At 34.5% G+C, this 72,089-nt stretch overlaps 4 protein-coding genes across 4 annotated transcripts; all 4 read right to left on the bottom strand.

Moving 5' to 3' along the window:
• Nucleotides 1-37,612: 37,612 nt before the first annotated feature.
• LOC133335793 (probable cytochrome P450 4d14) lies at nucleotides 37,613-42,945 on the bottom strand. The gene is made up of 4 exons (XM_061544094.1): nucleotides 42,783-42,945; nucleotides 42,263-42,719; nucleotides 38,013-38,578; nucleotides 37,613-37,950 (listed from the first exon to the last, which is right to left on the bottom strand). The coding sequence occupies exons 1-4, from the start codon at nucleotides 42,943-42,945 to the stop codon at nucleotides 37,613-37,615; spliced, it is 1,524 nt and encodes a 507-aa protein (XP_061400078.1).
• A 3,345-nt stretch (nucleotides 42,946-46,290) lies between these two features.
• LOC133335797 (probable cytochrome P450 4d14) lies at nucleotides 46,291-51,150 on the bottom strand. The gene is made up of 3 exons (XM_061544096.1): nucleotides 50,792-51,150; nucleotides 46,695-47,260; nucleotides 46,291-46,628 (listed from the first exon to the last, which is right to left on the bottom strand). Exons 1-3 carry the CDS (start codon nucleotides 50,950-50,952, stop codon nucleotides 46,291-46,293), a joined length of 1,065 nt encoding a protein of 354 aa, XP_061400080.1. The 5' UTR covers nucleotides 50,953-51,150.
• Nucleotides 51,151-51,310: 160 nt separating this feature from the next.
• On the bottom strand, nucleotides 51,311-59,232 carry LOC133335798 (cytochrome P450 3A21-like). Its single transcript, XM_061544097.1, has 6 exons — nucleotides 59,070-59,232; nucleotides 58,537-58,993; nucleotides 58,467-58,488; nucleotides 55,937-56,033; nucleotides 55,402-55,858; nucleotides 51,311-51,419 (listed from the first exon to the last, which is right to left on the bottom strand). Exons 1-6 carry the CDS (start codon nucleotides 59,230-59,232, stop codon nucleotides 51,311-51,313), a joined length of 1,305 nt encoding a protein of 434 aa, XP_061400081.1.
• Nucleotides 59,233-64,702: 5,470 nt separating this feature from the next.
• LOC133335796 (probable cytochrome P450 4d14) lies at nucleotides 64,703-66,755 on the bottom strand. Its single transcript, XM_061544095.1, has 4 exons — nucleotides 66,656-66,755; nucleotides 66,132-66,588; nucleotides 65,108-65,673; nucleotides 64,703-65,040 (listed from the first exon to the last, which is right to left on the bottom strand). The coding sequence occupies exons 1-4, from the start codon at nucleotides 66,738-66,740 to the stop codon at nucleotides 64,703-64,705; spliced, it is 1,446 nt and encodes a 481-aa protein (XP_061400079.1). The 5' UTR covers nucleotides 66,741-66,755.
• Between the last annotated feature and the right edge of the window lie 5,334 nt (nucleotides 66,756-72,089).

Genomic DNA, 72,089 nt, shown 5'->3' with positions numbered 1-72,089 from the left:
TATTTTGAAAACCTTCAGGAGGCGTGGATTTTTTAAAGAATATTTTGAAAACCTTCAGGAGGCGTGGATTTTTTAAAGAATATTTTGAATGGCTATAACTAGGCGTGGATTTTTAAAGAATATTTTGAAGGGGCTATCAAGGCCTTGGGTAAGGATTTTTTAAAGAATATTTTGAAGGACCATAACAAGGCGTGGATTTTTTAAAGAATATTTTGAAGGACCTTCCACAGGCGTGGATTTTTTAAAGAATATTTTGAAAACCTTCAGAAGGCGTGGATTTTTTAAAGAATATTTTGAAGGACCTTCCACAGGCGTGGATTTTTTAAAGAATATTTTGCAAAGGACCCAAACAGGCGTGGATTTTTTAAAGAATATTTTTTTAACGGACCTGAAACAGGCGTGGATTTTTTAAAGAATATTTTGAAAACCTTCAGAAGGCGTGGATTTTTTAAAGAATATTTTGAAGGACCTTCCACAGGCGTGGATTTTTTAAAGAATATTTTGAAGGACCTTCCACAGGCGTGGATTTCTTAAAGAATATTTTGAATATTTTGAAGAGGCGTGGATTTTTTAAAGAATATTTTGAAGGACCTAGATTTTTTACAGGCGTAGATTTTTTAAAGAATATTTTGAAGAGGCGTAGATTTTTTAAAGAATATTTTGAAGAGGCGTAGATTTTTTAAAGAATATTTTGAAGAGGCGTAGATTTTTTAAAGAATATTTTGAAGACGCGTAGATTTTTTAAAGAATATTTTGAAGAGGCGTAGATTTTTTAAAGAATATTTTGAAGAGGCGTAGATTTTTTAAAGAATATTTTGAAGAGGCGTAGATTTTTTAAAGAATATTTTGAAGAGGCGTAGATTTTTTAAAGAATATTTTGAAGAGGCGTAGATTTTTTAAAGAATATTTTGAAGAGGCGTAGATTTTTTAAAGAATATTTTGAAGAGGCGTAGATTTTTTAAAGAATATTTTGAAGAGGCGTAGATTTTTTAAAGAATATTTTGAAGAGGCGTAGATTTTTTAAAGAATATTTTGAAGAGGCGTAGATTTTTTAAAGAATATTTTTTCAAGGCCCAACACGAGGCGTAGATTTTTTAAAGAATATTTTGAAGAGGCGTAGATTTTTTAAAGAATATTTTGAAGAGGCGTAGATTTTTTAAAGAATATTTTGAAGAGGCGTAGATTTTTTAAAGAATATTTTTAAGAGGCGTAGATTTTTTAAAGAATATTTTGAAGAGGCGTAGATTTTTTAAAGAATATTTTGAAGAGGCGGCGGCGTAGATTTTTTAAAGAATATTTTGAAGAGGCGTAGATTTTTTAAAGAATATTTTGAAGAGGCGTAGATTTTTTAAAGAATATTTTGAAGAGGCGTAGATTTTTTAAAGAATATTTTTTAGAGGCGTAGATTTTTTAAAGAATATTTTGAAGAGGCGTAGATTTTTTAAAGAATATTTTGAAGAGGCGTAGATTTTTTAAAGAATATTTTGAAGAGGCGTAGATTTTTTAAAGAATATTTTGAAGAGGCGTAACACTCTTAATTGACCGGTCAACCTAGTTTTCTTCGGCAATAATCATCTATCAATTAATCACCGACCTCTGTGTCAGCAGAGTGTGTGTATATGCCAGTGTTCGTGCGTGGGAAAATTAAAAATGACTTAATTTTCAAATTGAATTCGTTTTTCCATTTTAAAATTTATTTCATTTATGTGGCATAATTTCCAATTAAATTGTATGCCTAGATTTTCATTCGATCGCTTGGGGTGCCCGCCGATGCCAATAAAGAAGTAGACGCTAAGCCAAAGGCAGGCAGACAGGCAAATATCATGCTGTTCGCAATCAGTGATGGCGTTTGAGGCTGGCAAGTGACTACTTGGTTGGTGTTGCTGTGTGTGTGTGTCTTAATTTTACAAATGGAATCATTTGAGACTTAACACCGCAGTAGTAAGCACCCCTATTAAGTGGAAAATATTCTGCAAGCATCGACCAGCCTCCCTGCCTACTGAAGCGCCTATGTAAGACCATCCTCCACCACCCTCCTCTTTTTCTACTAAGAACATTTCTAATATCGAGCTAGCGGGCGGACGAGCAAACGATTGTGCCTTTAGATGAGCTCCGAACATTAATACACGTAGTGACACCACACTCACTAACTCACTGACTGCCTGTCTGTCTGTCTGTTTGACTCACTGACATATTTATGAGCTCAAGTGTTATTAGGATTTATTTCTGTGTTGATTAAATTTTATGACTATTTGAGTGGATGGGCCCAATGTGGATGATGAGGTTCGTATGAGGCTATGGAGTTTAATTTAGTCCCCATCCATTTCGTTGATTTCCAAAATGTTTCTGTTCTATTCATTTAATAATGGCACACATCCGTTTATACTTAGATTTAACTTGACTATTTTCATTTTCATTTCGACTGTTTCAATTTCATTTCGAAATTGGGGTTTTTCTTTGATTTGAGCAATTTTGGTCGATTGGTCGGTCAACTTTTAATAACAACTTTAAGTGTTGAAGTGTGAAGTTGTTAAAAAGTTTTCTCCAATGAGGGTTTTCTTTAGTAATTGAAAGTAAAAGTTATTATACCAGCACAAAATGCATTTATACATACACACATACATACATTATTGAATCAAGTATAAAATTGTACAAAGTTCTCCAACAATTAATGAGAATGTTCAAATGTGTGTAAGCCGTTACAGAAGTTATCCTACAAAGGGCAGAGTTGGGGTTCTTATTGAAATTGAATAGAAGCTCTTCTCTACGTAAAAGAGTTGAAAGTCCTTAAAAACAGAAGGTCTTTGTGATTCTTTAAAAAATCCACGCCTATTGAAGGTCCTTGAAAAAATATTCTTTAAAAAATCCACGCCTATTGAAGGTCCTTGAAAAAATATTCTTTAAAAAATCCACGCATATTGAAGGTCCTTGAAAAAATATTCTTTTAAAAAATCAACGCCTACTGAAGGTCCTTGAAAAAATATTTTTAAAAAATCCACGCCTATTGAAGGTCCTTGAAAAAATATTCTATAAAAAATCCACGCCTATTGAAGGTCCCTGAAAAAATATTCTTTAAAAAATCCCCGCCTATTGAAGGTCCTTGAAAAAATATTCTTTAAAAAATCCACGCCTATTGAAGGTCCTTGAAAAAATATTCTTTTAAAAATCCACGCCTATTGAAGGTCCTTGAAAAAATATTCTTTAAAAAATCCACGCCTATTGAAGGTCCTTGAAAAAATATTCTTTAAAAAATCCACGCCTATTGAAGGTCCTTGAAAAAATATTCTTTAAAAAATCCACACCTATTAAAGGTCCTTGAAAAAATATTCTTTAAAAAATCCACGCCTATTGAAGGTCCTTGAAAAATAATCTTAAAAAAATCCACGCCTATTGAAGGTCCTTGAAAAAATATTCTTTAAAATACCCACGCCTCTGAAGGTCCTTGAAAAAATATTCTTTAAAAATACAAACCTCCTACGGTCCTTCAAAATATTCTTTAAAAAATCCACGCCTACTGAAGGTCCTTAAAAATATTCTTTAAAAAATCCATGCCTTGTAAAGGTCCTTCAAAATATTCTTTAAAAAATCCATGCCTTGTAAAGGTCCTTAAAAATATTCTTTAAAAACTCCACGCATATTGAAGGTCTTTGAAAAAATATTCTTTAAAAAATCCACGCCTATTGAAGGTCCTTGAAAAAATATTCTTTAAAATATCCACGCCTATTGAAGGTCCTTGAAAAAATATTCCTTAAAAAATCCATGCCTTGTATTGGACTTTGAAAAACTCTACGCTTTGGAAGGTCCTTGAAAAAATATTCTTTAACAAATCTACGCTTTGGAAGGTCCTTGAAAAAATATTCTTTAAAAAATCTACGCTTTGGAAGGTCCTTGAAAAAATATTCTTTAAAAAATCCACGCCTTGTATTGGTCCTTAAAAAATATTCTTTAAAAAATCAACGCCTTGTATTGGTCCTTGAAAAAATATTCTTTAAAAAACCTGCGCCTTGTATTGGTCCTTGAAAAAGTATTCTTTAAAAAATCCACGCCTATTGAAGGTTCTTGAAAAAATATTCTTTTAAAAAAATCCACGCCTATTGAAGGTCCTTGAAAAAATATTCTTTAAAAAATCCACGCCTATTGAAGGTCCTTGAAAATATTCTTTAAAAAATCCACGCCTTTTGAAGGTCCTTGAAAAAATGTCTTTAAAAAATCCACGCCTATTGAAGGTCCTTGAAAAAATATTCTTTAAAAAATCCACGCCTATTGAAGGTCCTTGAAAAAATATTCTTTAAAAAATCCACGCCTATTGAAGGTCCTTGAAAAAATATTCTTTAAAAAATCCACGCCTATTGAAGGTCCTTGAAAAAATATTCTTTAAAAAATCCACGCCTATTGAAGGTCCTTGAAAAAATATTCTTTAAAAAATCCACGCCTATTGAAGGTCCTTGAAAAAATATTCTTTAAAAAATCCACGCCTATTGAAGGTCCTTGAAAAAATATTCTTTAAAAAATCCACGCCTATTGAAGGTCCTTGAAAAAATATTCTTTAAAAAATCCACGCCTATTGAAGGTCCTTGAAAAAATATTCTTTAAAAAATCCACGCCTATTGAAGGTCCTTGAAAAAATATTCTTTAAAAAATCCACGCCTATTGAAGGTCCTTGAAAAAATATTCTTTAAAAAATCCACGCCTATTGAAGGTCCTTGAAAAAATATTCTTTTCAAAAATCCACGCCTACTGAAGGTCCTTGAAAAAATATTCTTTTCAAAAATCCACGCCTACTGAAGGTCCTTGAAAAAATATTCTTTTAAAAAATCCACGCCTTGTAAAGGTCCTTCAAAATATTCTTTAAAAAATCCACGCCTATTGAAGGTCCTTGAAAAAATATTCTTTAAAAAATCCACGCCTATTGAAGGTCTTTGAAAAAATATTCTTTAAAAAATCCACGCCTATTGAGGGTCCTTGAAAATATTTCTTTAAAAAATCCACGCCCATTGAAGGTCCTTAAAAATATACTTTTAAAAAATCCACGCCTGTTGAAGGTCCTTATTCTTTTAAAAATAACGTGTTTTTGGTCCTGGAATTTTGTGCCAAATCCATCCCCAATATTCTTTAAAAAATCCAACCATCAAAATTGTTCTCCTTTCGTTTGTCTCCCCCAAACTAAGTCCCCATCACAGTAATTTTGGCATCTGTGTTCAATTCAAGTTAATTGCCTTAAACATTCACGTGTGCTAAATTAGCCACTGTCGGATGAGAGGACAGTTTAGAGCAACGACTTCAAGAATTTGTCAAGACAAAACTCAACACCCACACACAAGTGTCTTAATTACCAAACATGGAATGTCAGCACCCTCAAATCCAAAAAAATCTTCAAAAGAAAATGACTTGGCAAAGAAGGAAGACCATCATTCCAGAACTTCTTGTTTCTTTTGCGAACTTTCCTCGCTAAACTAAAATCCAAAAAGTAATCGATATTATTCCGCAGCAGTGACAATGTTTGATCCTCATAAATCCTACTTTTGTTCAGGGTATTAAATTTAATGATTTTAGTTCAATTGTCTTGAGTGGTTGTTGGCAGGCATTCGACGGAATTGGGTGTTGGGGTAGTGGTGGGGGTTGGCATTGGTATTAGTTCTGCTTACACTGAAAATAAGACGAAGTCAATGTAAAAGTATCCCCAACATGGACGGCACATTGCCTCACAAATCTTTTGCCAAGTCATGAATTGAAATTCCACCCTCATCGTGGAGTTGGCAATAGTGAGGGGGATGGGGTTTCCGATTTCCGCTCCAAGAGTCCATGGTGAAATAATAACAATAAGTTTTCACACTGATTTTGTTTTGTTTTAGTTGTTCGACTTTTTTTGTGTCGTTGATGTTGTTGTTGTTTTAGTTTCAACTTTCGTATAAATATTTCTAGAAATCCAGGACACAGGAGGTGTACACAACGGGCGTAACTCTACACATGACCGAAAGGACGAAGAAAGTATGTCAGGAGTTAAATTTCATTCTTGGCGGCTGGACGGATTTTTTTGTTTTCATTTCGATTTTTTGTTAGTATTCATGACATTGACTGTGGTATTTCCCTGCCCGCATAGCTCCCTCCTCCTCCCCCACCCATCAACACCCTGTGACTCTCCACGTTTTATTTTCTTATGTGTGTTTTTTTTTTCAGGCCAAAAAACCCCCGAAAACCATGCCGAAAATAAATTGTCCATGGTAATCCTGTTGAGTGTTTATTGTGAAATGAAATAACATTTTGTGTATCCGAGTATGTATGTTTTTATTGCTGTTATTTGGTATGGAAAAAAAATCAAATTCACTTTTGAAAATTTACCATGCATGACCCACTCACACAGGACGAGATATGAACCCAACTAAAGTGGATTGACATGGACCCACATCCAAATGGTTGACATTTTTTAGTGGATTAAATAAGACGAGACAATGGAACAAAATTTAATAAATTATTCTAAAGAGTTGTTGCAAAATGAAACAAAGGATAAAGGACATTTTGATTGATATTTTATTTGATTTAAGGATATTAAAAAATTGGGACATGATTTCATTTATTTTTTCAAGAGCCAAAACAATTTTCTTTTTAAAGAATATTTTTTCCAGGACCTTCAACAGGCGTGGATTTTTTCAAGAAAATTTTTTCCAGGACCTTCAACAGGCGTGGATTTTTTAAAGAAATTTTTTTCCAAGATCTTCAACAGGTGTGGATTTTGTAAAGAACATTTTTTCCAGGACCTTCAACAGGCGTGGATTTTTTAAAGAAAATTTGGACATGATTTCATTTATTTTTTCAAGAGCCAAAACAATTTTCTTTTTAAAGAATATTTTTTCCAGGACCTTCAACAGGCGTGGATTTTTTCAAGAAAATTTTTTCCAGGACCTTCAACAGGCGTGGATTTTTTAAAGAAATTTTTTTCCAAGATCTTCAACAGGTGTGGATTTTGTAAAGAACATTTTTTCCAGGACCTTCAGCAGGCGTGGTTATTTTAAAGAAAATTTTTTCCAGGACCTTCAACAGGAGTGGATTTTTAAAGATTATTTTTTCCAGGACACTCAAGACCAGGCCTGGATTTTTAAAGATTATTTTTTCCAGGACACTCAAGACCAGGCCTGGATTATTGAAAGAGGATTTTTCAAGGACCAGAACAGTCGAGGATTTTTTAAAGAGGATTTTTCAAGGACCAAAACAGGCGTGGATTTTTGAAAGAGGATTTTTTAAAGACCAAAACAGGCGTGGATTCTTGAAAAAGGATTTTTAAGGACCAAAACAGCCGTGGATTTTTGAAAGAGGATTTTTTAAGGATCAAAACAGCCGTGGATTTTTGAAAGAGGATTTTTCAAGGACCAAAACTGGCGTGGATTTTTGAAAGAGGATTTTTCAAGGACCCAAACAGGCCTGGATTTTTGAAAGAGGATTTTGCAAGGACCAAAACAGGCGTGGATTTTGTAGAGGATATTTTTTTTTTCAAGACCCAATAAGGCATGGATATTTTTTTCAAGGCCCTATAAGGCGTGGATTTTTTAAGGACATTTTTGTCAAGCCCCAATAAGGCATGGAAATTTTTTTCAAGGCCCAATAAGGCGTGGATTTTTAGAAGATATCTTTTTTCAAGGCCCAATAAGCGTGGATTTTTAGAAGATATTTTTTCAAGGCCCAATAAGGCGTGGATTTTTTTAAGATATGTTTTTCAATGCCCTATAAGTCGTGGACTGTTTTAAGATTATTTTTTCTAGGCCCAATAAGACGTGGATTTTGAAAGGATTTTTTTTCGAGGCCCAATAAGACGTGGATTTTGTAAAGGATATTTTGTTCAAGACTCAATAAGGCGTGGATTTTTAAAGGATATTTTGTTCAAGACTCAATAAGGCGTGGATTTTTAAAGGATATTTTTTTTCAAGGCCCAATAAGGCGTGGATTTTTAAGGATATATTTTCAAGGCCCAATAAGGCGTGGATTTTTAAAGGATATTTTTTTCAAGGCCCAATAAGGCGTGGGTTTTTAAGGGATATTTTTCAACACACAATAAGGCGTGGATTTTTAAAGGATATTTTTTTTCGAGGCCCAATAAGGCTTGGATTTTTAAAGGATATTTTTTCCGAGGCCCACTAAGGCGTGGATTTTTAGAAGATATTTTTTCAAGGCCCAATAGGAATGGATTTTTGAAGGATATTTTTTTTCAAGTCCCAATAAGGCGAGGATTTTTAGAAGATATTTTTTCGAGGCTCAATAAGGCGTGGATTTTTAGAAGATATTTTATTCAAGGCCCAATAAGGCGTGGATTTTTAAATGAATTTTTTTTAGATCTTTACACAAGGCGTGGATTTTATTTTTATCAATAAAACATCTCCCTTCTTTTAACTATGGAAAGCTTCCTTCTCTGTCATCTTTGGAAGAAATTGTCATGTTTAGGACATTTATTACATAATAAAGCGTTCGTATTCCAAAAAAATATTGATGTTTATTTTAATTGAAACACAATCCAGAGCAATTAAAAATTTCTCCTACAACACCAACACACCACACCCACCCCTTGTGTGCGTGTGCAGTACCTTTTCCATGTTTTCCCCCTAATTCGAATTCGATAAACATTTACATTTATCCATAAATATTGACATTTGGATCTGCATATTATTGCAGTTGTTATTGTTGTTGTTATTTGTGGAAGACTATATTTTTAATCCCCAAAACGTTGCCACCCAACTTCATTAGGTGGACTACTACTGTCAGCAGGAGATTCAGCCGATGGGAGAGAGTGCGGTGTGGACCATTGTGAAGTTGCTGCCATAATCGCTTTAAAATACCTTTAAAATATTACCTCCTTTACCAGTCAATAATCTTCCAAAATTGAATTTTGTCACGTTTCGTCAATTGCGGAGGGAAGACGATGAGTCTGTGTGCCTGCCAGGCCAAATCGTAATTGTAATATGATCATGCATCTCTAATCTATTGGAATTTCGGTTTTCCAATTTATTGTTCTCAAGGCTAGATACACGTGAGGGAGCCAGTGACTGGGTATCTTCGAAATGGCGCCGTTTGTAATAAAACACCTTTCATTCGATAATTATGTCGTATTTTTTGTTGGGAGGGGGTTTCAATGGAGGATGAAATTATGTGGTGTGCTGTGTGTTTCTACATTAATGATGACACTTTCACTGAATTTTCCATGGAAATATTTTATTTTGAGGGGGGATAATAAAACGCTAAGACAAACCTGTCGGGCGATTGGGCAATAAATCAGAGGATATACATATATGAAACTTGCTGATGCATGCGGTAGAACATCGACTTTTGGTTGTGATGGGTTTCACGGATGATTGTGTGCAGGAATTTTTGACAATTAAAATTTCGAAATTTAAGAGATGTTGGAATGAGGAATACATCCACTTCGATTGTTTGGTCCTTGGAAATATTTCATTTAAAAATCTCCTTTAAAAATCCTCGCCTGTTTTTGGTCCTTGAAAATATCTCCTTTAAAAATCCTCGCCTGTTTTTGGTCCTTGAAAATATCTCCTTTAAAAATCCACGCCTATTTTTGGTGGTTGAAAAAATCTGTTTTTGGTCCTTGAAAAAATCTCCTTCAAAAATCCAAGCCTGTTTTTGGTCCTTGAAAATATCTCCTTTAAAAATCCACGCCTATTTTTGGTCGTTGAAAAAATCTGTTTTTGGTCCTTGAAAAAATCTCCTTCAAAAATCCAAGCCTGTTTTTGGTCCTTGAAAAAATCTCCTTCAAAAATCCAAGCCTGTTTTTGGTCCTTGAAAAAATCTCCTTTAAAAATCCAAGCCTGTTGTGGTCCTTTAAAAATCCACGCCTGTTTTGGTCCCTGAAAAATCTTCCTTTAAAAATCCACGCCTGTTTTGGTCCCTGAAAAATCTTCCTTTAAAAATCCACGCCTGTTTTGGTCCCTGAAAAATCTTCCTTTAAAAATCCACGTCTGTTTTGGTCCCTGAAAAATCTTCCTTTAAAAATTCATGCCTGTTTTGTTCCTTGAAAAAATCTCTTTTAAACATCCACGTCTCTTTTGGTCCTTGAAAAAATGTCCTTTAAAAATTCATGCCTGTTTTGGTCCTTGAAAAAATCTCCTGCAGAAATCCACGCCTTAGGCAGGACCTGATAAACTATTCTTTAAAAAATCCACGCCTTAGGCAGGACCTGATAAACTATTCTTTAAAAAATCCACGCCTTAGGCAGGACCTGATAAACTATTCTTTAAAATATCCACGCCTTAGGCAGGTCTTGAAAACTATTCTTTAAAAACTCCATGCCTTAGGCAGGTCCATAAAAACTATTCTTTAAAAAATCCAAGCCCTAGGCAGGTCCTGAAAAACTATTCTTTAAAAAATCCAAGCCCTAGGCAGGTCCTGAAAAACTATTCTTTAAAAAATCCACACCTTAGGGAGGTCCTGAAAAGCTATTCTTTAAAAAATTCACGCCTTTGGGAGGTCCTGAAAAACTATTCTTTAAAAAATCCACGCCTCAGGCAGATTCTGAAAAAGTATTTATTAAAAAATTCACGCCATGTTTGGGTCCCTTAAAAATATTCTTTAAAAAATCCACGCCTTGTATAGGTCCCTAAAAAATATTCTTTAAAAAATCTACGCCTTGTGTGGGTCCTGTTGAGAGTCCGCGAAAAATGTTCTTTAAAAAATCCTCGCCTTTTTTGTCAGTAGATTTTTTTTAATGTACGCCTTATAGTTCGGATAGTCTTCGATGAATTTCTAATTTCTTTATTCCCCTTGGGAAATTCTGTCCCCCTCCATGACCATTAATTAAAATTTATTTTTTAAATCGATAACTCATTAAATTCAAGTGTTCCTCATCCATTCCATTAATGTCCATCTAAATTGATATCTAAATCCACCATATATCCCCCATATTGCAGGGTGGGTGCGGAATATTTATTACCACCACTTTACATGGTAATATTCTACTCCAGTAGAATCAAATGAAATTGAAAATTACTATGACATTATTTTTATTTGTTCAAAATGGTTTTATGGAAATTTCATTTCTTCTGATATCCCGGCAATTATTTCAATACCACGAACAGCAACAACAACAACAACAAAAACTACAATCCCATCAACAATAAGTAATGAAAACCAAAATCGAAGCCCGAAAAATACCAACAAAAAGAAACCATTAAAATGCCAAGTACTTCGATTGAGTGACTGACTCGAATCCGTGAGTATCCAGCCAAAACAAAAGCCATAAAACACTTAAAAATTGTTTTCAGTTCGGAATCAAACAAATGAAGAGCCACTTCATGTTCATGCATTTATTCCGCCGTTCGTCCATTCAGACATCCGTTCATCCATCCAACCAAGTATTTTTTTTTTATTGTGGCTGTAGTTCAAATATCCCGCCAAAAGCAGGAAAAACTCCATGCATTGAAGAGCCAAAGGACAGAAAAAGAAATTACAACAGCAACAACAACGACAACGACAACAAAAAGAAGAACCCAAAGCAATTCAGGAAGCGAACCAAAAGAACTGAACTGAAATTAAATTAAAATTATTTTAATTGTTTTTCAGTGCACTTGAGTAGTTGACTGTGGAGTAGTGTGCCGCCCGACTGGCAGCCCCGCCAGCCAGCACTTGTCTGGTATGTCGTCTGACAGATTGCCACCCTTATGGACTGGCTGGCTGACTAACGGAGTGATTTGCTGAAGTCTCTAACTGCCAATGTAACTTCGACGTGCCAGTTGTTGCATTACATTAAGTCGGGGATAAGTGCACGCTCGAAGGATATGCAGGGTAGGTTTGGGTGTTTTTATGGATTCCAGGATACATGTCCTTCACCACAAGCCGACAGTGCATTAATGCTCGGGACTCAACCAAGAAATAAAATTCAATACATAGGAAATAACTTAATATTGGAAGGAGCTCAGTGACTTTACAAGCCACAGGCTACCTCCCTTTCTCCTTCCTCGCACACCCTCATTTCTTACTTCTACATGTAGTCTGTGACACAATTTGTAAGTAGCCATTTTTTTTGGGCATTTCAAAATCAAGGATCACCTCCTGCAGTTTCAAATTTCCGACAAAAATCTTGGTTCCATTTAAAATGTAATTCATGTCCACCCACCCACCCCCACACACATCAATTATGTACGAGTACAGCAATCAATACCCAATTCGTGATTGATCAATTGCATGGTAAATTTAATGTAATTCGTAATGGATTCGAATGAAAACTATGGTGGTATTTTAAATTCATGCCCACGTTTTAAATTCTCCCACAATAAGAATTTATTATTTTACTTGATGTGATTTTCAAATGGTTTAGGGCCAAAGGGGGAAGGGTGAATGGAGCAAACAAGTGTGTTAATTGAAATTGAATTAAGTTATCACTTAATTTAATTAGGCAATTTTAATTGTGGGATTTTTTCTTCTACTTGCCATAAAACGTGCAGTGGGTGATAGACGACCTGCTCTCTAAGGGTATTAGACTGCCACACACAAACACCCTGAAAAATAACTGAACTAACTGGTGGTCTTATTTTAATTGAATACTCATTTTATTCAAATATTTAGAACATGTTTGTATAGAGAAATTCGAAATAGAGAGTCCCTCAAAACTAGTCTTTTAAAAATCCACCTCTGTTTTGGATACTGAAAAAATATTCTTTTAATAATCCACGCCTTGTGAGGGTCCCTCAAAAAATATTCTTTTAATAATCCACACCTTGTGAGTTTGAGTTTTTTGCTCAGACCATAGTAGCATCGGTTGGCCATCACTATCCTTCTCCGAATTTCAAAACTGATGTCATTCGTTTTGTTTATGGCGGTACCAAGGTATATACAATCATTGACTACCTCGAAGCTGTAATTCTCAAGTTCCACAGTTGGTCCGAGTCTACTGGACGTCTTGCGCGTTGATACCATTAGCTTGTTCTTCTCGCCGTTTACTGCCAGACCCACTTTAGCAGACTCCTTCTCAATTTGTTCAAAGGTGGCTGTTACCGCTCTCAATGTTCGATCCATTATGTCGATGTCATCGGCGTAGGCGAGTAACATGTGCTTTTTGGTGTACGGAGTGCCATTTCTGTTCACCTTTGCCTCTCGTATGACCTTTTCCAGCAGGATGTTAAAAAGGTCACATGACAAACTGTCACATTATCTGAATCCTCGTTTGGTATTAAAGGGCTTCGAGAGGTCCTTTCCGACTTTAACTGCTGATCGTGCTGATTGATTAAGAAATGCCAAACTCAGACATGGCTTTATACATCTCTGTACGGATAGGGCTGTCAAATGCGGCTTTATAGTCGACGAATAGATGGAATGTGTCGATTTGCAAGGTCTGAAGCCACATTGGTATGGTCCAATAATGTCATTGACCATTGGCTTCAGTCGTTCACACAGCACACTGGATAGCACTTTGTATGCGATGGGAAGGCGACTTATTCCTCTATAGTTGGCACATATCGTCTTGTCTCCTTTTTTGTGCACGGGACACAGGATGCTGAGGTTCCAATCATTGGGAATGTATTCTTCTAGCCAAATTGTACTAATCAGCTGGTACATGCTCCTTACCAGCATCTGACCACCAGTCTAGAATAGTTCGGCTTGTAACCCATCGGCATCTGCTGCTTTATTACTCTTCAGCCGATAGATGGCTATTCTGACTTCATCTTGGCTAGGTGGTATACACTCTATACAACCATCTCTTATTGGTTCTGGGGTATCTACCTCAACGCCACTATTTGATACCAGAAGTTTTTCAAAATGCTCCTTCCAGATCCTCAACACGCTGTTTGTATCTGCCACCAGGTTCATCTCTTCATCTCTACAGGAGGATGTGCCAACATTAAAGCCTTCGGTTTGGTGTTTTACCTGTTGGTAGAATTTTCGGACTTCATTCTGACTCCTGTACATCTCGACGTTTTTCTTGCTTTTTCTTCTTTTTCCTGAAAATACGTTTCTCCTCTGTCTCCTTTTCTCCCGTAGTTCTCCATCGCATTACGAGTTGCTACTGTCCGCAGGATTGCCCTATACGCTGCGTTTTTCATATCAGTAGCATTACGACACTCCTGATCGTACCATGGATTTCTTGATGGTGGTCTTTGGTACCCAAATGTCGCTTTTGCTGCAGTTTGTAGGGAGTGGGCAATTCTCTGCCATTGTGCTTCTATATTATTATCGGGACAGGGGATGATTTCGTCAAGAAGTTGGGTAAGTTGAGCGGAGTAGGTTTCTGTTATCTGTTGTGTTTGCAGCTTTTCGACGTCACCTTTGCTGCTACATTAACACGGGTGCCTACCTTGGCTGCCACAAGGTAATGGTCCGAATCGATATTCGCTCCCCGGATCGATCAGATGTCTAAAACACTGAATGAATGCCTTCCGTCTATCACAACATGATCGATTTGATTTCTCGTTGTTCGATCGGCAGAAATCCAAGTGGCCTTGTGTATATCGAGATGCTTGAATCTGGTGCTGCTAACTACCATGTTTTTTGCTGGCGCGAAGTCAATCAACCTCATGCCATTGTCTGATGTTTCTTCATAGAGGCTGAATTTTCAAAAGATATTTTCCCGTCCGATTTTTGCATTAAAATCTCCTAGCAGAATTTTAATGTCATGGCCAGGGCAACGATCATATGCTGTTTCTAGGCGCTCGTTCATCTTTATCTTTGCTCGGAGCATGGGCGCAAATGAGACTGATGTAGAAGAACTTTGCTTTTATACGGATTATAGCAATTCGCTCATCTACTGGAATCTGGAATCTGTAGACGATGTCTTTTATTATCATATTAACCACAAATCCGCAGCCAAATTCATGTCTCGTTTCATGGCAGCTATAATACTGGGCGTAATCATCTGATTTACTTACGCCAGTCCCTTTACACTGCATTTCCTGTAAGGCAAAATATTCTTTTAAAAATCCACGCCTGTTGAGAGTAATTTTCTTTGTCTATCCAATCCGTGGATTTTTAAAAACCAATTTTTTCATGTTCATACAAGTCCAGGATTTTTTTCAATATTTTTCAAGTTCATACAAGGTCTCACATTTTACTTCTTTATTAAAGGAACATCCATTATTTCCAAATTTATGATAAATCCTTTCCACATACTGATATCACGGAGGGATGCCATAAACTATTCAAATTTAATGCCACAATTTAGATATCATTCAACACAAACCATTTAAAATTTCCCCTTTGACATATGGCGCTGCCACTTATGTCTGATGGACGACTGCATATCTCAAAAAGCAGACGTGGGAATTTTTGAGAATTTCAAGAAGAGGGCGTCTAATATAAAATTTCAAATTTAAAAAGTATCCCAAAAAACGAAACACTTGAAACAATTCTTTATCGAACATGAATCATAACCACATGAATTTGTCCTTTTTTCGATTTATTTTTTAGTTCCTTCCTTCGATTTTTAAAAGAAAAACATATCTTTGCCTTTAACAAGTCATTTTTTATAATTTTTTGTTGTTGTTGCATTTCAAGTAGTTGCAACAAAGTAATGTTGAAGAAAAAAAATCATATCACAAGAAAAAATCCTCTTGAGACATACTTAAGTGTGTAGTAGTAGCTACCCACCAAACTACAAAAACACAAAAAACATACAAGACGACGAATTTCCTTTCAAAGACAGGTCCAGGACATTTTTCGATATTTTCAAACGAAAGAAGAACACAATGAATCGAACCGAAGGAACCACTTCAAAGGCCAGCCAATCACTTTTTTTTGCTTCAGTTTTTATTTTTTTTTTCAAAATTAATGACTTTATTTAAGAGTGAATGTTACTGTCGTAAAACGAATGTAGAGGCGAGCCCTGACAACCATTAAGGGTAGAACTGTATCGGGAAAAAAGTGCACTTTAATGTATCGCCAGAGACTATCCCATTTGCGGATTGTTAGAAAGTAATAAAAATGAAATCTGTTTCCCGGCCATTCGAAGAGAGTTTAATAAAAACGCAACTGTACGTGAGCGGTGGATATATGAAGCGGAGTAATGATGTGTGGGCTATTAGGGTGGAGTGTAAAGAAAATAATAAAATATTCAAAAATAAATAAATATTCAAAAATCCAATAAAAAAAAATCCACGCCTTATGTAGGTCCTTAAAAATAATCTTTAAAAAATCCACGCCTTATGTAGGTCCTTAAAAATAATCTTTAAAAAATCCACGCCTTATGTAGGTCCTTAAAAATAATCTTTAAAAAATCCACGCCTTATGTAGGTCCTTAAAAATAATCTTTAAAAAATCCACTGCCTTATGTAGGTCCTTAAAAATAATCTTTAAAAAATCCAGGCCTTATGTAGGTCCTTAAAAATAATCTTTAAAAAATCCACGCCTTATGTAGGTCCTTAAAAATAATCTTTAAAAAATCCACGCCTTATGTAGGTCCTTAAAAATAATCTTTAAAAAATCCACGCCTTATGTAGGTCCCTAAAAATAATCTCTAAAAAATCCACGCCTTATGTAGGTCCTTAAAAAATAATGTTTAAAAAATCCACGCCTTATGTAGGTCCTTTAAAAATATTGTTTAAAAAATCCACGCCTTATGTAGGTCCTTAAAAATATTGTTTAAAAAATCCACGCCTTATGTAGGTCCTTAAAAATAATCTTTAAAAAATCCACGCCTTATGTAGGTCCCTAAAAATAATCTCTAAAAAATCCACGCCTTATGTAGGTCCTTTAAAAATAATGTTTAAAAAATCCACGCCTTATGTAGGTCCTTTAAAAATATTGTTTAAAAAATCCACGCCTTATGTAGGTCCTTAAAAATATTGTTTAAAAAATCCACGCCTTATGTAGGTCCTTAAAAATATTGTTTAAAAAATCCACGCCTTATGTAGGTCCTTAAAAATATTGTTTAAAAAATCCACGCCTTATGTAGGTCCTTAAAAATATTGTTTAAAAAATCCACGCCTTATGTAGGTCCTTAAAAATATTGTTTAAAAAATCCACGCCTTATGTAGGTCCTTAAAAATATTGTTTAAAAAATCCACGCCTTATGTAGGTCCTTAAAAATATTGTTTAAAAAATCCACGCCTTATGTAGGTCCTTAAAAATATTGTTTAAAAAATCCACGCCTTATGTAGGTCCTTAAAAATATTGTTTAAAAAATCCACGCCTTATGTAGGTCCTTAAAAATATTGTTTAAAAAATCCACGCCTTATGTAGGTCCTTAAAAATATTGTTTAAAAAATCCACGCCTTATGTAGGTCCTTAAAAATATTGTTTAAAAAATCCACGCCTTATGTAGGTCCTTAAAAATATTGTTTAAAAAATCCACGCCTTATGTAGGTCCTTAAAAATATTGTTTAAAAAATCCACGCCTTATGTAGGTCCTTAAAAATATTGTTTAAAAAATCCACGCCTTATGTAGGTCCTTAAAAATATTGTTTAAAAAATCCACGCCTTATGTAGGTCCTTAAAAATATTGTTTAAAAAATCCACGCCTTATGTAGGTCCTTAAAAATATTGTTTAAAAAATCCACGCCTTATGTAGGTCCTTAAAAATATTGTTTAAAAAATCCACGCCTTATGTAGGTCCTTAAAAATATTGTTTAAAAAATCCACGCCTTATGTAGGTCCTTAAAAATATTGTTTAAAAAATCCACGCCTTATGTAGGTCCTTAAAAATATTGTTTAAAAAATCCACGCCTTATGTAGGTCCTTAAAAATATTCTTTAAAAAATCCACGCCTTGTGTAGGTCCTTAAAAATATTCTTTAAAAAATACACGTCTTGTGTAGGTCCTTAAAAATATTCTTTAAAAACCCCACACCTTATGTAGGTCCTTAAAAATAATCTTTAAAAAATCCACCCCTTATGTAGGTCCTTAAAAATAATCATTAAAAAATGCACGCCTTTGCTCTAATCACCCTAATATACACATTGTACAACTCCATTAAACACATGTGGTGTCCCACGACAATCCACACCAATGATGTTTGTTGTGTCCAATTTTTTATGTTTGTAAATGTGAAATAATCACCATATCCTTAACAAGCTAATCAATGTTTCCCCATTCCCTTTTTCATTTCGTAAAAATGAAGAAATCATATTCCATAAAAGATTCTCCGGGAATCCCCATAACAATTGTCCAAAAAGCAAAAAAGGGACACAAGAAACAATGTTAAAACTTGCGAATAAGGAAAACGGAATAAAGAAATCTAAAAATCACATAAAAAAGAAATCCTTACACTAAAACAAGTGCCTTGGGAATCATAAATTCAAAGGAAATGGCTTAGGGAAGCAAATGTCCAAACGAAAAATCTTATCACATTCGCACCATACCCTGCACAGAGGGAAAGAAATGACAACATCATTATTATTGCTAACTAAGTGCCAGCTAGCCAGCCAGCATCCCAATTTCCAGAGAGTGGCAGGGATGGATAGTAGATGGCTATTTGGCAAATCACACAAACACACAGATACACACAGATACACACATGCATATCCAAATTTGCCCTTACTTAGCCTGTCATAGGGCACATGTTTGATACCACTAACCAGGCGATGAGGACGACGACAACACCAATGTGGATGGTGTCAATATTTTTGTGGTCATTGTCTTGGGCCAGTGATAAAGAGACAACCAAGACACAAGTAATCGCATACATACACACATATGTACATATCTTTCAATTTTCTTGCAAACACAGCAGATTTCCACGTAATACTTATAAAACACTATGGCAGGGTTGCCATTTTGATATCAATAATTTAAATTATTCTTTAAAAAATCCACGCCTCTGAGAGACCCTAAAAAAATATTCTTTAAAAAATCCACGCCTCTGAGAGACCCTAAAAAAATATTCTTTAAAAAATCCACGCCTCTGAGAGACCCTAAAAAAATATTCTTTAAAAAATCCACGCCTCTGAGAGACCCTAAAAAAATATTCTTTAAAAAATCCACGCCTCTGAGAGACCCTGAAAAAATATACTTTAAAAAATCCACGCCTCTGAATACCCTGAAAAAATATTATTTTACAAATCCACGCCTCTGGAGACCCTGAAAAAATATTCTTTAAGAAATCCACGTCTCTGAGAGACCCTGAAAAAATATTCTTTAAGAAAACCACGTCTCTGAGAGACCCTGAAAAAATATTCTTTAAGAAATCCACGTCTCTGAGAGACCCTGAAAAAATATTCTTTAAGAAAACCACGTCTCTGAGAGACCCTAAAAAAATATTCTTTAAGAAAACCACGCCTCTGAGAGACCCTGAAAAAATATTCTTTAAAAAATCCACGCCTCTGAGAGAGCCTGAAAAAATATTCTTTAAGAAATCCACGTCTCTGAGAGACCCTGAAAAAATATTCTTTAAAAAATCCACGCCTCTGAGAGACCCTAAAAATATTCTTTAAAAAATCCACGCCTCTGAGAGACCCTAAAAAAATATTCTTTAAGAAAACCACGCCTCTGAGAGACCCTAAAAAAATATTCTTTAAAAAATCCACGCCTCTGAGAGACCCTAAAAAATATTCTTTAAAAAATCCACGCCTCTGAGAGACCCTAAAAAATAATAAATGCTCCTTCCAGATCCTCAGCACTCTGTCTGTATCTGTCACCAGGTTTCCTTCTATACCTCTACAGGAGGATGTGCCTGCACCAAAGCATTCGGTTTGGTGTTAGAATTTTCGGACTTCATTCTGACTCCTGTACATCTTGATTTGCTCACGCTCACGTTTTTCTTGTTCTTTCTTCTTTTTCTGAAAATACGTTTCTCCTCTCTCCTTTTCTCCCGATAGTTCTCCATCGCATTACGTGTTGTTATTGTCCGCAGGGTTGTCCTATTCGCTGCGTTTTTCATATCAGTAGCATTACGCACTCCTGATCGTACCACGGATTTCTTGATGGTGGTGTTTGGTACCCAAGTGTTACTTTTGTTGCAGTTTGTAGGGAGTGGGCAATTCTCTGCCATTGTGCTTCTATATTATTATCGGGACCAGGGTGCTTTCGTCAAGCAGTTGGGTAAGTTGAGCGGAGTAGGCTTTTGCTATCTGTTGTGTTTGCAGCATTTCGACGTCAAATTTCCGTGTTACATTAGATCGCACCTTTGCTGCTACATTAAGACGGGTGCGTACCTTGGCTGCCACAAGGTAATGGTCCGAACCGATATTCGCTCCCCGGTTCTATCGGACATCTAAAACACTGGATGAATGCCTTTCGTTTATCACAACAGGATCGATTTGATTTCTCTTTGTTCGATCGGGAGAAATCCTCGCCTCTCACAGACCCTTAAAGAAATGTTTTTAAAAACAACGACTGTCGTAGACCCTGAATAAATTATCTTTTAAAAATCCACACCTCTGAGAGACCTTGAAAAATATTCTTTAAAAAATTCACGCCTCTGAGAGACCCTGAAAAAAATATTCTTTAAAATATTCAGGCCCTCGTACATCGTAAGCAAATATTCTTCAAAAGATCCACGCCATTGTAAATTTTGTGTGGGTCCCAGAAATTATTTTATTCCAATTCCCTTTTTGGTCGATTTCGCCCAAAATTGGCATCATTTGCCCACCACATCTTCTTCAGTATTATCATTATCTTCCATTCCAATGGTGCGAATTGTAACACATGCCTTACAAATGCGGGTTAATGTGTTTTTGGGAAGGGAAGATTTCAATACCCCGTAGTGTGTTATATCGATTCACTCACACACACGCACACACAGGGCATAATGACAATTCATGTTAAATATATGTCACCCATATCGCCAGCACATACATGTGCTTCGCTAGGCATTATTCTGCTTGTTAATGTCCTTATTGTGTAATTGTGTGTCCTTTTTTATTTGGAATTGTCACACCTACTGTGTTCCGAGGATTTTTCTTCGTTTCTCCATCTACAATGGTTGTCATGTCACCCTCCCCCTGTGTGCGTGTCGAAATAATGCCTTTAATCCTTAAATAATCTATGAATGGTTTGGATGGCAACAATTTAAGGGTGTCCGACTTGAATTGTTCTGAATGCAGTTCGAAGTCTTCAAACGTCTTGCCATGTCATTTTCTGCAATAGTTTTTGCATTGTCATACACTTTCTTCTACCTGTCCTGCTAATCTTCTCATAAATTACCCATCCATTTGACACCTTGCAATTTTTTGGGTACAGTTCTGCTCAAAAACATTTTTTTCAAAATACAAAAATGATGCTGAAAAAACTCCTGTGGTGCGCCATTGTTTAACATTTTGAGGTTATTCCCACAAGGTGTCACCTGTCTAAAAATACCACCTAGAGAATTCAAAAGGATGTTTACCATAGCTAATCAATTTTTCCACAATTAAAAAATGGCTATTTTCCAAATCATTCCATTGCACTTGTAGACATCTGGCCGAATTAGATTGCAGCAGCTGAAATATGCGGGTAATACCCATAATTATTATCCTTACAAGGATTAAGGTAAATTCAAATTAAAAATTAAAGCAAGGACCCGCAGAACCATAAAAATATTTGTTCAGGGTCTCCCACAGGCGTGAATTTTTGAAAGAATCTTTTTTCAGGGATCTACCAAGGCAATGATTTTAAAAAGAATATTTTTCAGGGTTTCCCATAGTCGTCGATTTTGGAGCGTGAAGTTTTAAAAGAATATTTTCTCAGAGTCCTACCAAGGCGTAGATTTTTAAAAGAACATTTTTTCAGAGTCCTACCAAGGTGTAGATTTTTAAAAGAATATTTTTTCAGAGTCCTACCAAGGCGGAGATTTTTAAGAGAATATTTTTTCAGAGTCCTATCAAGGCGTAGGGATCTACCAAGGCAAGGATTTTTAAAAGAATATTTTTTCAGAGTCCTACCAAGGCGTAGATTTTTAAAAGAATATTTTTTCAGAGTCCTACCAAGGCGTAGATTTAAAAAAAAATATTTTTTCAGAGTCCTACCAAGGCGAAGATTTTTAAAAGAATATTTTTTTTGGGTCCTACCAAGGCGTAGATTTTTAAAAGAATATTTTTTCAGGGACCCTCTCAAGGCGTGGATTTTTAAAAGAATATTTTTTCAGGGACCCTCTCAAGGCGTGGATTTTTAAAAGAATATTTTTTCAGGGACCCTCACAAGGCGTGGATTTTTAAAAGAATATTTTTTCAGGGACCCTCACAAGGCGTAGATTTTTAAAAGAATATTTTTTCTTGGGCCCTCATAGGCGTGGATTTTTAAAATAATCTTTTTCAAGGTCTCCCGCAGGCGTGGATTTTTAAAAGAATATTTTTCAGGGTCTCCCGCAGGCGTGGATTTTTAAAAGAATATTTTTCAGGGTCTCCCGCAGGCGTGGATTTTTAAAAGAATATTTTTTCAGAGTCCTACCAAGGCGTAGACTTTTAAAAGAAAAATTTTGTAAGAGTCGTACCAAGGCGTAGATTTTTAAAAGAATATTTTTTCAGAGTCCTACCAAGGCGTAGATTTTTTAAAGAATATTTTTTCAGAGTCCTACCAAGGCGTGGATTTTTAAAAGAATATTTTTTCAGCGTCCTACAAAGGCGTGGATTTTTAAAGGAATATTTTTCAGGTTCTCCCACAGGCGTGGATTTTTAAAGGAATATTTTTCAGGTTCTCCCACAGGCGTGGATTTTTAAAGGAATATTTTTCAGGTTCTCCCACAGGCGTGGATTTTTAAAGGAATATTTTTCAGGTTCTCCCACAGGCGTGGATTTTTAAAGGAATATTTTTCAGGTTCTCCCACAGGCGTGGATTTTTAAAGGAATATTTTTCAGGTTCTCCCACAGGCGTGGATTTTTAAAGGAATATTTTTCAGGTTCTCCCACAGGCGTGGATTTTTAAAGGAATATTTTTCAGGTTCTCCCACAGGCGTGGATTTTTAAAGGAATATTTTTCAGGTTCTCCCACAGGCGTGGATTTTTAAAGGAATATTTTTCAGGTTCTCCCACAGGCGTGGATTTTTAAAGGAATATTTTTCAGGTTCTCCCACAGGCGTGGATTTTTAAAGGAATATTTTTCAGGTTCTCCCACAGGCGTGGATTTTTAAAGGAATATTTTTCAGGTTCTCCCACAGGCGTGGATTTTTAAAGGAATATTTTTCAGGTTCTCCCACAGGCGTGGATTTTTAAAGGAATATTTTTCAGGTTCTCCCACAGGCGTGGATTTTTAAAGGAATATTTTTCAGGTTCTCCCACAGGCGTGGATTTTTAAAGGAATATTTTTCAGGTTCTCCCACAGGCGTGGATTTTTAAAGGAATATTTTTCAGGTTCTCCCACAGGCGTGGATTTTTAAAGGAATATTTTTCAGGTTCTCCCACGGGCGTGGATTTTTAAAGGAATATTTTTCAGGTTCTCCCACAGGCGTGGATTTTTAAAGGAATATTTTTCAGGTTCTCCCACAGGCGTGGATTTTTAAAGGAATATTTTTCAGGTTCTCCCACAGGCGTGGATTTTTAAAGGAATATTTTTCAGGTTCTCCCACAGGCGTGGATTTTTAAAGGAATATTTTTCAGGTTCTCCCACAGGCGTGGATTTTTAAAGGAATATTTTTCAGGTTCTCCCACAGGCGTGGATTTTTAAAGGAATATTTTTCAGGTTCTCCCACAGGCGTGGATTTTTAAAGGAATATTTTTCAGGTTCTCCCACAGGCGTGGATTTTTAAAGGAATATTTTTCAGGTTCTCCCACAGGCGTGGATTTTTAAAGGAATATTTTTCAGGTTCTCCCACAGGCGTGGATTTTTAAAGGAATATTTTTCAGGTTCTCCCACAGGCGTGGATTTTTAAAGGAATATTTTTCAGGTTCTCCCACAGGCGTGGATTTTTAAAGGAATATTTTTCAGGTTCTCCCACAGGCGTGGATTTTTAAAGGAATATTTTTCAGGTTCTCCCACAGGCGTGGATTTTTAAAGGAATATTTTTCAGGTTCTCCCACAGGCGTGGATTTTTAAAGGAATATTTTTCAGGTTCTCCCACAGGCGTGGATTTTTAAAGGAATATTTTTCAGGTTCTCCCACAGGCGTGGATTTTTAAAGGAATATTTTTCAGGTTCTCCCACAGGCGTGGATTTTTAAAAGAATATTTTTCAGGTTCTCCCACAGGCGTGGATTTTTAAAAGAATATTTTTTCAGAGTCCTACCAAGGCGTGGATTTTTAAAAGAATATTTTTTCAGAGTCCTACCAAGGCGTGGATTTTTAAAAGAATATTTTTTCAGAGTCCTACCAAGGCGTGAATTTTTAATTGAATATTTTTCTAGGGATCCTCGCAAGGTGTGGATTTTTAATTGAATATTTTTTCAGAGTCCTACCAAGGCGTGGATTTTTAAAAGAATATTTTTTCAGAGTCCTACCAAGGCGTGGATTTTTAAAAGAATATTTTTTCAGAGTCCTACCAAGGCGTGAATTTTTAATTGAATATTTTTCTAGGGATCCTCGCAAGGTGTGGATTTTTAATTGAATATTTTTTCAGAGTCCTACCAAGGCGTGAATTTTTAATTGAATATTTTTCTAGGGATCCTCGCAAGGTGTGGATTTTTAATTGAATATTTTTTCAGAGTCCTACCAAGGCGTGGATTTTTAAAAGAATATTTTTTCAGAGTCCTACCAAGGCGTGAATTTTTAATTGAATATTTTTTCAGAGTCCTACCAAGGCGTGAATTTTTAATTGAATATTTTTTCAGGGATCCTCGCAAGGTGTGGATTTTTAATTGAATATTTTTTCAGTTACCCTCACAAGGCGTGGATTTTTAATTGAATATTTTTTCAGGGACCCTTACAAGGCCTGGATTTTTAATTGAATATTTTTTCAGGGACTCTCGGACATACCCATGGCCCTAGAATAAATTGGTATTGTTGTTGCCATCAATTTTATACAAACGCCCATCTTTACATTTTTAGCCCACCATTTGTCCAATGACCTCCGTAAAATCCCGTAATTAACGAAAGAGACTAAAAACCTATTACAAAACCCTCCTAAGTGGTATTTAACTGTCAAATTATCGTCCATAAAAACGGTCACTCCCAATTCGATAACAATTAAGTTGTTATCCTTACCTAGGATTTTTGTGTTCCCTATAAAAATGTGTGGTCGCCTATCACAAGAAGAAGAAACAGAAAAAACGACAAAAAATAAAACGAATTTTATGGCCATTTCCGTTGAAAAATGACAGTCATTGATGATAATCTGATGAACTAACCCGAACAAAATACACGTAATTTGCTCTTAGTTCAACCTTAGTCATTTGACAGACAGACACTGATGTCTGTCTATCTGCTTATCGATTGACTGACCTACCTACCTGCTAAACGGTCTTCCTATCTATCTACCTACCTTCGAAATCAATTTTCAATTGTCAATGGTCACATAAAAGTCAATATCAAATATGTTCGGTTATTTTGGTCATAAAAATGAAGTCAAGGTTGGCGTCATCCAACAATTTTTGTATTCCATTTCAGTTTTCGAAATATTTTCGTACGAAGAAAAGGGTTCAGAATGAAACACAAGTAGGAATCGTTAATTGGAGGGATTAAATGGAATCTGGTCATTCTGAACGTAAATTGGCCATCAATTTGAAATGGTAATGACCAAATGGAGGCAGTCACAAAATACAAAAAGAGGAATGAAACCGGACCACCAACGTTGACAATCTGTTGAATATTTTTTTAGAATACGTTTTCCGGGACCCTTACAAGAATATTTGTTTAATGTCCTACAAAGGCGTGGATTTTTTAAAGAATACTTTTTCAGGGTCCTAAATAAGGCGTGGATTTTTTAAAGAATATTTTTCAGGGTCCTAAATAAGGCGTGGATTTTTAAAGAATATTTTTTTCAGGGTCCTAAATAAGGCGTGAATTTTTTAAAGAATATTTCTTTAGGGTCCTAATATTTTTTCAGGGTCCTAATTTTTTAAAGAATATTTTTTTAGGGTCCTAATATTTTTACAGGGTCCTAATATTTTTACAGGGTCCTAAATAAGGCGTGGATTTTTTAAAGAATATTTTTTCAGGGTCCTACACAAGGCGTGGATTTTTTAAAGATTATTTTTTTAGGGTCCTAATATTTTTTTTAAGGCGTGGATTTTTTAAAGAATATTTCTTTAGGGTCCTAATATTTTTTCAGGGTCCTAATTTTTTAAAGAATATTTTTTTAGGGTCCTAATATTTTTACAGGGTCCTAAATAAGGCGTGGATTTTTTAAAGAATATTTTTTAGGGTCCTAAATAAGGCGTGGATTTTTAAAGGAATATTTTTTCAGGGTCCTATAAGGCGTGGATTTTTTAAAGAATATTTTTTCAGGGTCCTATAAAGCGTGGATTTTTTAAAAAATATTTTGTTAAGGTTGTAATATTTTTTCCGGGTCCTATAAAGCGTGGATTTTTTAAAAAATATCTTGTTAAGGTGTGGATTCTTAAGGAATATTTTTTCCAGGTCCTACACAAGGCGTGGATTCTTAAGGAATATTTTTTCCAGGTCCTACACAAGGCGTGGATTCTTAAGGAATATTTTTTCCAGGTCCTACACAAGTCGTGGATTCTTAAGGGATATTTTTGTCAGGTCCTACACAAGGCGTGGATTCTTAAGGAATATTTTTTCCAGGTCCTACACAAGGCGTGGATTCTTAAAGAGTATTTTTTCAAGGTCCTACACAAGGCGAGGATTCTTAATGAGCATTTTTTCAAGGACCTACAAAGTCGTCGATTGTTTTAAAGAATATTTTTTCCAGGTCCTACACAAGGCGTGGATTCTTAAGGAATATTTTTTCCAGGTCCTACACAAGGCGTGGATTCTTAAGGAATATTTTTTCAAGGTTCTCCACAAGGCGTGGATTCTTAAGGAATATTTTTTCCAGGTCCTACACAAGGCGTGGATTGTTTTAAAGAATATTTTTTAAAGGACTTACACACGGCTTGGATTTTTAAAGGATAGTTTTTCAAGGACCTACAAAGGCGTGGATTGTTTTAAAGAATATTTTTTCAAGGACCTACAAGGGCGTGGATTGTTTTAAATAATATTTTTTTCAAGGACCTACAAAGGCGTGGATTATTTTAAAGAATATTTTTTTTCAAAAACCTACAAAGGCTTGAATTTTTTTAAAGAATTTTTTTCAAGGACCTACAAAGGCGTGGATTGTTTTAAAGAATATTTTTCAAGGTCCTACACAAGGCGTGGATTCTTAAAGAATATGTTGTCAGGGTATTTTTTTCAGGGTTCTACACAAGGCGTAGATCCTTAAAGAATGTGTTGTCAGGGTATTTTTTTCAGGGTCCTACACAAGACGTAGATTATTAAAGAATATTTTTCAAGTTCCTACACAAGGCGTAGATTCTTAAAGAGTGTTTTCCAAGGCTCTACAAAGGCGTGGATTTTTTAAATAATATTTTTTCAAGGACCTACAAAGGCGTCGATTGTTTTAAAGAATATTTTTTCCAGGTCCTACACAAGGCGTGGATTCTTAAGGAAGGATTCTTAAAGAATAGTTTTTCAAGGTCATACACAAGGCATAGATTTTTAAACAATATTTTTTCAAGGACCTACTGAGGCAAGGTTTTTTAAATATCTTTTTCAGGGTCTTAGAGAAGGCGTGGATTCTTTAAAGAATATGTTTTCAAGGACTTACAAAGGCACGGATTTTTTAAAGAATATCTTTTTCAGAGTCTTAGAGAAGGCGTGGATTCTAAAAGAATATTTTTTCAGGGTCCTACACAAGGCGTATACAATTTTCATTTCATCCTACCTAACAAATTCCGTCCTCACACATACTTTAAATAAATCCTCTGTACTTCAGCAACAACCATGTCCTCTCGATTTATTTTCGCTTAACAAAGTAACCGAAGATTAGTTTGTTGCCCTCCATGGGCAGCAGATTAATAGGCATTTGCGAGTGTTGCACTTCATTAGTTGTGCTCAATTTTCTGGGCCAATTTATTAAAACATTATTTACACTCTGCCGGCCATATGTTACCAAAATATTACATTTTAATATGGTCGTTGAGCAACGATGCCAACAACAACAACAAAGGTAGCAAAAACAGCAAACTGTTATGCCTTCGTCCTGTAATGTTGCATGGCTAACATGTGTGTGGTTGACTGTGTCCTCCTCGGAAGGTGGCTCCTTGTTATAATCCATTTCGTTATGGATTGTTATAGGGCATGTTGCATGCACTCAAACACACTCATACACACACACAGACAGACCGTACGCAGTGTCCTCATTGTCCTTATGTTGCATTGCATATTTTTTGTCCCTCAATATGCTAAATATGTTTATACGCCGTGGGTGTGTATGTATGAGTGTTCACAGTTTTTTTGCTGATCCTTTTGTCTCGGGATGTTCTTGTTGCACGCAGAAAAAGCAAAAAAAAAATATAATAATGCTACAGATGTTGATGTTGCAACACATGTAGTTATTATGCATTTTCATCGAGATATGTCCGGGCTGGCTGGCTGCTTGCCTTGTACTATCCTGCTGATTTTGACACATTGTGATTCTTTGTTGGTTGCGTTTCTTTTTTGTCCTTTGTTCGTTCTGCTGCTCCTGCTCGGGTAATAGTCAATCCATTTTTGGTTAACGGGCGTTGGAGCATGCGGGGTAAAAATAACCGAGTAAACCAGCAGAAAGCTATGCTGTGGATATGAGTGTGTTGTTAAGGCGCTAAGGCTAAGGTTCCCTTGCGGATTTTGTGCTCTTCTTCTGTTTGTTTGGAGTCCTTTGTTTAAGCGTGCCACACAACATATGTCCTGCTAACAGCAGGTATTCACAATTCCTAGTGATTAACATCTTTTTCGTCAAATTTTATCATGAAATATTTTTTTTGTTTTTAAAAAGGTCATCGATTTTTGGAAAATGAGAACAATTTTTTGCTGAACGTATCCTTAGAAAGGATATTTTTGGAAAAGGATGTTTTTTTGTCTGGGAAAACAGTTATTTTTAGAACAATGTATTTGTCATCCTCAAGAGCTCTTATTGTTTTAAGCAGTCATTTTAATGGAATTTGCACATCCAGGTTAACCAGTCAGGGTGCTCTGCCATGGTGGCCTGTCATAATGCCCTGCCAGGGTGCACAATAATGATTGATAAGCTGCCAAGGGTGATATGCTCTGCCAATAGACACGGGTGATTTTAATGAAAATGAATTGAAATGTATAAAAATATTTTTCAGGGACCAGAACAAGCGAGGATTTTTTCAAAATATTTTTATGGGGCTCGCACAAGACGTGGATTTTTTAAAGATTATTTTGTGGACCAATACTAGCGTGGATTTTTTTAAAGATTATTTTGTGGATTTTTTTTAAAACATATTTTTCTGGGACCTACACAAGACTTGATTTTTTACAGAATATTTTTTCAGAGACCTACACAAGGCGTAGATTTTTGAAAAAGATTTTTTTTAGTTACCTACACAAGGCGTGGCATTTTTAAAGAATATTTTTTAGGGATACTTACAAGTCGTGGATTTTTTTGAAGAATATTTTTTAGGGATCCTTACAGGGCGTGGCTTTTTTAAAGAATGCTTTTTTCAAGGACCTAGGCGTGGATTTTTTAAAGAATACTTTTTTCAAGGACCTAGGCGTGGATTTTTTAAATAATACTTTTTTCAAGGACCTAGGCGTGGATTTTTTAAAGAATACTTTTTTCAAGGACCTGGGCGTGGATCTTTTAAAGAATACTTTTTTCAAGGACCTGGGTGTGGATTTTTTAAAGAATACTTTTTTCAAGGACCCTTACAAAGCATGGATTTTTTACACTTGGATTTTTAAAGAATACTTTTTTTATGGACCTAGGCGCGGATTTTTTAAAGAATAGTTTTTTCAAGGACCTAGGCGCGGATTTTTTAAAGAATACTTTTTTCAAGGACCTAGGCGTGGATTTTTTAAAAAATACTTTTTTCAAGGACCCTTACAAGGCGTGGATTTTTTAAAGAATATTTTTAAGGACCCTTACGAGGCTTGGATTTTTAAAAGAATATTTTTAAGGACCCTTACAAGGCGTGGATTTTTAAAAGAATATTTTTAAGGACCCTTACAAGGCGTGGATTTTTAAAAGAATATTTTTAAGGACCCTTACAAGGCGTGGATTTTTAAAAGAATATTTTTAAGGACCCTTGCGAGGCTTGGATTTTTTAAAGAATATTTTCAAGGACCCTTACGAGGCTTGGATTTTTAAAAAAATATTTTTAAGGAGTCTTACGAAGATTGGATTTTTAAAAAAATATTTTTAAGGAGTCTTACGAAGATTGGATTTTTAAAAGAATATTTTTAAGGACCTTTACGAGGCTTGGATTTTTATACCCGTCACCACACTGTGGTACAGGATATTATGTCTTTGTGCATATGTTTGTAACAGGCAAAAGGAAACGAGATAGACACATGGTTCCTTTGGAGAATATACATAGAATCGCTTTCTAAGTCGATTTGCGCATGTAAGTCTGTCCGTCCGTCCGTGTCTCCATGTATTTTTGTGAACAAAGTACAGGTCGCATTTATGATCCGATTTGGATGAAATTTGGCACAGCTCATTTGTTTGACCCAAGGACGAACCCTATTGAAATTGGGAAAAATCGGTTCAGATTTAGATATAGCTCCCATATATATTTTCGTCGGAATTAATCTAAATGGTGTATCAATGTCCCTTAATATCTTTCGGTTTGCACGAAATTTGACACAGCGTAATGGATTAGGTCTAGAATGATGTGTGCTAAGTTTCGTGAAAATCGGTTCAGATTTAGATATATCTCCCATATATATATTCGTCCGATTTTATGTAAATGGTCCACCAAATTCCTCATATATCTTTCGATTTGCACGAAATTCCAGCGTCATATATAGCTTATATATTTTCGTCGATTTGCACGAAATTAGGCACAGCGTAATGAATTAGGTTTAGAATGATGTGTGTTAAGTTTCGTGAAAATCGGTTCAGATTTAGATATATCTCCCATATATATTTTTGTCCTATTTAATGTAAATGGTGCACCAAAGACCCTATATATCATTCGATTTGCACGAAATTTGGCACACCGTAATGAATTAGGTCTAGAATGATATGTTTTAAGTTTCGTGAAAATCGGTTCATATTTAGATATATCTCCCATATATATTTTTGTCCGATTTAATGTAAATGGTGCACCAAAGACCCTATATATCTTTCGATTTGCACGAAATTTGTCACAGCGTAATGAATTAGGTCTAGAATGATGTGTTTTAAGTTTCGTGAAAATCGGTTCATATTTAGATATATCTCCCATATATATTTTCGTCCGATTTGAAGTAAATGGTCCACAAAATTCCCTGTATATCTTTCAATTTGCACGAAATTTGGCATAGCGTAATGAATTAGGTCTAGAATGACGTGTGTTAACTTTCCTGAAAATCGGTTCAGATTTAGATATAGCTCCCATATATATTTTCGGTTAAATGGTGTACCAAAGTCCCTATATATCTTTCGGTTTGCACGAAATTTGGCACAGCGTAATGAATTAGGTCTAGAATGGTGTGTGTATAGTTTCCTGAAATCGGTTCAGATTTTGATATAGCTTCTATATCTGACCAAATGAAAAATTTAGTATCGGTTGCAGAATGACATGTTTATGGATCCAATTTCAATTTACAGGTCCTTTAAAAAGGCGACATCTGTTAGGATTCATCTGTTGAATATACCCAAAGTGGTGAAGGGTATCATATAGTCGGCCCCGTCCGACTTTGGAACTTTCCTTACTTGTTTAAATAATATTTTTTTAGGGACCTACACAAGGCTTGAATTTTTAAAAGAATATTTTTTAGAGACCCTTACAAGGCGTGGATAGTTTATTTGACTGTTTCCCTAAAATTGAGCATAATACTTCAAATTCATTTCTTAATTTAGCAAACAGTAGAAGAAAAACATTTTACGCACCATCCTTTTCATCAGGATCGGCATATCTAAATAAAACATTCGTAAAGGTATCCCTTTTCTTCCTTTCATTACTTCAATTAACTGTTGCAGACAAAATTATCTCTAAGCGAAAATCACAAAGATCAAATAACTCGAAGAAAGATTTGCAATTGTAAATTCTGTTGCCGGGTTTTTTTGTTCCGTGAAATTATAATTTGCACCTTTTTTGTGTGTGTTGGGTGTTGACTTTGCATCTCTTGCAAAAATGCAAATGCCGACAGTTAAATTAAAAGCAACAGTGGTGGCGAACAGGCAGCCAGGCAGGCAAACAGACATCCTGGCAGACATGACAAAATGATAGAATGATGGCAGACAGGCAGTGAGAAAGAGAGATAATTGAAATGCCCGACACAATGTTGAAATTATAAAAATCTACGCTCTTCGTTAACTGTTACGGTTGACATCTAAGTAAACAGCAGCAACAGCAGCGACATAGATAACAATTTATGAATAAAAGATGCAGTTATATCCTTGTGTCCTCAGACACACACACACCCATACATACACACTAACAATAATAATTTCTCATAATTTGCAGAACATGAACAACAAAGACATAACATCTCGTCCTTAGTACAACAACTAATGCCCAACAAGGATTTTCGTCGACTGTCTGCATTCAAAATGACAATTACAGAGAATAAATGAAACACCAAGGACACCAAGGATAATAACTATAAAGGAAGACGATGTGGATTTCATTGTGCGATCTAGTAAATCAGTTGCGTAGCATCAAAGTATATGGATGTGTGTATAAGTTTGTTTGGTATTGTAGCATTTCATCTACAAAAGCATCCTTGCAAAACAAATGTTGATTATGAGCAGTATTTACGAGGAACATGACAGATGGAGAGGTGTATGTTAATTTTTGGACAGTATTTGCAAGGACTTGAAATTGATATAAGGAGCTGAAAATATATTCTTAAAAATTCCATGCCTTTAAGAGACCCTGAAAAATATTTTTCCAAAAATCTCCGCTTGTCAAAGACCCTGAAAATTATATGTTAAAAAATCCACGCCTGTCAGAGACCATGCCTTGGGATGGACCCAAAAAAATATTTTTTAAAAAATCCCAAAAAAATATTTTAATTTTTTATATCCACGCCTGTCAGAAACCTGCCTAGGGATGGACCCAAAAAAATGTTTTTTTAAAAAATCCCAAAAAAATGTTTTTTTAAAAAATCCCAAAAAAATATTTTAATTTTTTTTTATATCCACGCCTGTCAGAGTCCTTGCCTTGGGATGGACCCAAAAAAATATTTTTAATTTTTTTTAATCCTCGCCTGTCAGAGACCTTGCCTTGGGATGAACCCAAAAAAATATTTTTTATTTTTTTTTAAATCCACGCCTGTCAGAGACCCTGCCTTGTTATGGACCCAAACAATATTTTTTAAAAAATCCACGCCTGTCAGAGACCCTGCCTTGGGATGGACCAAAAAAATATTTTTTTTAAAAATCCACGCCTGTCAGAGACTTTGCCTTCGGAGTATTTACTTTTTATTTTTTTTGGGATGGACCCAAAAAATATTTTTTAAAAAATCTACCCCTGTCAGAGACCCAGCCTTGGGATGGACCCAAAAAAATATTTCTTGAAAAATCTACGCATTTTCAGAGACTCAGCCTTGGGATGGGCCCAAAAAAATATTTTTTAAAAAATCCACGCCTGTCAGAGACCCTGCCTTGGGATGGACCCAAAAACTATTTTTTAAAAAAATTACGCCTGTCAGAGACCCTGCCTTGGGATGGACCCCGAAAAATATTCTTTAAAAAATCCACGCCTTGGGATGGAACCTGAAAAAATATCCTTTAAAAAATCTACGCCTTGGGATGGACACTGAGAAATATTGTGTAACAAATCCACGTCTTAGGATGGGCCCTGAAAAATATTGTGTAACAAATCCACGCCTTAGGATGGACCCTGAAAAATATTCTTTAAAAAATCCACGCCTTAGGATGGACCCTGAAAAATATTCTTTAAGAAATTCACGCCTTAGGATGGACCCTGAAAAATATTCTTTAAGAAATTCACGCCTTAGGATGGACCCTGAAAAATATTCTTTAAAAAATCCACGCCTTAGGATGTACCCTGAAAAATAATCTTTAAAAAATCCACGCCTTAGGATGGACCCTGAAAAATATTCTTTAAAAAATCCACGCCTTAGGATGTACCCTGAAAAATAATCTTTAAAAAATCCACGCCTTGGGATGGAACCTGAAAAAATATCCTTTAAAAAATCTACGCCTTGGGATGGACACTGAGAAATATTGTGTAACAAATCCACGTCTTAGGATGGACCCTGAAAAATATTGTGTAACAAATCCACGCCTTAGGATGGACCCTGAAAAATATTCTTTAAAAAATCCACGCCTTAGGATGGACCCTGAAAAATATTCTTTAAGAAATTCACGCCTTAGGATGGACCCTGAAAAATATTCTTTAAGAAATTCACGCCTTAGGATGGACCCTGAAAAATATTCTTTAAAAAATCCACGCCTTAGGATGTACCCTGAAAAATAATCTTTAAAAAATCCACGCCTTAGGATGGATCCTGAAAAATATTCTTTAAAAAATCCACGCCTTAGGATGGACCCTGAAAAATATTCTTTAAAAAATCCACGCCTTGGGATGGAACCTGAAAAAATATCCTTTAAAAAATCCACGCCTTGGGATGGAACCTGAAAAAATATCCTTTAAAAAATCCACGCCTTGGGATGGACCCTGAAAAATATTCTTTAAAAAATCCACGCCTTAGGATGGACCCTGAAAAATATTCTTTAAAAAATCCACGCCTTAGGATGGACCCTGAAAAATATTTTTTAAAAAATCCACGCCTTAGGATGGACCCTGAAAAATATTCTTTAAAAAATCCACGCCTTAGGATGGACCCTGAAAAATATTCTTTAAAAAATCCACGCCTTAGGATGGACCCTGAAAAATATTCTTTAAAAAATCCACGCCTTATTTAGGACCCTGAAAAACATTCTTTAAAAAATCCACGCCTTATTTAGAACCCTGAAAAACATTCTTTAAAAAATCCACGCCTTAGGATGGAGACTGAAAAATATTCTTTAAAAAATCTACGCCTTAGGATGGAGCCTGAAAAATATTCTTTAAAAAATCCACGCCTTAGGATGGAGCCTGAAAAATATTCTTTAAAAAATCCACGCCTTATTTAGGACCCTGAAAAATATTCTTTAAAAAATCCACGCCTTAGGATGGAGCCTGAAAAATATTCTTTAAAAAAATCCACGAGTAAAGTAAAATCCACTGTGCCTCTATTTGTCATAAAGTTGGAAATCATTATCATCGAAAATATGGCACAGAAGAAGAAGTCCGCTGAAAACCTTAAGACTAGAAAAGGACAAGGCAATGCTCGGACAACAGCTAGAAATGTGATTGAGTTTTGAGATATCTCGACAATCAAGAAAGTAAACATGTTGACCATTTAAAATGATTGACGGTGATTCATAAACGAGCCGACCGGAGCGGCTAAGAAAGGTGTCTCAAAAGAAAGAAAGGAAATACCACCCCTAAAAAATATCTCAGCATGATGTCCTTTCATTTTAGAAAATTACTACCATAGATAAAAGCTGAACATCGCAGAATTATGTTCCAGCTAATAATTACACAGGTGAAAAACGAAAATTATAAAGAAAATCTTCAAAATTAATTTTCAACACACAAAGGATTCACTCAATACGATTTGCCATTACAAATTTGATAGGTGAATTATTTCAGGTAGATGATACAGGATTTACATTTGATAGGCTTAAAAGGATGCTGTAATTGTTTAATGCTCTGATGCACACAAGCAGCAGCCATCCAAACACACACACATATATCCCTACACACACAGAGAGAGTGTGTGTTTTTTGTGTGCGGGCTTTGTAATGCCATATGTTTGCATACGCTGCCGGGTTTATCTTTCCTCGCTTGCCAGTGGAAATTTGAGGCGTTAATCCTGGCAACAGCTGTATTTTGTCAAAGGAGTTTCTCTTGTAATTTGTTAAGAAAATATTTTTTCAAACTGCCGCCCTTCCTCCCTGCATCTTGGAAGGATATGCGAGTGGTGTGTGTCTTTGCATAAAACTCTGATGTACGAGGATGTTGGCATATTGTAAATATTTCCAAAAGACATTTGTCGTTTCTTTTTTTGTATATTTGAACATTTCCTACTCACGTGTCTGCCACGTGAGCCCAAAATAGTCAAATCACTTCCTTTCTTCATATGGCGTTAATTTTTCTCATTCTACTTTCTTAGAAAGGAAATGCTTTTGTAATTTCCTTATTGTCTGCAGGGCGAACAAAAATAATATGCTGAAATCTCAGCTTTTCCATTTTTTTCCTAATTGGAAAATGTACACAGATATCTTGTCAGTCAGGATGATAGATTCTGCAGGGCACAAAATTGTGGAAATATTTAAAAGAATATTTTTTCAGTATCCTTTCTTAGGCGTGGATTTTTTAAAGAATATTTTTTCAGGATCCTTTCTAAAGCGTGAATTTTTTAACGAATATTTTTTCCGGATCCTTTCGTGGCGTGGATTATTTAAAGAATATTTTTTCAGGGACCCTTACAAGGCGTGGATTTTTAAAGAATATTTTTTCAGGGACCCTTACAAGGCGTGGATTTTTAAAGAATATTTTTTCAGGGACCCTTACAAGGCGTGGATTTTTTAAAGAATATTTTTCAGGGATCCTTACAAGGCGTGGATTTTTTAAAGAATATTTTTTCAAGGACCCTTACAAGGCGTGGATTTTTTAAAGAATATTTTTTCAAGGACCCTTACAAGGCGTGGATTTTTTAAAAAATATTTTTTCAGGGACCCTTACAAGGCGTGGATTTTTTAAAGAATATTTTTTCAGGGACCCTTACAAGGCGTGGATTTTTTAAAGAATATTTTTTCAGGGACCCTTACAAGGCGTGGATTTTTTAAAGAATATTTTTTCAGGGACCCTTACAAGGCGTGGATTTTTTAAAGAATATTTTTTCAGGGATCCTTACAAGGCGTGGATTTTTTAAAGAATATTTTTTCAGGGACCCTTACAAGGCGTGGATTTTTTAAAGAATATTTTTTCAGGGACCCTTACAAGGCGTGGATTTTTTAAAGAATATTTTTTCAGGGACCCTTACAAGGCGTGGATTTTTTAAAGAATATTTTTTCAGGGACCCTTACAAGGCGTGGATTTTTTAAAGAATATTTTTTCAGGGATCCTTACAAGGCGTGGATTTTTTAAAGAATATTTTTTCAGGGACCCTTACAAGGCGTGGATTTTTTAAAGAATATTTTTTCAGGGACCCTTACAAGGCGTGGATTTTTTAAAGAATATTTTTGCAGGGACCCTTACAGGGCGTGGATTTTTTAAAGAATATTTTTTCAGGGACCCTTACAAGGCGTGGATTTTTTAAAGAATATTTTTTTAGGGACCATTACAAGGCGTGGATTTTTTAAAGAATATTTTTTCAGGATCCTTTCTAAGGCGTGGATTTTTTAAAGAATATTTTTAGAGTTCCCTTCAAGGAGTGGATTTCTTATACTTTTGTTTTGGACCAAATCTTGAAATTAAAAAAATAGGGTCCCTTACAAAGGATCGATTTAAAAAATGTGTATAGGGTCCCTTACCGGACCTTGACGTTTTTAAAGCATATTTTCCTTGGGTATTGAAATGTCTTCTTTGATTTTTCAGTATAACAAGAAAATCAAATTTTATTATCTTACAAAATCTACAATAAAAAAAACAACTCAAAAAATTATCATTCTCCCCTTTCCTACTTGCGGGGTTTCAAACCCAATTGCACATCAGTCTCCGAACGCAATATTATATTCATAACAAGTTTGACCTCCTCACCCAATGGTAGTAATTCAAAATGTCGAACCATTTTACTGATGGTACTTTTCATTTCTGCTATGGCAAATTTCTGGCCAATACAGTTACGTGGTCCCGCACTGAATGGAACATAAGCGAATGGATTGATTTTATTTGCATCTTCGGTATTCAGATAACGTTCGGGCAAGAAATCATCGGGGTGATGGAAATAATCGGGATCACGCATGGCGGCATACATCAGCAAAGTAATGTTGGTCTTTGCCGGAATGGTAACACCATCTAAGAGACAATTTTTTTCAAATTAGCAAAATTAGTTTTAAAAGTCCCCAATCCGAACATACTTATCACAATATCCTGTTCGGTGACACGACCAATCATTGGTACTGGTGGATATAAACGCAAACTCTCCTTAATCACACAATCCAAATACTTGAGATCTTGCAGCTCCTTCATTGTCACTGGCTTGTCTTTATCCTCCCCTATGACTGTGTGGATTTCTTCCAACACCTTCTGCTGGACCTTAGGATGACGTGATAGCAGATACAAAGTAAAACAAATACCACTGGTCGTCGTATCATGACCCTCAAACATAAATGTGTCAACTTCTTCACGAATATCCATATTTGAGAGTGGTTTACCACCCACTGTCGATTGCAGCAACACATCAAGGAATGCCATTCGCTTCTTAATACCCATTTCATCGGTATTACTACCCGCCTGATAGGTTCCATTTTCAATTGATTTCTGCAAAGCATCACGACGTTCCTCGATTACCTTATCCGTGAATTCATGCATGATTTTTATACAATTCTGCAAGTGGCGATATGTTTTATTATTGAAAATACGGAAGAAGCCATCGAAACGATCGAATGGTCTCACAACACGATCCGACATTATGTTGGAGGTTCTGAAGAAAAATAAAAGGAAATAAAGTAAATTTTAGAATGAAGAATATTTATTATAGGGAATATTTAAACAAAATTAGAATCCTCTTTAAGGACTGATAGTCTTCTATGAAGAAGGAGACCTTCAAAGATCTTTTATGAAGAAAAATATATTCACAGATATTTTTCGAAGTAGACCGGGCCTATTCTATGTCAAGCTCTCAACCAATATCCTGTATATAGAAGATCTTCCACCCTTCAAAGTCCATAGAAAGCCTTCAAATTTCAAAGACGGTATGGGTATGGATTTTTTTTTATAAGGGCAATACAAAAATGTGTAACTCAAAAATACCTCTAAATACCATATACCACAATATGTCGTCTGCCAATTGAGGACATCAAAACTGTCTTCCGAATGTAAACTCCTATGAAGTATATTTATATATAGAAGAGATCCAATATAAAGGTCATTTGGAGGTCATTGAAACATTACTCTAACTATAGAAGGTCCTAGAAATATGTTGAAGGGTTTAGTTGCGTATTTGGAACTCATTCCTAATTTTTAGTAACATTGGGGTTTCTACGAGTTTTTACGAGCTATGTAAGGTTCTACTGGCTATATAATACTTCGAACAAAAAATGTAATATAGAACCATTGGTATAAATATAAAAAGTTTCTATGTGATAGACTGGCTAATATTTTCCAAATTGCTTCATTTTAGGGTAGTAGTGCCAATGAAAGAAATGTTCGACATAAAATTTCACCTTAGGTTAACGAAATATCGAAATCGGTAGCTATAACCTATATACACAAAATCTCCATATTAATTTGGATACATAAAATAAAAATTGATTTTGGATTTATTTTTTGGATGGTTTTTATTTTAGGCCAATTTGGTCCATGAAAAGTCCTTATAGGGGGTTGATGTCAATTAGAAAAATATTCTACATAAAATTTCACTATAGGTCACCGAATAACTAAAATCAGTAGGGTTAATATATATATACATTAAATATCTCTAGTAATTTGAATATATAAAATGTACATTTTTTGGGTTTTTTTGTACATTTTGTACATTTTTAAATTTTGGCCATTTTTACCCACCACACCCACCAACACCCTGTAAGGCATTACTGTCAAGGAGAGTAATATTCTACAGGAGATTTCATTATGGGTTGCAGAATAACCGAAATCGGTATATATAATTTATATACCAAAAATACCTGTAATAATTGGAGTAATCGGAAAAATCCATTTTATTTTGGGTATTTTTTGGGTATTTTTAATGTTTGGCCAATTTGACCTATTAGAAGATCCTGTAGGGGGATGGTGTAAAGGGGAGCAATATTAAAAACGAAATTTAACTATGGGTTGCCGAATAATTGAAATCGTTAGGTTTGATATATATACCCTTAATATCTGGATTACTTTAGAGATATGAAAAAGTAATTTTATTTTGGGTTGTTTTTGGACGATTTTAATTATAGGTCACTTTTGCTTACAAAAAGTCCTTGTAGGGAATTGTTGTCAAGGGTCAAAATATTCTACAGAAAATTCCATTATAGGTCTTCGAATACGAGAAATCGGTAGCTATATTATATGCCAATAAAATATTGGTATTATTTCGAACATAAAATATACACATTTTGGGCAATTTTTGTTCATTTAAGAATTGGTCGAGATTTTGTTGATAGCTTCGTTTCAGGCAATTGGCGTCTATGGAAGAAATATTCTACATTAAATTTTACTATAGGTCACCGAATAACAGGAAATGATAGGTATAATTTATATACATGAAATATACTTATCAATATTGATATATAAAAATATTCCTTTAATTTGCGGTTATTTTTCGACGTTTTTAATTATAGGTCATTTTATCCCACAAGAAGACCCTGTAGGGTATGGTTGTCAAGGTGAAAAATATTCTACATTAAATTCCACTATGGGTCACCAAGGAAAATAAATCGGTACGTATAATATATATATATATATATATATACATAAAATGTCTATATGAATTTCGATAAATAAAAAAAAATAATTTTATTTTGGTTTATTTTGGAAGGGTTTTATTTGTAAGCCAATTTTTCTTACTATATGTCCATATAGGGCGTTGGGGTCAAGGGGAAAATTACTCTACAGAAAATTCCACTATAGCTTCTCGAATTCGAGAAATCGATAGCTATATTATATATCAATTAAAATATTGATATAATTTCAATATATAATATCAATATAATACCAAAATCAATCATATGTAAAAATGATTGATTTTGGGCCTTTTTTGTTAATTTAAGATTTGGTCGATATTTTCCAGATGTCTTCATTTTGGAGGAGTAGTTCAAATGGAAAAAATATTCTACATTAAATTTCATTATAGGTCACCGAACAAGAGAACACGATTGGTATAATATATACACACAAAATATCCATATCAATCTTGATATATACAAATATTTCAATTTTGGGTTATTTTTCGGAATTTTTAATTGTGAGCCAATATGACCCACAAGAAGTCCTTATAGTGGGTTTGTCTCAATGACAAAAATATTCTATATTAAATTTCACTATAGTCCACCGAATAGAGAAAATTATAGCATACTTTATATACACAAAATTTCCATATCAATTTTGATATATAAAAAAATTCCTTCAATTTTGAGTTATTTTTCGGGATTTTTAATTGTGAGCCAATTTGACCCACAAGAAGTCCTGATGGGAGGTTGGTATTAGTGAAAAAAATATTTTACATTAAATTTCACTATAGGTCACCGAAGTAGAGAAATTTATAGGTATAATATATATACACAAAATATCCATAACAATTTCTATGTATAAAATTATTCCTTCATATAATATTTTAGGTTATTTTTCGGAATTTTTAACTGTGAGCCAATTTAAGCCACAAAAGGTCCCTATATGGGGTTGGTGTCAATGAGAAAAATATTCTACGTTAAATTTCACTATAGGTCACCGAAATAGAGAACGTGATAGGCATACTTTATATACATAAAATATCCATAGCAATTTTGATAATTAAAATTATTCCTTTAACTTTGGATAATTTGTCGGCATTTTAAATTGTAGGTTAAATTTGAACATTAAGAAGTGCTTATAGGCGGTTGGTGTAAGTGAAAAAAATATTCTACCCTAAATTTCACTATAGGTCTCCGAACAACTTAAATCGATAGGTGTGATATATATACACAAAATATCTATAACAATGTGGACATACAAAAATAGTAAATATATTTTTATTATGTCATTTTTCAGTGATTTCAATTGTAGGCCAATTTCGTCCATAACAAGTTCGCTTGGGTGGTTAGTATCAAGGGGAAATTTTTTCTACATAATATTTTACTATAGGTCACCTAACAATAGAATTTGCTATATATAATATATATGCCAATATATACACTCCCATTTTTTGTTATTTTCAATGTTTTTCTACAAGTCATCTATCTATAGAATACTTCCTATCTTGTGTCTACCAACTTGAAAGAGGTCGCTTATCGAATTTTTGGCCTAATGAAAACAATATTGAATATTGTTACCAAATCCGAAGAATAAAGGTTTGTATTGTAGGTTTGTTTGTACTTGAACCCTGAACATTTCCAAAATAAAGCGATAAAGAAATGACGTCTTTAACAATCAATTCCTCATTTCTTTCACACACATTGTATCAATATTTTGCAAAACTTACTCTGTCACCGCCTTGGCATAGGGAAATTCAGGATGTTCTTGAGCATTAACCTTCACACCCATTGCCGTTTCCGTAATAATATCCAATGCGGTTAGACAAACTTTTGGGAACATACGGATCACAGTTTTGCCATCAGCTTCCTTCATTAAATTCTTAACCATTACATTACTTTGTTGATCGAACACCTCTACAAATTCTTCCAAAATTTTAAAATGAAAGGTGGGTGTAATTATCTTTCTGCGTGAAAACCATTTGGGTCCAGAACTCAGCAGCAGACCCTGACCCAACCAACCACTTAACAACGTGTAGAGATTATTCTTGGTAATCAGCTGTTGACTTTTGAAAATATCTTCAAAATATTTGACATCGCGTACGAACAGAACACAATGGTTAACCATCCACATGCGTATAATTTTACCATATTTGGCGGTCAGATTGTCCATTAATGTAGAAAAATCTGCAAATGAGAAAAAAATCGTAATTAAAAAAATATGCTTAGGGTTTTCTGGTAATCTCTTACTGGCTGTGGTATTGCCCACAAATTCCAAAACATTTCCCAAAATCGGCAATGGAGTTGGTCCTCGAATACCAGCCTTTTCAATCATAATATGACGTCGCCGTTTGTAGAGCGTATCCGCAAGTATGAGAAGGGACAAAAGTCCCACAAGCATTTCAATCCACATTATGTTTGTGCCAAATAAAGACAAAATATTATTTCCGATTGCTGTTGCTGTTGCTACCACTTCCAATAGACCACGGGTACTAAAATTGGCCAAAAGCATATTTAATATTGTTAACTATATTTTAGTTGTTAGACCTTATCTTGACACACACTTTCAGATTTGTATTCCTCTCTCTGATATCACTTTGATTTCAAAAATGTGCATAGAGATTTAGAACTGTTCTCTTTAACAGGTTTGTTTACCTCCTCACCATAGACTTGAGGTGAGGAGTTCTACACACAAATCTCCATATCTATGATTTTTTTGAATTGGACTGTGGTTAAAATTTAGTGACTTATCTTTCGGCCCATATAATTACAAATTTATATATTGAATTTTCAGAACCACTTAGAGAGTATACATTAATCGACTAGGTCCAATATAATAAATTGGTTAAATTTTTTTATTTATCTATAAACTGCGAAGAGAAACATATCGCATTTTTTTGTTTTTGTTTATCAGTCCCGCACATTGCTAAAGCTTATCTCTAAAAATCGGAAACAGTAGAAAATATAACATGTCACGCTGACTATTCTAATGCTGACCACATCATGCTGACTATTCATTCCAAATTTCTATTCTTTAAAGCCTAAAAGTAAACTATAAGAATTTAAACATATTAGGTTCGAACTCACAGACGTAGATTTTTAAAATAAAAGAATGTTTCAAAATAATATAAATACCATTTTTTTAAATATGTTTAAAATTTAAAAATATTTTTTCAAGGACCCACATAAGTTTTGGATTTTTTTAAATAGTTTTTCATGGACCTAGATAAGGCGTGGATTTTCTTTTTTAAAAATAGTTCCCCAAGAACCATATAAAGCTTGGATTTTGTAATGAATATTTTTTTCGAAGACATATAGAGGTGTAGATTTTTTAAGGAATATTTTTATCGAGGAACTATAGAGAGGCTTGGGTCTATCCTAAGGCATGGACTTTTTAAAGACAATTTTCAAGTCCCATCCTAAGATGTGGATTTTTTTTAAAGAATATTTTTCAGGGTCCATTCTAAGGCGTGGATTTTTTAAAGAATATTTTTCAGGGTCCATTCTAAGGCGTGGATTTTTTAAAGAATATTTTTCAGTCGTGGATTTTTAAAAGAATATTTTTCAGGCTCCATCCTAAGGCGTGGATTTTTTAAAGAATATTTTTCTGGCTCCATCCTAAGGCGTGGATTTTTTAAAGAATATTTTTCAGGCTCCATCCTAAGGCGTGGATTTTTTAAAGAATATTTTTCTGGCTCCATCCTAAGGCGTGGATTTTTTAAAGAATATTTTTCAGGCTCCATCCTAAGGCGTGGATTTTTTAAAGAATATTTTTCTGGCTCCATCCTAAGGCGTGGATTTTTTAAAGAATATTTTTCTGGATCCATCCTAAGGCGTGGATTTTTTAAAGAATATTTTTCTGGATCCATCCTAAGGCGTGGATTTTTTAAAGAATATTTTTCAGGGACCCTTACAAGACGTGGATTTGTTGAAGAATATTTTTTCAGGGTCCATCCTAAGGCGTGGATTTTTTAAAGAATATTTTTCTGGATCCATCCTAAGGCGTGGATTTTTTAAAGAATATTTTTCAGGGACCCTTACAAGACGTGGATTTGTTGAAGAATATTTTTTCAGGGTCCATCCTAAGGCGTGGATTTTTAAAGAATATTTTTCAGAGTCCATCCTAAGGCGTGGATTTTTAAAGAATATATTTCAGAGTCCATCCTAAGGCGTGGATTTTTAAAGAATATATTTCAGGTTCCATCCGAAGGCGTGGATTTTTTAAAGAATATTTTTAGGGTCTATTCCAAGGCCTGGATTTCTTCAAGAATATTTTTGAGAGCCCATCCTAAGGCTTGGATTTTTAACGAATATTTTTCAGAGTCCCTCCTAAGGCGTGGATTTTTAAAGAATATTTTTCAGAGTTCATCCTAAGGCGTGGATTTTTAAAGAATATTTTTCAGAGTCCATCCTAAGGCGTGGATTTTTAAAGAATATTTTTCAGAGTCCATCCTAAGGCGTGGATTTTTAAAGAATATTTTTCAGAGTCCATCCTAAGGCGTGGATTTTTAAAGAATATTTTTCAGAGTCCATCCTAAGGCGTAAAGAATATTTTTCAGAGTTCATCTTAAGGCGTGGATTTTTAAAGAATATTTTTCAGAGTTCATCCTAAGGCGTGGATTTTTAAAGAATATTTTTCAGAGTCCATCCTAAGGCGTGGATTTTTAAAGAATATTTTTCACAGGGCATCCTAGGGCGTGGAATTTTTAAGAATATTTTTCAGAGTCCATCCTAAGGCGTGGATTTTTTTAAAGAATATTTTTCACAGGGCATCCTAGGGCGTGGATTTTTTTAAAGAATATTTTTCACAGGGCATCCTAAGGCGTGGATTTTTTTAAAGAATATTTTTCACAGGGCATCCTAGGGCTTGGAATTTTTAAGAATATTTTTCAGAGTCCATCCTAAGGCGTGGAATTTTTAAAGAATATTTTTCAGAGTCCATCCTAAGGCGTGGATTTTTAAAGAATATTTTTCAGAGTCCATCCTAAGGCGTGGATTTTTAAAGAATATTTTTCAGAGTCCATCCTAAGGCGTGGATTTTTAAAGAATATTTTTCAGAGTCCATCCTAAGGCGTGGAATTTTTAAAGAATATTTTTCAGAGTCCATCCTAAGGCGTGGAATTTTTAAAGAATATTTTTCAGAGTCCATCCTAAGGCGTGGATTTTTTTAAAGAATATTTTTCACAGGGCATCCTAGGGCGTGGATTTTTTTAAAGAATATTTTTCACAGGACATCCTAAGGCGTGGATTTTTTTAAAGAATATTTTTCACAGGGCATCCTAGGGCGTGGATTTTATAAAGAACATTTTTTCAGGGTCCATCCTAAGGCGTAGATTTTTTAAAGAATATTTTTCAGGCTCCATCCTAAGACGTGGATTTTTAAAGAATATTTTTCAGGCTCCATCCTAAGACGTGGATTTTTAAAGAATATTTTTCAGGCTCCATCCTAAGGCGTGTATTTCTTCAAGAATATTTTTCAGGGTCTACTCTAAGGCGTGGATTCCTTCAAGAATAATTTTCAGGGTCTACTCTAAGGCGTGGATTCCTTCAAGAATATTGTTTTTGGCTCCCTTACATGGCGTAAAATTTTTGTTAATTTTTTCTGGCTTCTTACATTTTGAAGATTTTTTTTCGGGGTAAGGTTTCAGATTTTAAAATGCCTTCTTTAAATTTTCAGTAAAAAAATATTTTATTATCTTACAAAATAAACAATAACAAAAACCACTCAAAATATTTATCATTCTCCTCCTTTTCCTTCCTACTTGCGGGGTCTCAAACCCAACTGTACATCAGTCTCTGAACGTAATACAATATTCATGACAGGCTTGGCCTCCTCACCCAATGGTAGTAGTTCAAAATAACGAACCATTTTACTGATGGTACTTTTCATTTCGGCTGTGGCAAATTTCTGGCCAATACAGTTACGTGGACCCGCACTAAATGGAACATAGGCGAAAGGATTGATTTTATTTGCATCCTCAATGTTCTGGAAACGTTCGGGCAAGAAATCATCAGGGTGATGGAAATAGTCGGGATCACGCATGGCAGCATACATCAGCAAAGTGATGTTGGTTTTGGCGGGTATGGTAACACCATCTAAAAGGAAAAAAAATATTTCAAATTAGCAAAATTTTATTTTTAATATATCCATCCCGAACTTACTTATCACACTATCCTGTTCGGTGACACGACCAATCATTGGTACTGGTGGATATAAACGCAAACTCTCCTTAATCACACAATCCAAATATTTGAGATCCTGCAGATCCTTCATTGTCACTGGCTTGTCCTTATCCTCCCCAATGACCGAGTGGATTTCTTCAAGCACCTTTTGTTGTACCTCAGGATGACGCGATAGCAGATACAATGTAAAACATATACCACTAGTCGTGGTGTCATGACCCTCAAACATAAATGTGTCAACTTCTTCACGAATATCCATATTCGAGAGGGGTTTACCACCTACTGTCGATTGCAGCAGTACATCGAGGAATGCCATTCGCTTTTTAATACCCATTTCATCGGTATTACTACCCGCCTGATAGGTTCCATTTTCAATTGATTTCTGCAAAGCATCACGACGTTCCGCGATAACCTTATCCGTGAATTCATGCATAATTTTTATACAATTCTGCAAGTGGCGATATTTTTCATTGTGGAAGATACGGAAATAGCCATCGAAACGATCGAAGGGTTTCATAAAACGATCTGACATTATGTTGGAGGTACTGAAAAAATAAAAGGAAATGAAATAAATATTAAAAGGAGGTTTAAGAGAATACATTATAGGGACTGATAGTTTTCGAAGAAGAAGGCCTTCAGCTCTTCTATGAAGATGAAGACCGTCACAGCTTTTTCTATGAAGAAAAATGACTTCACAGCTCTTCCATGACGAAGACCTGACCTATTCTATGACAAGCTATCAATCAATATGTTGTATATGGAAGATCTTCCGTAAAAGTCAATTGAAAGTCTTCAAATTTCAGAGATAGTCCGAGTATAGAAATTTTTGTTTTTTCTTATAAGGGCATTCAACAAAATTTTAACTCAAAAGACCCTAAAAAACCTCTTAATAGGTCTTCTGCCAACTGAGGACATCAAAAGTGTCTTCTGAATGTAAACCCCTAAGATGTATATAGAAGAGACCACATAAAAAGGTCATTTAGAGGTCATTAAACATTATTCTAACTATAGAAGATCTTAGAAAAAACTTTGAGGTGTTTGGTTGCCTGTTCGGAACCCATTCCTAGTTTTTAGTAAAATTGGAGTTTTCTTCGATTTTTAGGACCTACAGGGTATAAAATCTTTGGAACAGAAACAGATATGGAGCAGACCATAGATATAAAATCGAAAAGTTTCTACATTATTGACAATATTTTCAAGATTGCTTCATTTTAGGTGAGAAGTACCAATGGAAGAATTGTTCGACATAAAATTTCACTTTAGGTTACCGAATGATCGAAATCGGTAGCTATAATATATATACCTAAAATATCTATATTATTTTGGATATATAAAAATACATATTTGATTTTGGTTGAATTTTTGGGACGGTTTTTATTGTAAGTCAATTTGAGACACAAGAAGACCTGGTAGGGGGTTGGTGCCAATGAGAAAATTATTCTACAGAAAATTCCACTATAGGTCACCGAATAACTGAAATCGGTAGGTTTAATATATATACACTAAATATCGGTATTAATTTGAATATCTAAAAGAAGTAATTTTATTTGTGGTAATTTTTGGACATTTTTGATATTTGGCCAATTTGACCCACAAGAACACCCTGTAGGGGGTTGGTATCAATGAGAAAAATATTCTACAGGAAATTCCACTATAGGTCACCGAATAACTGAAATCGGTAGGTTTAATATATATACACTAAATATCGGTATTAATTTGAATATCTAAAAGAAGTAATTTTATTTGTGTTAATTTTTGGACATTTTTAATTTTTGGTCAATTTGACCCACAAGAGCACCCTGTAGGGGGTTGGTATCAATGAGAAAAATATTCTATATCAAATTTTACTATGGCTTACCGAACAACTGAAATCGGTAGCTATAATATATATACACATAATATCTATATTAATTTGGAAATATAAAAAAGTTATTTTATTTTGGGTTATGTTTGGGCGTTTTAAAAAATAGGCCAAATTAACCCACAATATGTTCCTGTAAGGGGTTGGTGTCAAGGGGGGAAAATATTCTATGGAAAATTCCATTATAGGTCTTCGACTACGAGAAATCGTTGGCTATAGTATATATCAGTTAAAATTGTTATAATTTCGAATGCAAAAAAATTCATGTTTTTGAACATTTTTTGTTCACTTAAGAATTGGACGATATTTTCCACATGTCTTCATTTTAGAGGAGTGGTTCTAGTGAAAGAAATATTCTGCATTAAATTTCACTATAGGATGCCGAACAAGAGAAAACGATATATATAAAATATACTCACAAAATATCCATAACAATTTTGATATATAAAATATTCTTAAATGTTGGGTTATTTTTGGGCATTTTTAGTTATAGGCCAATTTGGCCCACAATATGTTCTTATACGGGGTTGGTGTCAATGAGAAAAATATTCTATATCCAATTTCACTATGGGTCACCGAACAACTAATATCGGTAGATATAATATATATATATATATATAATAAAATATCTGTATTTAAAAAATTATTTTTATTTTGGGTAAATTTTGGACGTTTTTGATTATAGGCCAATTTTGCTTACAATAAGTCTTTGTAGGGTATTGATGTGAAGAGGGAAAATATTCTACAGGTCTTCGAATACGAAAATTCGATAGCTTCATTATATAGCAATAAAATATTGTTATAATTTCGAATTTTATATACGAAATTAATGATTTTGGTAGATTTTTGTAAATTTAAGATTTTGTCGATATTTTCCAGATATCTTCATATTAGAAGTGTGGTACTAATGGAAGAAATATTCTACATAAAATTTCACTATAGGTCACCGAACAAGAGAAAATTGTAGGTATAATATATATACACAATATATCAATATAAATTTTGATATATAAAATATTCTTAAATGTTGGGTATTTTTTGGGCATTTTTAATTATAGGCCAGTTTGGCGCACACGATGTCCTTGTAGGAAGTTGGTGTTAATGTGGAAAATATTCTGCATCAAATTCCACTATAGGTCATCGAACAAGAGAAAATTGTAGGTTTAATATATATATATATATATATATATATTCTTATATGTTGGGTTATTTTTTGGGCATTTTTAATTATAGGCCAGTTTGGAGCACACGATGTCCTTGTAGGAAGTTGGTGTTAATGTGGAATATATTCTACATCAAATTTCACTAGAGGTCACCGAAGTATAGAAAATGATAAGTATAATTTATATATATAAAATATCCATAGCAATTTTTGATATATAAAAATATTCCTTTAATGTTAGGTTATTTTTCGGCATTTTTTATTGTAGGTAAATTAGAACCAACAGAAGTCCTCATAGAGAGTTGGTGTTAATGAGAAAAAAATTCTACATACAATTTCACTACAGGTCACCGGACAAAGGATAATTATAGGTATGATATATATACATAAAATACCCATAGCAATTTTTGATATATAAAAATATTCCTTTTAATGTTGGATTATTTTTCGGCATTTTTAATTTAGGTAAATTTGAACCACAAAAGGTCCTTATGGGAGTTTCGTGTCAATGAAAATTTTTTTCTACATAAAATTTCACCATAGGTCACCGAACTACTTATATCGGTAGGTATAATATATGTACACAAAATATCTATAACAATGTGGACGTCATTTTTCAATAATTTTGAATTGTGGGCTATTTGGGTCCGTATAAGGTACATTTGGTGGTTTGTTGCCAAGGCTAAAAATATTTTTCATAAAATTTTACTATAGGTCACCGAACAATATAAATTGCTATATATAGTATATACGCCCATAAATGTACTCCAAATGTTTTTTTATTTTTAAAAATTTTCTACAAATCATCTATCTATAAAATACCTCCTATCTTGATTCCATAAACTTGAAGAGGTCGCGTGTCGAAGTTTTCGCACATGAAAACAACATTGAATGAATATTGTCCAAAATCCGAAGAATACATTTTTATAGCCAGGTGTACTTAAGAAACTAAGACCTTATCATAATTGATTAACAGCGATAAATAAATGATGTCCTCAACAATTAAGGCCTCACTGCTGTCAAGTACATTGTATCAACATCTGGAAAACTTACTCAGTTACTGCCTTGGCATAGGCGAATTCAGGGTGCTCTTGAGCATTCACTCGCACACCCATTGCCGTTTCCGTTATAATATCCAAGGCCATTAGACAAACTTTGGGAAACATGTTAAGCACCGTCTTACCATCAGCTTCCTTCATCAGACATTTGGCCATAACATGACTTTGTTGATCGAAAATCTCCACAAATTCTTCCAAAATTTTAAAATGAAATGTGGGTGTAATAATTTTTCTGCGCGAAAACCATTTGGGCCCTGAACTCAGTAGCAGACCCTGACCCAACCAACCACTTAATAAATTGTAGAGATCATTCTTGGTAATCAGCTGTTGACTTTTGAAAATATCTTCGAAATAGTTGACATCACGTATGAGCAGGGCACATTGATTGCCCAGCCACATGCGTACCACTTTACCATATTTTGTGGTTAATTGTTGCATTAAATCGGCATTGCCTAAAGGGATGGATGGAGGCGGACAAATGAGCAAGTGAGATTTTTCGTTAAATGGTTGTTTCTCATGTCTTACTGGCCGTGGTATTGCCCACTAATTCCAAAAGATTTCCCACCAGGGGTAATGGTGTGGGGCCACGTATTCCCGCCTTTTCGATCATCAGATGGCGACGTCTTTTGTAGAGAGTATCGGCTATTAGTAGAATGGTCAAAAGACCCCAAAGAATTTCGAATAACATTTTTTGGGGAGTACTTTTTTCTAAAATTTTATAGTTTTCCCCTTCCTAACACTTTGAATATTCTGTATGAACTAAATTTGCGATTTTATTTAAATTTTTTTAATACTGATGATTGTAAACAATATTATTTACAAAATTGTTGTTGTTAGTCTTATCTCATTTTTCTGTCTGTCATACTCTCTGATTTTTGGCGATGTCTAGGCTAACCTTTGATACTATCATAAGACATAGTTGTGTTTTTGGCGATAAGGGGGCCACATAGTTAGCTTTTTGGTAGAAGACACAAAAGTGATAACAGAATCAAAAAAAGGTTGAAAAAAATTTTGAATTATGTTACGGCGAATTTTTTTTTTTAATATTAAAAATAATATATGGGGAAAACTCGCTCTTACAAAAATTAAAAAAAAAAATAAATAAATAAATACAAATTAAAAATTGATTGAAAATTTCTAGATGGCTTCAATTTAGAGGTGTACAGCCAATGGAAGAAATATTCGGAATGACATTTCACTATAGGTCACCGAACAACAAAAATCGGTAGATATAATATATATACTCGAAATGTGTGTATCATTATGGGATATATACAAATAGTTATTTAATATTGAGTTATTTTTGAACGTTTTTAAATACAAGCCAATTTTGGCCCACTAAATATCCCTGTAGGGGGGTTGGTGTCAAGAAGAAAAATATTCTATATAAAATTTCATTATGGGTTACCGAGTAATAAAAATCGGTAGCTATAGTATATATCAATAAAATTTTCTTTATAATTTCAAATATAAAAATAACAACTTTTAAGAATTTTGGTTCATTTAACAATTTGGGCGTTATTTTTCAGATGGCTTTATTTAAGGAGATTGGCACCAATAGAAGAAATATTCTACACTAAATTTCACTATAGGTTACCGAAGATAATAAATCGGTAGGTATAGCATATATACAAAATATTTCGATTTAATTTGCTTATATAAAAAAAGTCATTTAATATTGAGCTTTGATTTTGGACGTTTTTAATTGTAAGCCCATTTCGTCCACAATAAGTCCAGGTAGGGGGTTGGTGTCAAGGAGAAAAATATTCTACAGGAAATTTCATTATGGGCCTCTGAGTAAAAAAATCGGTATCTATAATGTATATCAATTAAATATCGTTATAATTTCGAATGCAAAAAAATATATAAATTTTGGGTTTTTTTCTTGTTCCTTTAAGAATGTGGTCGATATTTTGCAGATAGCTTCATTTTAGGAGAGTGATGTCAATGAAAGAAATATTCGACATAAAATTTCACTATAGGTCACCGAACAACAGAAATCGGTAGTTATAATATATATATATATATATAGAAAAAATATGTATCAATGTGAATATATACAAATATTTTGATTTTTGGGTATATTTTTGAACGGCCAAGTTTGTCCAAAATAAGTCCATATAGGGGCTTGGTGTCAAGGGGAAAAATATTCTTCATCAAATTTCACTATGGGTCACCGAACAACAGAAATATGTAGGTATAATATATATATAGCAATTTGTGTATATAAAAGTAGTCATTTCATGTTGAGGTATTTTTGGATATTTTTAATTATAGGCCGATTTCGCCCACAAAAGGACCTTGTAGGGTATTAGTGTCAGTGTAAAAAATATTCTACAGAAAATTTCATAATAGATAACCATAGAAACGAAATCGGTAGGTGTAATATATATACCAAAATTATCTATAGCAATATGGGCATAAAATATAGTCGTTTGATTTTTGGGTTATTTTTCAACGATTTTAATTGTAGGCCAATTTTGCCCCCAACAAGTCCCTGTATGAGGTTGGTGTCAGGGAAAAAAATATTCTCCACCACAATTAACTATAGGTCACCGAACAACAGAAATCGGTAGGTATAATATATATACCCAAAAATATGTAAAGCAGTTTGAGTATATAAAAATCGTAATTTCATGCTGAGGTATTTTTGGACCTTTTTAATTATAGGCCGATTTCGCCAAAAAAGGACCTTGTAGGATATTAGTGTCAATTAAAAAAATATTCTACCGAACATTTCATAATAGGTAACCATAGAAACGAAATCGGTAGGTGTAATATATATACCAAAAATATCTATATCAATGTGGGCATAACATAAAATTATTTTATTTTTTTAGGTTATTTTTGGTACTTTTTGAATTGAAGGCCAATTTTGGTAACACTATGTTCTTGTAGGGGGTTGGTGTCAAGGGGAAAAATATTCTCCATCAAATTTTACTATAGGTCACCGAACAACAGAAATCGGTAGTTATAATATATATACCCAAAATAACTATAGCAATTTGGGTTTATAAAAAAAGTCTTTTCATGTTGAGGTATTTTTGTACCTTTTAAATTATGTGCCAATTTCGCCAATAAGAGATCCTTGTAGGATATTAGTGTCAATGTGAAAAATATTCTACAGAAAATTTCATATTAGTTTTGCATACAAACGAAATCGATAGGTGTAATATATATACCGAAAATATATATATCAATGTGGGCATAAAATATAGTTATTTGATTTTTGGATTATTTTTGAATGTTTTTAATTGTACGCCAATTTGACCCACAATAAGTTATTGTAGAGCGTCAATGTAAAGGTGAAAAATATTCTGCATCAAATTTCACTATAGGTCATCGAACAACAGAAATCTGTAGGTATAGTATATATACACAATAGATCTATACAAATGTGGACATATAAAAATAGTCATTGATTTTAGGGATATTTTTAGATGTTTTTATTTGTAGACCAGTTTCGCCCACAAACAGTCCTTGTAGGATGTGGATGTCAAAGAGTAAAATATTCTGCAGACAATTTCACTATAGATTTCGAAACATGGAAAATTGGTAGCTATAATATATAACAATAAAATAATGTTATAATTTCGAGCAAAATGTATATAAATTTTGGCTAATTTTTGTTCAATTCAAAATTGGTCGATATTTTGCAGATAACTTCCTTTTAGGATAGTGGCCCTAATGGAATAAATATTCTCCAGCAAATTTCACTATAGGTTACCGAACATCTAAAATCGGTAGGTATAATCAAAAATCGGTAGGTATAATACATACACACAAAATTTTTACCTCAATTTGATATATAAAACGCACTTTTAATTATGGGTTATTTTTCGACGTTTTTTTATTGGAGGCACATTTTGAGACACTACAATTTTTTCTATAGTGTTGGTATCAAGGGCGAAAATATTTTCCATAAAATTTCAATATAGGTCACCGAATCGAAGAAATCGGTAGATATAATATAAATATCCCAAATAGTTCTTTCTAATTTTAATGCATAAATAAATTATTAATTTTATAATTCGCCTTCCATCTATTACAGAACTATAGAATATCTTCATTCTGTGAAAAAAAGATTATTAGGATTTGTATCTCTAGAAGACCTACGTGAAGACTTCCATTTACAGAGACCCCATATAAGGTTCTGTTTTTGTAGGAGATCTATTATTCATAGAATACCTACAGGATTTTTTCAAATGGTATAGGTTTTTTTTTTAATGCAGTAGATCTTCAGAAGAATTTCTACCTATAGAAGGGTTTCTTTTATTGAAGGTCAGTAGAAGATCTTAATTTAATGGAAGACTGATATAAGATATTTATCTATGGACGTCTATAGTCGGACTTCTATTTATAGAAGACTTCTAGAAAACATTCTATCCATAGAAGAACTCTACAAGATCTTTTATATATACAAGACCTTTATTTTTTTATTCCTGAAGGACCACTTGTAGATTATTTATCCCTGCGAGTCTTCTATATAGAATTTCTTCCGTGAATAGAAGATTTAAAAAAAAAGAACTCTGAACGGCCTTCTAATTCTAAAAGCCCAATAATATTGTTTTCTAAATAGAAGAAATATTACAAACGCAAACTTACTCTGTCACCGCCTTGGCATAGGGAAATTCGGGATGTTCTTGAGCATTAACCTTCACACCCATTGCCGTTTCCGTAATAATATCCAATGCCATCAAACATACATTGGGGAACATATGGATCACCGTCTTACCATCAGCTTGCTTCATCAAATTCTTGGCCATAACATGACTTTGTTGATCGAAAATCTCTACAAATTTTTCCAAAATTTTAAAGTGGAAAGTGGGTGTAATAATTTTCCTTCGCGAAAACCATTTGGGCCCTGAACTCAGTAGCAGACCCTGGCCCAACCAGCCATCCAATAAATTATAGAGATTATTTTTGGTAATCACTTGTTGACTTTTGAAAATATCTTCAAAAAATTTGACATCGCGTATGAACAGAACACAATGGGTAACCAACCACATGCGTACAATTTTGCCATATTTGCCAGTTAACTTGGCCATAAGTTCTGACACGCCTAAATTTTAAATAAAAAAGTGAAAAGTGACTCAAAAAAATGTTTCCTTAATAGGGATTTCCGGATTTAAATTCTTACTGGCTGTTGAATTGCCCACTAGATACAGAACATTTCCCAAAATTGGCAAAGGAGTTGGTCCCCGAATACCGGCCTTTTCGAGCATAAAATGTCGTCGCTGTTTGTATAGGACATCGACAATTATGAGAAAGGACAAAAGTCCTATAATGATTTCCAGCAACATATTTTCTTATTGCGATTCGATTTTCACGTATTTCTTAACACTTTCAATGACCGGCGAAAACTAAAATAATAATTTTGGCTGGCGTAATTATTATGAACATTATTTTTATTGACTATAATTATTTTTACATTAGCTCATATCTGACAGCTCTTTCTCCCTGTTGGTGGGAATTGTCGACGTATAACCTCTGATACCAGTTGTCGATATAGTTTTGCTGATAACAGTGTTTGCAGAGAATATTCGCTTACCAATCTGGGTTGGATCCAGCAAATGCTCTTTATTTGTTAGATTATTGTTGTTTTTTAAAGAGCCTGTAGAGAGAATGTAGCGTTATTGCTCTCTGTACAACACCTCTAAAGACGGATATCCATAGAAGACCTATAGTAGGGTTTCCATATATAGAATTCCTATACAAGATGTTATGTTTATAGACAGGATAATTTGGCCCACAATATGTCCATGTAGGATGTTGATTGTAAGGGGGGAAAATATTATATATTATAATTCACTATAGGTCGCCGATTAACCGAAATCGATGCGTTTAATATATATTCATAAAATTTCTATATCAATTTAGATATATAAAAAATAGTCATTTAAGTTGAGTTTATTTTTGGACGTTTTTAATTTTAGGCCAATTTGGCTCCATAAAAGTCCTTGTAGTTAGTGGGTGTTAGGAGGAAAAATATTCTACGTAAAATTTCACAAGAAGTCTCCGAATACGAGAAATCGGTAGCTATAATATATATCAATACAATATTGCTATAATTCCGTTTATAAAAGAAATATATTTTGGAAAATTTTGTTTATTAAGAAATCAGATGAAATTTTGAGGACAACTTCCATTTCGGGACAGTGGTGCCAATGGAAGAAATATTCCCTATTAAATTTCGAACAACAACAAAATTTCTCTACAGGTCACCAAACATGAGAAATCGGTATATATGGCATATACCTCTAAAAATATGCTTCGAGTTTATAATTTTTAATTTCTAAAATTCGCGTTCTATCTATATCAGACCAGGAAGGTCTTCTGCCAGTGGAAGAGCATTTGTAGGTCTTGTATAAGGACTTTCATTTACAGAAATCCCATATAAGGTCATCTATATATTCCTAGAATACCCACAGATAGCTTTGTGCAGCCCCAAAAGTTTGTAACGCCGCGAAATATTGGTCCTAAACCCACCTTTATGTATACCGATCGTCATATCTCGACTAGCTGAGTTGATCTAGACATGTGTGGCCGTCCGTCCGTCTGTCCATTATAATTTGTAAACACGATACAGGCCACAGTTATGGGCCGATCTTCACGAAATTTTGCATGTAGGATGGGCTCTGGCCAATGAAGACCCCTATTGTTTTTGGAAAAGATCGGTTAATATTTAGGGGATGAAATGGACCAAAAACTTTATTTTTGTCGGTTTTTCTGGTCGCTCCAGGGGCCGCAATTATTGCCCAAAACCGCGAATTTTTGCATGGAGAAGGGGATCGGGCCAAAGAATAAACATGCCTGTTTTGATAAAGATCGGCCAATATTTAGCTGGTCAAATGGACCCTAACTTTTTTGTGAAAAATTACAAAATTTGTATTCTATAGCGTATATATTTACCCCTGAAGAACAAAGGCCCGGGAAGTTCATAGCATAAATTGATACCAATTATATGGTCCTATGTACTCAGATGTGGGAGCTACACTGAAATATTTACAGGTGCTAATGTATTCATATATTATTTAGTAACCCATTACCACACTAGAGGTCGGAAATATAGCTCTGATTGCTTTGAAATTTTCCATGAGATTTCAGTTGTGGTCAATGACAACGCCTATAATTTTCGGCAATGATCAGATAAGAATTTCGGATGAAGTGGACCGAAAACTTAATTTGTTGTATTTTTTCGAGTCGATGTATAGGCCACAATTGAAAGTCAAACATCACAACACAACCCACGGTGAAGGGAACTGGACAAGTAATTAGAAGGACTGTACAGAATATTAGTAATACTGGGGAAAATATGTCAGTGTCAGGAAAAGGTGCTGTTGACATCTAATCGGCAACAGGGTGTAGATATCACGAAATATTGCCCAGGCTTGGAATAAACATCCACACAAAGTTACAGTTGTGTAGGGTATCATATGGTCGGCCCCGTCCGACTATACTGCTCCGCTCACTGGTTTTAATTGCAGTAGATCTTTCGAAGAATTTCTACCTATAGGTCTTCTTTTATAAAGGGGCAGTAGAAGAACTTACTTTTTTATAGAAGACTTATATAAAATATTTATCTATGCTTGACTATAGAGGGACCTACCGCAAATTATTTTTCCCTGGGTGGGTGCTATAAACGGAATTCCGTGAAATTGTTAACCTACGAAATTGTTAACGAGGCATTCTCTACTTTTACAGAACAAAATAAAAATAATAAGAAGAAATATAACTTACTCTGTCACCGCCTTGGCATATGGAAATTCGGGATGCTCTTGGGCATTAACCTTCACACCCATTGCCGTTTCCGTAATAATATCCAATGCCATCAAACATACATTGGGGAACATATGGACCACTGTTTTACCATCAGCTTGCTTCATCAAATTCTTAACCATAACATGACTTTGTTGATCGAAGATCTCCACGAATTCTTCCAAAATTTTAAAATGAAATGTGGGTGTAATAATTTTCCTCCGCGAAAACCATTTGGGACCTGAACTCAGCAATAAACCCTGGCCCAACCAACCATCCAATAAATTATACGAATCATTTTTCTTTATCAGCTGTTGACTTTTGAAAATATCTTCAAAATATTTAGCATCAAGTATAATCAGGACACAATCAGTAATAAACCACATGCGTACAACTTTACCATATTTGTCAGTTAGCTTGGTCATAAGTTCGGACACACCTTGAATGGAAAAAAATAAATAAATAAAAATGATTCAAAAATAGTCCCATTATGTGCACTTCTGTTAATTTCTTACTGGCTGTTGTATTGCCCACCAGATACAGCACATTTCCCAAAATTGGCAATGGAGTTGGTCCACGAATACCAGCCTTTTCGATCATAAAATGTCTGCGCTGTTTATATAGAACATCGACAATTATGAACAAGGACAAAAGTCCTATAATTATTTCCAGCAACATATTTTCTTTTTGCGATTCGAATTTTTTCCGTCTATGTTCTCGTATTTGTTAACACGTTCAATGACCGGCGAAAACTAAAGTTATCGTCTAGACAAGATAATGAATATCAAATCAAATATAATATAATGAATATCAAAAAAATATAATTTTTTATATTAGCTGTTATCTGAAGAGTGTACTCTTTTTGTTTGGTGGGTAATTCTCTTCGCATTACATCTGATACCAGGTTTCGATATAGTTTTGTTGATAACAGTGTTTTGCAGAGAATATTCGCTAACCAATCTGGGTTGGATCCAGCAATTGCTTTTTATTTGTTAGATTATTGTTGTGTTTGAGAGCCTCCAGAGAATGTAGCGTTATTATTCTCTGTACAACACCTTTAAATACTGATATCCATAGAAGACCTATAGTAGGGTTTCCATATATAGAATTCCCATAAAAGCTATCCTGTCTATAGACAGGATAATTTTGACCACAATATGTCCATGTAGGGTGTTGATTTTAAGGAGGGGAAATATTCTATATTAAAATTCACTATAGGTCGCCGATTAACAGAAATCGATGGGTGTAATATATATACATAAAATACCTATATCAATTTAGATATATGAAAATAGCCATTTATTTTTGGACGTTTTTAATTATAGGCCAATTTGGCCCCCTAAAAGTCCTTGTAGGTAGTTGGTGTTAGGGGGGAAAATATTCTACGGAAAATTTCACAATAGGTCTATGAATACGAGAAAGCTTTAGCTGTAATATATATATAAAATATTGTTATAATTTCGTTTTTAAAAATATATATTTTGGAAATTTTTTATTTATTAAGGAATTGGTCGATATTTTGAAGACAACCTCATTTTGGGAGAGTGGTGCCAAAGGAAAAAATATTCTCCAATAAATTTCACTATATACCACCGAACAATAGAAATCGGTATGTACAATATATATGCCCAAAATATCGATCTTAAGGGAACCCCCCCCATTCTCGATTCTTTATTTTTAAGATTTTAAATGGGCTGGTAAATGAATACCAATGGTTGTTAAGGTTTGTAACTTGGCACATATATATTTGAAGATTTAAAAAGGAAGAAAAATAATTTACCAAAATTTGTTGTTGTTGTTTTGTTGTTGTTTTTTGTGTTCAAAGTAAAGTCCATATTTTCGATGGCGGGCATGATAACTCCTCACTGGAACATCGGAATCCGAAAATTCCAACGGTGCTAGAAAGAGGACATGTCTGGCTCTCGTATGAACTAGGATTATTTACTTCGCACAACAATTAACAAAATGGCGGACCTTTGAAAAAATATTTTTGGAAAATAGCCGATTTTTTACAAAAAACCAAGTTAAAAAATAAGGAAGATCTTCACCGATTGGCTTTATCCTAGTTCATACGAGAGCTACACACTCCCAGAGAAACGTGTCAAAATTTGAAACCGATTGGATTATTAGTTTTTGAGTTATCGTGCCCGCCATTCGCAAAAGAGAAAAACGCGTTTAAACTTGATGCTGACACAATAAATCGGCTATATCTTCAAGAGTTCTTGAGATTTTCACTTGAAATTTTGTAGAGACATTCTTGAATTAGTGTAGAATCGAATTAAATCAAAAAAAATTTTGACCCCGAGAATGGGGGGGGTCCCCTTAATGCGGACATACAAACTTTTGTGGCTTATTTATTGACATTTTTAATTGTGGGCCAATTTGATGGATAATAAGTCCATTTAGGAATTTGGTATTAAGGTAAGAAATATGCTTCATAAAATTTCACTATAGGTTACCGAACAGTAGAAATCTGTAGGTATAGTATATATACACAAAATATCAATAGCAATTTGGAGATATATAGATAGTCATTTAATGTTGAGTAATTTTTTTTGAAAATTTTTAATTCGAGGCCAATTTGGCCAACAATAAGTCCACTTAGAGGGTTGATGTAAAGGAGAAAAATAATCTACAGCAAATTTTACTATAGGCTACCGAATACGAGAATTCGGTAGCTGTAATATATATATATACATTATAAATTATTATGTATATAAAAAGAATTATGTATATAAAATAAAAACAAATTTTAGGACATTTTTGTTCATTTAAAAATTGGTCGATATTTTTTAGTTAGCTTCATTTCAGGAGAGTGATGTTAATGGAAGAAATATTCTCCATTAAATTTCGCTATAAGTCACCGAACACCATAAATCGATGGGTATAATACATATGCACAAAATATCGATATTAAAAAGATATACAAAAAATAAAACTCATTGATTTTGGGTTATTTTTGGACATTTTTAATTGTGGGTCAATTTGGTCCACTATAAGTCCACTTCGGGGGTTTGGTGTTAAGGGGAAAAATATTCTACATTAAATTTCACTATAGGTCACCGAACAACCGAAATCGGTAGGTGTAATATTTACACACAAAATATCTATATCATAGTGGACATACAAAAATAGTCATTGATTTTTTGGGTTATTTTTAGATGTTTTTAATTGTAGGCCAGTTTCGCCCACAAACAGTCCTTGTGGGGTTTGGGTGTTAAAGAGAATAATATTCTACAGCAAATTTCACTACAGATTTTCGAATGCGGGAAATCTGTAGCTATAATATATGCCAATAAAAAAAACATCATAATTTCAAACACAAAATATATAAATTTTGGCTAATTTTTGTTAATTTCAAAAGTGGTCGATAATTTGCAGATAACATGCTTTTAGTACAGTGGCGCTAATGAAATAAATATTCTACATTATTTCACCATTAGTCTCCAATCAACACAAAACGATATATAAAATACACACATCCAAAATAGCTGTATGAATTTGGAAGTATATATAAAAGTCCCATACAGGGTTGCCCATATTCGACGGACCCATCTGGCGACGCCATAACTTTTGACAGAGATGTCACATCGCTTAATGACATACCGCGTTTGAAGCGTCAGTCCAAGAAGATTTTTACCATGAAAATATACCCGCCACGCGAGCGCTCTGAAATAGTTGAAATTTACATTCAACAGAAGAAGTCAATTGTGAAAACTCAACTCAAGAACACCATTAAGCGTTTATACGAAAAATTTTCGACTGGTAAGGCTCTTTCTAATCCGAAGAAGCCATATAAAAGTCGACCAAGGCGATCGGCCGAGAATATCGCTGCCGTACGAGCCAGTGTTGAGAGGTCCCCAAGAACATCCCAAAAACGCCGTTCTCAGCAGTTGGGCATGGCTCGGTCCACTTTACAACGGATTATTCGCATTAATTTGCATTTGTAATTTTGTGATGCAATTGCAATTTTGTGATGCCAATTATTCGTCGAAAGCGTATGAGGCAGTTCTGGTTTCAACAAGACGGCGCTCAACCGCACACAAGTCGCATAATAATCGATTTTCTGAAGAATTTGTTTTCGAGTTTTGATGTCCAAAAGTGGTGATTTGGACTGGCCACCGCGTTCGCCCGATTTGCCTGACTTTTTCTTGTGGGGATATTTGAAGTTAAAGGTTTACGTTAACAAGCCAAGGACCGTAGAAGAGATCAAGGACAACATTCGTGAAGAAATAGCCGCTATTCCGGCCGAAATGTTGGCAAAAACGATGGAAAATGCAGCAAAAAGGGCACAATACGTCATCAACGCCAGAGGCGGCCATTTAAGAGATATCATATTCAAAAATTGATGTAAACAAATCTACTTGGAACAAATTAAATGATTAACATTGCCAACCGCCAAATTTTTATTTTTTTTTATTAAAAAAAAAACATGGGTCCGTCGAATATGGGCAACCCTGTATAAAGGATGTTTTTGGCGGCTTTTAGTTGGAGGCTTTAAATTGATACCAACACTATAGAAGAACCTATTGTGGGTCAAGGTTCTTCTATAGTTTCTCCACTATAGAAGAACCTATTGTGGGTCAAGGTTCTTCTATAGTGTTAGTATCAAGGGGAAAAATATTCTTCATCAAATTTCAATATAGGTCACCGAACTGAAGAAATCCGCAAATTTAATAAAAATATCTACAAATTATCCTTTCTAATTTTAATGCATAGATAAATGATTAATTTTTGGTGTAATTAGCTTTCCATTGATAGCAGAACTATAGAATATCCTCTGTCTGTGAAATGAAGTCTTTAGGACTTTTATCTCCAGAAGACCTATATAAAGACTTAAATTTACAGAAACCCCATATAAAGTTTGGTTTTTGTAGGAGATCTATTATTCATAGAATACCTACAAGATTTTTTTCAAATGCAGTAGATCTTGAGAAGAATTACTACCTATAGAAGGGCTTCTTTTATTGAAGGTCAGCAGAATAACTTAATTTTATAGAAGACTACTATAAAATATTTATCTATGGATGACTGTAGAGGGACTTCTATTTATAGAAGACTTGTAGAAAATATTCTTTACATAGAAGACCTCTACAAGATATTTTATCTATACGAGACCTTTTTTAGCACTTGTAGATTATTTATCCCTGGGAGACTTCTATAGAATGTCTTCCGTGAATAGAAGACCTATGAAAATTAACTATCAACGGCCTTCTAATTCTAAAAGCCCAATAATATTTTTTAAATAGAGAAATATTACAAGCGGATACTTACTTCACCGCCTTGGCATAGGGATATTCGGTATGTTCTTAAGCATTAATCTTGACACACATTGCCGTTTCCGTAATAATATCCAATGCTTTCGAATATACATTAGAGAACACAGGGATCACAGTTTTACCATCAGCTTGTTTCATCAAATTCTTGACCATAGCATGATCAAAAATCTCCACAAATTCCTCCAAAATTTTAAAGTGGAAAATCGGTGTAATAATCTTTCTGGGTGAAAACCAATTGGGTCCGGAACTCAGCAATATGCCCTGGCCCAACCAACCACTCAATAAAGTATAGAGGCTGTTATTGGTAATCACTTGTTGACTTTTGAAAATATTTGGCATCGCGTATGAACAGAACACAATCGGTCACCAACCCACAGACGTAAAACTTTGCCATATTTGGTGGTCAGATTGTCTATTAAGGTAGAAACATCTGAAAATGAGAAAAATCTCGCAATAAAAACAATTATGTGTAGGGTTTTCAGGTAATCTCTTACTGGCTGTGGTACTGACCATAAATTCCGAAACATTTCCCAAAATCGGCAATGGTGTTGGTGCCCGAATTACCAGCCTTTTCAATCATAATATGATGACGCCGATTGTATAGCATATCCAGAATTATGAAAAGGGACAAAAGTCCCACATGAATTTCAATCAACATTTTATTTCTAACGAGGCGTAACATTTTTAAATAATATTTTTCGGGGTCCCTTACTAGGCGTGGATTTTTAAAAAATATTTTTGGCGGTAGTGGATTTTTTTACAAATTGAAAAGCCTTCTTTAAATTTTCAGTACAAAAAAACGTATTTTATTATCTTACAAAATATACAATAACACAAACAATTCAAAAAAAGTATCATTCTCCTCCCTCCTACTTGCGGGCTTTCAAACCCAACTGGACATCAGTCTCCGAACGTAATATAATATTCATGACAAGTTTGATCTCCTCACCCAATGGCAATAATTCAAAATGTCGAACCATTTTACTGATGGTACTTTTCATTTCTGCTATGGCAAATTTCTGGCCAATACAGTTACGTGGCCCCGCACTGAACGGAACATAGGCGAAGGGATTGATTTTATTTGCATCTTCGGTATTCAGATAACGTTCGGGCAAGAAATCATCTGGGTGATGGAAATAATCGGGATCACGCATGGCAGCATACATCAGCAATGTGATGTTCGTCTTCGCCGGTATGGTAACACCATCTAAAAGAAAAATATTTCAATTTCAAATTAGGAAAATTTGTTTTAAAGGTCCCCATTCCGAACTTACTTATCACAATATCCTGTTCTGTGATACGACCAATCATTGGTACTGGTGGATATAAACGCAAACTTTCCTTAATCACACAATCCAAATACTTGAGATCCTGCAAATCCTTCATTGTCACGGGCTTGTCTTTATCCTCCCCAATGACCGAGTGGATTTCTTCCAATACCTTCTGTTGTACCTCAGGATGGCGCGATAGCAGATACAAAGTAAAACATATACCACTAGTCGTGGTGTCATGACCCTCAAACATAAATGTGTCAACTTCTTCACGAATATCCATATTCGAGAGGGGTTTACCACCCACTGTCGATTGCAGCAGTACATCAAGGAATGCCATACGCTTCTTAATACCCATTTCATCGGTATTACTACCCGCCTGATAGGTTCCATTTTCAATTGATTTCTGTAGAGCATCACGACGTTCCGCAATAACCTTATCCGTAAAATCATGCATAATTTTTATACAATTCTGCAAGTGGCGATATTTTTTATTATGGAAGATACGGTAATAGGTATCGAAACGATCGAAAGGTTTCATAAAACGATCTGACATTATGTTGGAGGTGCTGAAAAAAATTAAAGGAAATGAAATAAATATTAGAGGAGGTGTAGAAGAATATATTATAAGGCCTGATGGTCTTCTAAGAAGAAGACCTTCAGCTCTTCTATGAAGATGGAAACCTTCAGAGCTCTTCTATGAAGAAGATCTGACATATTCTATTACAAGCTCTCAACCAATATGTTGTATATAGAAGATCTACAATCCGTATAAGTCCATACGAAACCTTCAAATTTCCGATAAACTCCGAGTATATAGAGAATTATTTTCTTATGAATACATTAAAAAAATGTATACCTCTAAAGGCCCTAGTAATGCCTCTAAAGACCATATACCACAATATATGATCTGGAGGACCTGTAGAAAATATTCTATCTATAGAAGACCTATAAAAAATCTTTTGTCAATTGAAGACCTATTTATTTTATTATTCGTGAGAGACCACTTGTCAAACGAAAGACTTACTCTGTCACCGCCTTGGCATAGGGAAATTCTGGATGTTCTTGAGCATTAACACGCACACCCATTGCCGTTTCCGTAATAATATCCAATGCGGTTAGACAAACTTTCGGGAACATATGGATCACCGTCTTACCATCAGCTTGCTTCATCAAATTCTTGACCATTACACTACTTTGTTGATCGAAAATCTCCACAAATTCTTCCAAAATTTTAAAATGAAATGTGGGTGTAATAATTTTCCTCCGCGAAAACCATTTAGGGCCTGTACTCAGTAGCAGACCCTGACCCAACCAACCACGCAATGAAGTATAGAGATTATTCTTGGTAATCAGCTGTTGACTTTTGAAAATATCTTCAAAATATTTGGCATCACGTATGAGCAGGACACAATCATTAACCATCCACATGCGTACAACCTTGCCATATTTTCCGGTCAGGTTTTCCAGAAAAGTAGAAATGGCTAAAAATTAACAAAATAAGTCGTATTTGTTTGTTTTGTTTTTTTTTTTTTTTTTGTAATCTCTTACTGGTTGTTGTATTGCCAACTACATGTAGGGCATTTCCTAAAATCGGCAATGGAGTTGGTCCCCGAATACCAGCCTTTTCGATCATAATATGACGCCGCCGTTTATGTAGCGTATCCACAATTATGAGGAGGGACAAAAGTCCCACAAGAAGTTCAATCCACATTTGTCTGTGTTTCAAAGAAAATAAAAATTATTTCAGATTACAGTTGTTACCACTTCCAATAGGCCGCGAATACTGAAATTTGTCGGAATCGAGCATTGTATTATTAACTATATTTTGTTTTTGTTGTTAGCCCTTATCTTGCCTCACACATTCAATTTTGACATTCTCTCTTACTCTCTGATAACATTTCGATTTCAAAAATTTGCAAAGAGATTTGGAACTGTTCTCTTTATGGAGGTTGACAGAGACTTCAGGGTATAGTTAGTTCCCCTCACCTCTTGATATCTATATAATAATATCTATATAATATATATCTATATAATATATCGAATTGAACTATGTTCAGTTTTGTGGAGGAATTCAAATTTAGTGTGTGGCATTACATTTCACCGATCTTTCGTCCGATTAAATTAGATGTTTTATATATTGCATTTTTTCCAATACCACGTAGGGGGTACCTTGATCAACTAAGTCCAATCGAATTAATTTGTTAAATCTTGTTAGTTATCTACAAACAACGAAGAGAAACACATCGAATTTTGTAGGTTTATCAATCCCACATATTGCCTAAGCTTATCTCTAAATATCAGATCCTCTAGAAAATATTGCATATCATGATGACTATTCCTATACTGGCCTCCTCATGCTGACTATTCAATTTCGCTAAATTTAAAAGTCTAAAGGTAAACTATAAGAATTCAATCAAAAATTGTATACTTCGGCGAAAATGTCAAGAAATCCAACACAGACAATATTCTCGAGGTGTGGAATATTGTGGCGAGGCGTGGATTTTTTTAAGGATGTATTTTTATGGACCAACAAAAGGGATAACAAGGCGTGGATTTTTTATACCCTTCACCATAGTATGGAGGGTATATTAATTTTGTCATTCCGTTTGTAACTCATTTTTTGAAATATTTTTTCAAGCACCTATAATGTATATATATATATATTCTTGATCAGGCGTGGATTTTTTGAAAATATTTTTTCATGTCCCTATAATTTTAGGTTGTAATCACGCTATCTTTTAAAAATTTTTTTCAGATAGGGTGCTGAAATTTTGCATAGGTTTGACTTTTGTCTGCAGGCAGGTCAAGTTCGAAGATGGGATATATCGGTCCACGTTTAGGCATAGCTCCCATATAACAGTTTTTTAATTTTTTTTTGGGGCACCTAAAATTTTAGGCGTTTTTCAACCGAAGGCGTGAAATTTTTAAAAATATTTTTTTGGAGCACTAAAATTTTAGTCTCCACAAAAAATTATAAATATAGGTGCACTTTTTCTGGTACCCCCCCCCCCCCATATAACGGTAACTCCTAATTTTCAGTATTTTTTTTGAAAATATTTTTTCAAGCACCTGTAATTTTAGGTTTCTGCCTAAGGCTTGGATTTTTTAAAAATATTTTTTCAAGCACCTAAAATTTTAGGGTTCCTCCTAAGGCGTGGATTTTTTAAAAATATTTTTTCAAGCACCTAAAATTTTAGGGTTCTGCCTAAGGCGTGGATTTTTTGAAAATATTTTTTCAAGCACCTCAAATTTTAGGGTTCTGCCTAAGGCGTGGATTTTTTGAAAATATTTTTATCAAGCACCTATAATTTTAGGTTTCTGCCTAAGGCGTGGATTTTTTAAAAATATTTTTTCAAGCACCTAAAATTTTAGGGTTCTGCCTAAGGCGTGGATTTTTTGAAAATGTGTTTTCAAGCACCTAAAATTTTAGGGTTCTGCCTAAGGCGTGGATTTTTTGAAAATATGTTTTCAAGCAACTATAATTTTAGGTTTCTGCCTAAGGCTTGGATTTTTTAAAAATATTTTTTCAAGCACCTAAAATTTTAGGGTTCTGCCTAAGGCGTGGATTTTTTAAAAATATATAGAACGACGTGTGCTAAGTTTCGTGAAAATCGGTTCAGATGTAGATATAGCTCCCATATATATTTTCGTCCGATTTAACGTAAATGGTGCACCAAAGTGCCTAAATATCCTTCGATTTGCACGAAATTTGGTATAGCCTACTGAATTAAGCCTAGAACGACGTGTGCTAAGTTTCGTGAAAATCGGCTCAGATTTAGATATAGCTCCCATATATATTTTCGTCCGATTTTAGGAAAATAGCGCACCAACGTTCCTTTATAACCTTCGATTTGCATGAAATTTGGCATAGCGTACTGAATTCAGTCTAGAATGATGAGTGGTAAGTTTTATTAAAATCGGCTCAAATTTCGATATAGCTCCCATATATATTGTCGTCCGATTTAAGGTAAATGGTGCACCAAAGTCCCCAAAAATCTTTCGATTTGCACGAAATTTGGCACAGCGTACTGAATTGAGCCTAGAACGATGTGTGCTAAGTTTCGTGAAAATCGGTTCAGATTTAGATATAGCTCTCATATATATTTTCGTCCGATTTTAGGTAAATGGTGCACCAAAAATCCCCAAAAATCTTTCGATTTGCACGAAATTTGGCACAGCGTACTGAAGTGAGCCTAGAACGACGTGTGCTAAGTTTCGTGAAAATCGGTTCAGATTTAGATATAGCTCCCATATATATATATATATATATATATTCGTCCGATTTAAGGTAAATGATGCACTAAAGTCCCTATAAAACCTTTGATTTGCACGAAATTTGGCACAACGCACTAAATTAAGTCTAGCGTGATGTGTGTTAAGTTTAGTAAAAATCGGTTCAAATTTAGATATAGCTCCCATATAAATTTTCGTCCGTTTTTACATAAATGGTGCACCAAACTCCTAATGTTTGTCCGATTAACACGAAATGTTGCACAACGTATCGAATTGAGACTTGAATGACGTTATTAGGTTTTGTTGAAATTTGTGCAGATCCAGCCATAGCTTTCATATGTATTTCGAACCGGTTTCGGATTGAGATTACATTTTTAACAGTGCAGCGTATCGAATAGCGTGTATTAATTTTGCTATAAATCATTTTCTTTTTGTTATTTGAATTTTTGTGATCATTTGAAAGTGATTTTAAGTGATTATTTATACTCTTTCGAGTCGAGCTTGATGATATAAATTTTGCCAGGAGAAGAACCTACGTACCCACCATTATGCGACGCGTTTCGCCGTTGGTTAAGCGGCTCATCAGGCATATTGGGCTAAGGTCGTACGTTGATAACTTGTATTTATTCCGCCCTGATGCGAAACTTGCATATGCGAATTAAATTCAAATTTGTCATTCTTCATTCTAGGAACAGTCCTTTTCAAAGCAGATTTTTTTGTTGTAGCGATGGATAATTAATCCACACACCTACAATTGCTTCCATGGTATACACATGTTTTTGCGCAACCGTTTTGGAAGTGTGTTGATGGCTCAGAACGTTAAGTGGTCTTGGCAACATTTGTGTTGCTCCGAGGACCTAGGTTCGAGCCCTAGCCGTGCTCGGCTGAAATTAATTTTTGTTATTTTCCATAAATTTGTCCCATGGTACGCAGACGACTCCAAATCTGCCCGAATTGAATTAAATTTATCATAGGTGACAGAAAGACATGAGTGTTTTCCTGCAAGGGAACATTGACATATAATTGTAAGTATACATATCGACGCCTCCGAACCATAGTATGCTAAATCGACTTAGCATGTTTTAAAGTTCTTCACGTTTTTAGATACTACGATCCTTAATTTAAATTCACTGAAATTTTGGTAATCACTTCAAAAAAGTAAAAATAATTTGTACTTAGCATGGCACGTACGATTAAAGAAACTTCCATACTTTTTTACTGAAAAACTCACTTTTCTTTACTATGGTTCGGAGGCGTCGATATGTACAATATACCCATTTGGTGAAGCGTATCATATAGTCGGCCCAGTCCGACTTGACTACTTTCCTTACTGTTTTTTTTTTTTAAATAATTTTTTCAGGCACCTAAATAAGGCGTGGATTTTTTGAAATTTTTTTTTCAGGCCCCTAAATAAGGTGTGGTTTTTTTTTTAAATATTTTTTCAAGTTCCCAAATTAGAGGAGCTTTCCTTGGCTTTTTCCCCCATTGTGGATGGGGACTAATCTATGGGAAAAACGATTCAATATCTTTTGTCTTCAAATTTCTTTTCTAATCAGAAAAATGTTCATGTTTTCCTCCCAGAACATTTCCGGTCTGTCAACCAGGAAGGTGTTGAAGTGTAAAAGTTTTACAATTTCTTTTACATGTCTCCAGATGACATGCTACTCGAAATGCTGGGAAAGGGTTGACGAAAAAGAAAAAAACCAAATAACCCAGTCTGCATTCAAATGAGCGATGCATTAGCCACACTGATAATTAAAAACTTCACACCGAACTGATATCACATAACAAACTATTAGGCAGATAATATTTGTTTATCAATTAAGAAGTGACGGAGAGAGAGAGAGATGGAGGGAAGAAAGGAAAACAACCAAAGGCTGGAAATAAATGCATTTCTTTAGCTCGACAAACATTAGAACACCATGGCGAGAAAAAAATAAAACGAAAAGAAAACTCAAGTCAAGTATCTAAAAATATTTTTCAACTGCCTTTCGAAAAAAATCGAAAAAACAAACTAAACAAATACACGAACCGGTTGGCTGATGATGCGATGCAGATGGACCCCGACCCCATCTGTAAACAATACTCCATTTACATACAGACAGACAAACAGCCAGCAAGCCATGCATTTGTTTAGCCATCGAAGGCATCAAATCAAAGAAACCCTATCAGTAAAACAACCCCTACCCCAAACTACAACTACGAAGATCATGTAGTGTATAAAAAATAACAACAACGACAACAATAAATGCATAAACAATAACAACGACAACAACAACAACAGCTCTTGATATGGAAATCGGATAGGGTTATTTTAGTCTGAAGAAGACGAAGAATTCTGAAGTATCTGTCAAATGTTTAATGCAAAGGTGACTAACACCTTTAACGAGTGATGCTGTCGCATGACTGACAATGGAGACAGGCAGATACCGGCAGACAGACAACCGAGTGGACAGACAGACAGCCGCATGGACAGACATACATTGGATGCGTTGAAATTTCTGTTTTTAGGGCATCCAACTTTTTTTATGTTTATGTGATGATAGTGATGATGAGCTGTGCTCTGCTCTCGATGCCATGGCTGGTGTTGTTATGACCTTCACCAGACATATAAATAACCACGATAGAATTCCCCCTTCCTCCAACACCAGCAACAACAACATTGTTGTTTAGTATTCATTCACATCGAATAGCCAGTTTTATGGACCCATCAGCTTATAAATGTCCATCCATAGAGCATGGATTTGGA

This window comes from Musca vetustissima, unplaced genomic scaffold, assembly GCF_032173495.1.
Source record: "Musca vetustissima isolate MV318-11 ecotype Yass unplaced genomic scaffold, APGP_CSIRO_Mvet_v1 utg197282, whole genome shotgun sequence".
NCBI classification, from domain to species: domain Eukaryota; kingdom Metazoa; phylum Arthropoda; class Insecta; order Diptera; family Muscidae; genus Musca; species Musca vetustissima.
This window is presented reverse-complemented; position numbering and strand designations above follow the sequence as displayed.

What these genes read in the sequence shown, in the direction of transcription:
- LOC133335793 (XM_061544094.1), bottom strand. Translation starts at nt 42,945, where the DNA reads ATGTGGATTGAAATGCTTGTGGGACTTTTGTCCCTTCTCATACTTGCG. An exon ending in TGTGGGCAATACCACAGCCA is followed by an intron (nt 42,720 to 42,782) that starts GTAAGAGATTAC and finishes TCTCATTTGCAG; the next exon opens with ATTTTTCTACATTAATGGAC. An exon ending in TATGCCAAGGCGGTGACAGA is followed by an intron (nt 38,579 to 42,262) that starts GTAAGTTTTGCA and finishes ATTTTTCTTCAG; the next exon opens with AACCTCCAACATAATGTCGG.
- LOC133335797 (XM_061544096.1), bottom strand. Translation starts at nt 50,952, where the DNA reads ATGGCCAAATGTCTGATGAAGGAAGCTGATGGTAAGACGGTGCTTAAC. An exon ending in TATGCCAAGGCAGTAACTGA is followed by an intron (nt 47,261 to 50,791) that starts GTAAGTTTTCCA and finishes TTATTTTTTCAG; the next exon opens with TACCTCCAACATAATGTCAG. An exon ending in CGAACAGGATAGTGTGATAA is followed by an intron (nt 46,629 to 46,694) that starts GTAAGTTCGGGA and finishes TTTTCCTTTTAG; the next exon opens with ATGGTGTTACCATACCCGCC.
- LOC133335798 (XM_061544097.1), bottom strand. Translation starts at nt 59,232, where the DNA reads ATGTTGCTGGAAATAATTATAGGACTTTTGTCCTTGTTCATAATTGTC. An exon ending in GGTGGGCAATACAACAGCCA is followed by an intron (nt 58,994 to 59,069) that starts GTAAGAAATTAA and finishes TTTCCATTCAAG; the next exon opens with GTGTGTCCGAACTTATGACC. An exon ending in AATGCCTCGTTAACAATTTC is followed by an intron (nt 56,034 to 58,466) that starts GTAGGTTAACAA and finishes CTATACAAACAG; the next exon opens with CGACGACATTTTATGCTCGA.
- LOC133335796 (XM_061544095.1), bottom strand. Translation starts at nt 66,740, where the DNA reads ATGATCGAAAAGGCTGGTATTCGGGGACCAACTCCATTGCCGATTTTA. An exon ending in AGTTGGCAATACAACAACCA is followed by an intron (nt 66,589 to 66,655) that starts GTAAGAGATTAC and finishes GTTAATTTTTAG; the next exon opens with CCATTTCTACTTTTCTGGAA. An exon ending in AGAACAGGATATTGTGATAA is followed by an intron (nt 65,041 to 65,107) that starts GTAAGTTCGGAA and finishes TTTTTCTTTTAG; the next exon opens with ATGGTGTTACCATACCGGCG.